Raw genomic sequence first — 72,089 nt, forward strand, 5'->3', positions numbered from 1 at the left:
TATTACAAAGGAAAAAGGAACTCCAAGAGGCCTCATGCAAATGTCAAACCTTTACATTTAGACAGTGTGACTGACCACTCAGTGATACTTAGCATCTGCTTCTTCATGTTAAATGATATGGAAGATGTTTCTGTCTTCCAAAAATACACTGCTAGGAGTTAAATTGAACAGAATAAAATTTGACTGAATTTATTTCACTGAATTTGTTACCTATGCAAAATTTATAAAATCTGTCTCTTTCTTTCAATAAAGGACAAATTTTCTAAACTGCCAGCTTCTACTTCCAGGTAAAGAACATACTATAATCTTCTTTCTTGATTTATAGTCATTGAAATGGTAGGTATAAATCTTAATGCTAATTTGCCCCATCAAAGTGGAAATCCTAAACCTACTAACATTTGAATTATATATTCAATCATAACAATATTTTGCCACAAAGGAAGAATACAAATTTCATAATTAACTCACAATGAACAACTCTGTCATCCATAGTAAATGCTGATCCTGGAACAAGCCAGATTTCAGAAGAATCTGCTAAAGTAGATTTAGCTTTTATACGGTTGGTCAGATAAGAAGCAGTTCTATCTATTAGTTTAACTTTTGGTTTCAGTAAAATATGGTGAAAGCATTCCATGACCAATTCCCATCATGGCTACATCTGGCTCACCAGACCTGGGGAAAGTGTCCTGCTGTCGGGGATAGTGTTGTGGTCTTCTGGTGGTCTGCAGAGCTCGCAGCAGAGTCAGACAGTGAGGAGGTTGAGGAAGAACATGAGCCATCCTGGAGTGTGGGGAAGGCTTGGACAAGGGCTCTGCAGCGAACAGGACAGGACCATCTGGGAGTTATGTGCTGCCTCTGGAGCCCCCAGAGTCGAACAGTAACAAGGCAGAGGAACAAGCTCCCCCTGTTCCCAGTGTGCGCATGCTCAGAGCTGCCAGAAAGCAAGAACAGTTAAAACAAAAGTGATGACTTGGGACTAAGGTTTGGAGGTGATTGGCCCCTCCCATAGGACATAAAGGAGGAACAAAGGCACATGAACTTTTGCAGGAAACAACTTGGTTCATGCTGGTCAGTTTACCTTCTGAAAATACGTTTGGACTCTTTGTTCCATGTTATCTTACCAAGCTAATTGCCATTTAAGTCTTTGGCAGTGTTTTCAAAGAAGATCAAGGTGGGTGCTTATCAGCCTTATCCCGAAGGACTTTGGCAGCCTGTTGTAGAACTCTTTACTCCTATTTGCAACTCATTACGGGCTGTGAACGAATATAAATCACAGCCTTTGAAATAAGAAGAGGGTTTTTGAACTTAATTGTGTGTGTTTTACTGTATCCGGAAGCCTAGCTCAGAACATCTCCCACTTTAGAGATTAATGCTTTAAATACCATATCAAACTGGGTATCTAGTGAATCTTTAACAAGAAAAACAAACAGATTGTTTCCTTACAAACAAATGTGACACCATCTGTAACAGTTTAAAAACAACAACAATACATTTTGCAACATATAGACTGGAAACCTCACAAATATAAAATATTGGATCTGTTGAGAGAAAGTAGGAAAGTGGCCAAATATAGATAAATAATTTAAGGACCATTTTAAGAATTGTTTCCTTATTTTGTTTGAAATACAAACATTGGCAAAGGATTACTTACCTTTTGTTACCTAAAATAAAATCTCCACTAGCATTCCTTTACCATTTTTTTTAAAAAAATGGAGCTATAACTATGAGTAGCACGAGGTTGCTCCCAGATCAGTCCAGATCAGGCAAATTAGTAGTGACAACAGCAGGAGGCTCTGTCCACCCGCCCGGATGCTTCTATGCATGCACAGAAGCATCGTGCACACAAGTGAACCAGTAGCGCCAGGATTTGCAACCCACCTCTGAGTAGCACCATTATAAATTAGATGCAAGGGTTAAATTTTTCTATATATGGGAGAAAAGCAATGTGTGGTTTTTTTTAACACCTATAGAAAATCCTCTGAAATCATAGAATAGATTTGAAATACAGCAGTTGCAAAATGAACATCAAATTAGATCTCTGACTCTGATTCTATTTAGTGGAAATGTCTACTGGATCCAAGTTTGGGGAAACAAAAAGTCTACTGAGTATTGATTTTTAAAATATATTCTAAATATATCTCTTGTAAACAACACAATTACATCAGAGAAGCTAGTATAGATTCGATTCCTGATTTCAACAATGGCTAGATAAATAATCTTGGAAATCATATATTTAGGGCATGAAAGAAATATCATTTCCTTCCCCTTTTTAGTCATCATCTTCATCCTAATATTTAATCTCTTTAACTTTTTAAATAGCTGTCATCCTTTTATAAATTAGTATAATTTGTACCACAATATTATAGTTCTTATAGTTACAATATTAAACTTAAACATAGTTTATATGGGGATTTTAGAGATATTTGGATTTTCTATTTCAGGTTAGCTACTTGTATTTATGTTTTCATTAGTATTAGCCAAATTATATATATCTACCATATTCATGTTTGTCTTTATAATCTTAATCTTGTACAGTTAATCACATTTTTGTAGTTTGCCCTGTGATTTAAATTTTACCAGTTTTGTAATATCTATTAGAGTATTACAAGAATGAGTTGACTGTAATTTTATTCTTGAAAGTTATGTTACTGTATGTTGATTGATGATCAAAAGAGAAACTAATACTAACTTCTCTCATTATATACCTATAACAATTAATTATCTAAAGTATATTGTCTTGGGCCATATAACAACCTATTAGCTGTAATAATATATTTTAAAGTCTATAGTTTTGTTTCTGCAATTTTGTTTTACTTTTTGAAATCATGCAAATTATGAGAATATAAGTATGACAGTCTGGAGGTGTTGTAGAAAAGACGAGACACGCAAGCCAGCTCTTCAGAGAAGGAATAGTTTATTTGCGTAGGTTCATAGCCAATAATAAATGGTCTGAACATTGAATGAAATTCAGGAACTTCCTTATATAGTTTATCACTTTCAGCTAAAGCCATCTGTTAGTTTTGGAAACACCCCTCAAGATTTGCCCTTGAGTTACAGGAAGTTACAGGAAGTAAACATGGGTCAGCTAACGGAGCAGCATAGCTCGTATTTTGAGGAACTGACAACATATGTCTACCAACAGATTAACAGCCGAGCCAGCAAATGGGCTGAAATAGATGTTTTGCCTCAGCATATTTCATGTACAGACTTCCTTCTAACCCGTGTCTAACCGGACTATGTCCTAAAAGCAAACTTTGCAATTTCTATGTGAACAGTTAAAGCTTAATATCATGAAACCCTAGTTTGGTTCAGGCTTGAGGCCTACCTTGGTTCAGCCTGCCACTTTAGAGGGGGATAGCAGAGCTCCTGGTACTTTGAAGGAGAATGACCACATGGGGAAATATAGGACAGGATAATGTATCAGAGTCAGGAGTAGTTGCTACTGGCATTACTGCCAGTTCGGCACACAAAAACATTTTCTGTCTGTTTTTATTATCTCATTGTGGTTACAATTTTTGTGGAACCTTTATGATTGTTTACACATTATCAGAAAGCAGAACAATCTGAACAAAGTATTCTCTGTTTTTTTATATAGTTGTGTAATTAACCTTTTTATGTATTTCTTGAGAAAATGAGAATGTAAGGATGTTCTCATAAAGCCACTAGCCTATGGAACAATAGATTGGCAGATAATGCAGTTAATATGGCTCTGCACTACTTCCTACAACATCTTGAATCTTCAAGAACCTATCCAAGGGTACTTTTCATAGACTTCAGCTCATTATTCAATGCCATCATTCCATATATTTTTCTAATTAAATTGATTCACTAGTCATGCCTGACCATACTTGCAAGTGAATCATAAGCTTTCTAACAGACAGGAAGCAGGAGGTGAAGCTAGATAAAATCACATCATATACCTTTCCAATGAGCATAGCTGACCCCCAAGAGCTGTGGTCTCTTCACTTCTCTCTATAGATCAATGACTACATCTCAAAGGGTTCTTCTGTTTAAAGTACTGAAGTTTGCCGATGATACAACAGTTAAATAAATCTGCACCCAGACAGGAACAACTACCCTTGTGATGTTGCCAGAACAATCATGAACTGAACACCCTCAAAACTGTAGAAATGATAGTATATTTTAGGAGTAGCTCTCCTATTCTACCACCCTTACAATACTAGACAACTCAGTATTAGCAGCAGAGACCTTCGCGTTTCTAGGTTCTATAATATCTCAAGACTTAAAATGGACACCTAACGTCAAAATGACATTAAAAAAAAACATGTTCTTTGCACCAACTCAGAAAGTTCAGACTGTCCAAGGAGCTGCTGATACAGTTCTACAAAGGAATTATTGACTCTGTCATTTTCACCTCTATAACTATCTGGCTTGGCAATCAAACAAGACAGACACAGACTTTAACAGATAATTAGAACTGGGGGGGGGGGGGGACAATTACTACCAGCCTGCCTTCCATTGAGGCATTCCTGTATACTGCATGAGCCAGAAAGAGGGCTGTGAAACTATCTACAGACCTCTCATATCCTGGACACAAATTGTTTCAACTTCTTCCCTCAAAACAACACTATAGGGCACCGCATGCCAAAACAGCTAGGCACAAAGACAGTGTTTTCCCCCATTCCATCACTCTGCTAAACAACTATTTCTCACAATACTGCCAAACTACCTAGTTGGGCTGTATTTCTGTTATTCTTCTCATCTTTTATATTACCTATTTCTTATCTTCTTATGACTATAACTTTGTTCCTTGTATATTATGGTTTATATTAATTGTTTAATTTAGTATCCTAGTATGATTTATGTTTATTGCTTATTTAGTATTGTTGACTATCATTGAGTGTTGTATGTTATGATTTATGATTTATGATGAATGTATTTTATGATTTTAATAATCGTTTATCATTTGTTGCTTGTATGCCCTGTGAGCTTTTGCACTGGAGACAAATTCCTTGTATGCCCAATCATACTTGGCCAATGAAGAATTGAATTGAATGCTATGCTATGCTATGCTGTGCTGTGCTGTGCTGTGCTGTGCTGTGCTGTGCTGTGCTGTGCTGTGCTGTGCTGTGCTGTGCTGTGCTGTGCTGTGCTGTGCTGTGCTGTGCTGTGCTATGCTATGCTTGCTATGCTATTCTTTTTTTTTTTTTTAGTATGGTGGTCAGTGGTTTTTCTTCAGAAATTTGCATCGTAAATGAATTAGCTCATACTTCTTCCGAAAAGATTTCAAAATGCACCTGTTTATCAGGAAAAATGATATTGGTTTATGAACTGATGCAGTTCCTGTATATCTCTGTATATATAGCCTGCTTATATATTTTATCCTCCATCAATTTTAGACAAGCAGAGTTTCCACTGAATTCAGTTTTCACTGAATAGATGAATGTGATTTCTTTCAGCTTAATGTGAGTATGGTTATTTGGAGAATATTTTTCTTTACGAATATTTTCTTTTCAAAGAGGAATTAGGACTGTATACTCAGTTAACCTTGTGCTTGTTCCTGAAAAGGTAGGCTGAAGGTTTTTGCTTTTTCCCAGATTCTCTACTTATATTGGGTTTTAAGGCTAAGAATGTGAGGTAGAAATAACATAATAAAAATGATTATATTTTTATTTTATTTATTAGATTTAGAAACTGACCATTTCCTTCACAGTGGGAAAATGGTGGTGTACCAATAATACATGGAAAGCCATAAAACTGAATATAAAAATTTAAAATAGAGACAATATGGTTAAAATTTAACATTAAAAATTAATTAAAAGGCTGAGGGATTTCAGGAAGCTAGTCATCCTGATCTTTATACTAGGACTTTATACATCTTTGTCAGGTCCCAAAGGTTTTTCAAGAAGAAACTGGATTTTCTGGTTTTTCTTTGAAGATGTTTCACTTCTGATTCAAGAAGCTTCTTCAGCTTCTTCAGCTTTGCCAGTTCTTTATACATCTCCTGAAAGTCAGGAGAGTGGGAACCAATCTAACTACTGGGGAGAGGTGAAGGTTCCAAAAAGCAAGGGGCAATGGCAAAGAAGGCTTTCTTTTTGGACTCTGCCATTCAGAATTCTTTAGCCGATATGCCCACAACACACCTTCCCTTCCTAACTGAGTGGGACAGGCCAAAGTAGTGAGATGAAGATGGTTCTATAGGTAATCTGACTTTATTGTACTTGAGAGAAACATGTATGACAGAAAAAGAATTAGAGTATAATCATGACATGTGTATCATGTGCTACCATAACTGGATGGGTTTATAGTTCAGTCTAATTACATAATTTATTTTGTGTCTGAATATGAAACTACATACTAAGACATAACTTGTGCTATGTACATATGTATATTTCACATATAAATCATAGAGGCAAGCGTGCACATATATATTTAATTCTTACATTGAGGTTTTGTACAAAAGGCAGGCTGACCTTTTTAGATGTGCAAAGAAAAAAGTAGCATACTAAAATTCCAAAGCACATTTATTTTCCAAAGCCCTTGAATAAATTTATAATATATAGTATTCTTTTAATGAGATACAAGAAAAAAAAAGATTTTTATCATGCATGTCTTTATTTTTCATCCCTTAAATAACTACCTCATTATTATCTTACTCAGAAGATAGGATTTAACTAGATAGGATTTAACTGGATTCTTTGCCATTGGCAAAAATAAAACCATATACAACCAGAACAGTAGTGGAGTATCAGAAATTCACACATATTTGTAGCTGTATCATCTGTGATACAACACTAGATAGATATTTAACCTTTGTCTTGATGACTTTAGAAGACATTAATCTATATAAACATGACAGATAAATCTAGTCTTGGATCTACAGGTTTTCATTCCTTGTAATAATTTCTTTCATACTTTTCCTTTTCTTTTGTGAAAAAGAAAAATTCTCATTTCCCCAAATTTCAAATTAACTAGGTTGCTTGAGCCAAGTTTGTTGGAAGAGTACTAGGGACATAATAAAAGTTTATGTCCACTTGAAAAGTGTTTAATTTAATTAACCTTTAATTGAAAAAAAATTCTGATCAGTAATAATAGCAAATATTCTGCAATTTGTTTTATGCCTTCACTTGCATTTATTTTAGGTGTAAACTTTTTCTTTATTCTAGCTCCCAGATAGTGGGGGACTAGACTACATTAATTCCTTATGGCAAAATAGAAGAAAAAGAACTGAAGAAAAATTAAAAATATATAATGTATTTTGCTGATAATAATGGAATGTCTGTGGCAAAATAAAACAAAGGTAGTGCCAATAGTAATAGCCACCTTAGATACAATCCCAAAATATCTGGGGCATTCCTTGAACACCATCCACATTGACACAATCATCATCAGCCAGTTGCAAAAGGCAGCTTTACATGGATAGCTTACATACTGATATTTTAAGTTCATAGAACAACATCTCCCTATCCGAGGGAAGGACTCAATAGGTAGCTAAAAATATTAAATCCATTCTAACAATGTAGCTGATTGTACAACAAACAATAATAAAATAACAACAGCAACAAACAATTGTGTAATGGGATAGTGGGATATTTTCTGAAAATGTTTCTTTCCCACAGAAATATCTGAAATCTTTAGGTTATTCAAAGAAAAAAAAACAGAAGAAAAATGGTAAGAACATATGTAATTTATTTCTCTATAACTGGAAATATGTCATTGTTTACTCCCTTTAGAACTAAATAAATTTCAGCATGGAACAATGAAAGTGAAGTGTGTGATTTCCTCTTGCAACTTCCAGAGTTTCCTATAATCATGATTGCTGAAAATGAGAATCAGTTTTTGACCTTTCTATAGCCCTAAAGCAAGCATATTACAAAGGAAAAAGGAACACCAAATGGTCTTATGCAAATGTCAAACCTTTACATTTTAACTGTGTGACTGACCACTCAGTGATACTTAGCATCTGCTTCTTCATGTTGAACGATATTGATGATATTTCTGTCTTCCAAAAGTACACTGCCAAGAGTTAAATTGAACAGAATAAAATTTGACTGAATTCATTTCACCGAATTTGTTGCCTATGCAAAATTTATAAAATCTCTTTCTTTCTTTCAATAAAGGACAAATTTTCTAAACTGCCAGCTTCTGCTTCCAGGTAAAAAACATACTATAATCTTCTTTCTTGATTTATAGTCATTGAAATGGTAGGTATAAATCTTAATGCTAATTTGCCCCATCAAAGTGGCAATCCTACACTTACTAACATTTGAATTATATATCCAATCACATCAATATTTTGCCAAGAAGGAAGAATAAAAATTTCATAATTAACTCACAATGAACAACTCTGTCATTCACAGTAAATGCTCATCCTGGAGCAAGCCAGATTTCAGAGGAATCTGCTAAAGTAGATTTAGCTTTTATATGGTTGGTCAGATAAGAAGCAGTTCTATCCATTAGTTTAACTTTTGGTTTCAGTAAAATATGTTCACAAAGTGTCACTGACATTTTATTAATATAATATGTATTAATTTTGAGTAATCAGTATCATGATATATTAATGCCTGTTATCAAACATATGAAAATTAATATTGTCTTCTGCTACTTGGCTGACACCTGCTCTTGATGATGAGCAAAGAGGATATTTGTCAATTATATTTCCTCTTCTTTTTAATTTACAAACCATGATATTCTCACACATTGTTCTAATAACCTTACTTTCCCCAGGCTACAGTATACATTTTTCTATGGACTTGACGTATGCTTTCTGAAAATTTTAAATTTACATTGCAGATATAATCATTTAGAAAAAAAAATATAATCTTTGTTTCTAAATTTTTAATAACATAATATACAAGAGAAGAAAAAAAGAACTAACCACCTTCTATTTGCATACAATTGTATCTTTTTGCATCTACAACACTTGAAATCATTAAGTGACCAGGTTACTTCAATATTTCAAGCATTGTAGATAGGGAGTGTTTGAATGATGAGTGATTTCTACCTTTCTGCATTTCTTTCCAAATAGTGACATCAGGATTTCAAGAGATCTATCAAATCATGAAAAACAGCATGTAGAGGCAAGAAAATGCATAGTGAAAAAATGTCTTCAGAAGTTTCACATTGAATGTCCCAAGGTAAAAATTCATACATAACATTGGAAAACATGTTAAGAGTGTTGGGGGAGGGGAAGAGTCAGAATTTGCTTTAATTTAAGGTTGCTTTAATTTAAATTAAACAACTTAATAAGCAGCATAATAACATACTATATAGTAAATCATTGATACCCCTTTTTCACATTCAAACAAAAGCAAATTTGAAGGGGCTTATGAGATACAACTAGGGTTCAGAGGCATGAGTGTATCTATACAGCAGATGGCTCTTTCTTAGGGAAAGCAGAAAAGTAATGGCTCCATTGTTGATGAAATTTCTAGCCTGCCCAGAAAAAAGAGGGGTAATCTGCTATTGGTTGAATTAAGGTTTAGTAAAGCTGATTAAAAAAAAAAAAATCTAAGAAAGAAGATAGACCATAGTGGGGTAGAAATAAATGGATCTGCATGAGAGATTGGAAGGAAGAATGAATTGGAAAAATAGGAGACAATGAAAAATATTTGAATGAATGTCAAATTCATTTCAACAGCAGCTTGATAATTAAGAAAAGTGTATTTTTGTTTTGAATTCATATATGGTACTAAATCATAACTTGTTTCATAGTAGTTTGTTGATGATATAATAATAGCTGCTTTCACACAGCATGCTAAGCTATAAACCAAAGTTTACCAAGTATAACATTTGGGTTCATGCAATACATTTAGCCACACTAACAAATATTATTATATATTAACAAATGCCTGAGTACGTGAGTAAAGAATTTGTGGTACAAAAAAGCAATGATATTCATAGGGCATTTTGTTACTATTATAATGAAAATTTTAAGTTTTTGTAATTAATTGTACATGAGCAGAATCAGTTCATAATTGGAAACAGAAGAGAAGAAGTCATGGGAGAATTACATGCTAAATTTTAAAAGACACATTATATGTTACGAGTTTAGGTGTAAAATAAGGTTCTAATTGACAGATTTTTAATGCTATGATAAATGACATTTCCAAACACACACCCGCCATTCATCATATATTTAAGAGTTCAGTGTTCAACTTGACCAGTGGATATTATCAAAAATAATAATTATTTTTTCTGCCCCAGAACAATTTCCCCACTATTGCTGTACTGGGTTCAGGTGGGGGACTGAGGGCTTTAATTGCACTGCAAGGAACCCTGAGAGAGCTGCAGGAACATGATATGCTGGATATAGTGATGTATCTTTGTGGAGTATCAGGTTCAACATGGTAAGTGGCAACAAACTATATTGCTGGATGACTTATACATTTATAGACATAGCACCTGAACAAAAGGCAAGACATCTGATAAAATTACCTCTATCAATTCTTCAGGCTGTAGGTGGATGAATCTATGACATGGGGATGGCATTTGAAAGAATAGAGCCATAGCTGGAAGGAGAGAGGAGTTTTAAAAGTCTTGATATTTAAAATCACATGTCAATTCTTGAAAATAAATAGCTTTTTCACTAAACAAGTCTTCCGAGTAAGTCAACCTTAAACATTTGTCCAGTAGTTTTATATGTATATATTAATCACTCTCACAGCCATCCAGATAGGGAAAAACCCTCTTTCATGACCTATTTTCTCCAAGGAGTCATAAATAAAGCACACATGCCATTCTTTTTAGCTTTTTGCACAGAATTCTGACAACCACTACTTTTTGTTCCTGAATTAGGAACTAAAAATAATTATTGGGATTTGCTGGGACATATTTTATGGACAGGAACATGACTGCTACTATCTCAGGCAAAATAGAAAAGTTGGGAAATGTGCATTTTTTTAACCCTTAGTTTTCAGGTTTGGGGTAATCCTCCACTATTGCTGTGCCAACATTTACCTATTTTCAAGGTGTATGTCATACATTTATGAAAATGAAGAATGGGGAAAACAACTAAAGAGTTTGGAAGAGAAGTTGTATGACAGACTGGTAGATCCACACCGGGATTGGAAGAAAGTGTTAAAAAACCTGATTGAGTCAAGTAAAGATGACACATACTCCTTGACTGATTTCTGGGGTTATGTTGTAGTTTACATAATAATGCATGAAGTGAGTATAACGAATTCCTTTTAATAAATATTTTATTGTTCCCTAGAATATGATGGATGCTGTAACTGTTTTAAGTGATTTAAGAAACAAACATGCAAATGTTCTCACGAAACAATAATGCAATATCTTTTGCACTTTTTCACTCTACCCTGCCACAACTGCTTTAGGAAGGAAGAAAAGGAGGGAGATAGGAAGGGAGAGAGGAAAGGAGAATAATGGATAACTACTTTCTTATGGAAGAAAAACAAAATGGAAATTATTATTGTAAAAATACAACACATGAGATTGTATTTAATATTGAGGAGTGAAATGGTCCAACTCATTCTCTTCCATTCCACTTTACTGTATTCCATTCCAATTTCTCAGCATTTTTCCCCCTCAGTAGTATCAGTAGTGAGTATCCTTAAGCATATGAAATTTTCATTGTGCTCTCAGAAAGAAATCATTTAAAGTTACATGAAATAAAATAGAATTTTTCCCATTCTTATTTTAAGACAGTAGCTTCAATTGTGGGGACTAATTAGTGGAAAATAGTATTTATAAAACGTAACACTTACCTACATGGATGTACACTTGATTAAAATCCTTTGTCTGAAGTAGACTTTTATATTAATAGGAAAGCTAATGTATCCTTCAGACTGTGCTTCATTTTTGTGTGGAAGAGATTTTGTCATGACATTTTCTAAGTATCCATATTAAAGTAATTTAACAAGCCCTGAAGTTGGCAAGATTTTGGAAATGGTTTGCTCTTGCTTCCCAGGGCTAAGAGAAATTATCCACCTGGCTTTCTTCCTAAAGCGGGATTAGGACTCACAGTGTCCCAGAACTCACATATATTCAAGTGCTAATTAAACCCATATAGTTTATATACGATATGTAACTTGGCTTGGATTATTTGCTTATGAGTTTCTTTCTCAACAGCTGGATGATCATCATCTGTCTGATGAACAGACAGTTTGTAAGAATGGGATAGTTCCTTACCCAATCTATGCAGCAGTGGATGCAACCAAATTAGATGATGATGCAAATCTATTCCACTCAGGTAAACACTAAAATCTATCTATGTTTATCACAACTTTCATTTTGAAATCAACACATGCTGGATTCTGTCTGTCTGTCTGTCTGTCTGTCTGTCTGTCTGTCTGTCTGTCTGTCTCTATCTATCTATCTATCTATCTATCTATCTATCTATCTATCTATTTATCTCTCTATCCATACACACACACACACACACACACACAATGTATACACACATAGATAGATAGATAGATAGATAGATAGATAGATAGATAGATAGATAGATAGATAGATAGATAGATAGATAGATAGATAGATAGATACTGTTTGGGGAAGTCACAAATATATATTATCTTTTTAATCTGCACTTTTGGGGCATATTTTTTCTGATAATATTATGTATAACAATGTCTTTAATACAGGTACAGATACTCATCAATTTATGGTTGCTAAATAAGTCATGCCCAATTTTATGATCTAGTTGCCATAGTTGTTAAGGGAATCACTGCAGTTATTAAGGGAATCATGCTGTTAGTAAGCAAATCCAGCTTCCACTATTGCATTTTCTTGTCAGAAGCTGGCTGAGAAGTTAACAAAGAGTTGATCACATGAGATGCTGCAACTATTGTAAATAAATGCTGGTTGCCAAGCACCCAAATTTTGATCATGTAATCATAGGGATCTACTGAGAGTCATAAGTCTGAGGGTTGGTTTTAATTGGTTGCTAAATGAATTTTTGGAAAAGGAAGATAACCAGTAAGAAATGACTTCAAACTTTGAGGCACTCTTCATGCAATAGCAGGATATTAAAAGAAATACCCTGCTTTGCAACAGTAGTACTTACATGTTCAAACTGTAATTTTTCAATCTCTTTAAAGATATCTGGTTTGAATTTACACCACATGAGAGTGGATTCTTTAACCCTGGAGCATTTGTCGATGTGACTTATTTTGGAAGCAAGTTCAAGGATGGCAAACTGAAGGAAAAGAAGAATGAAAAGAAAATGACTTATCTGAGAGGTATCATTGCTTTTGATAGACATATACTGATATAGAATATGCAGTCTGGCAGGGGGGTTTAATTACATAGAATCTTTACTCCAATTGGAATATTGGACAGACTACTATACATAAATTGTACAAGGTTACTGATATGTTTGCAGCCATGTTAGTATCTTTGGGAGAACTAGTAGTGGAAATTTTGAATAGTTCAGAGAACTGGCAAATAGGCTGGCCCCGCTCCTGCTGCCTCCCAGCTGATTTTCACACACTTACAAAGCCACATCATGACCACAAAGCCACACACACAGAACTGATAGTAAAAAAAAAAATGAATCCCATCACTGGAATGAATGTAATGGTTCATACAAGAGAAGGCATACTATTGTGCAGTTGTAGTGCAATAAGTCTGCAATTCAATATGCACATATCTGAGAATAAATTAGGGTGATAATGGACTCATAGAAATTTACTTTGCAGTACATATTTCTAGAATTGCACTAAAACTCCCAAATCTTATAAATTTAAAGGATGGGGAATGACAGCATTAAGGGATTAGATAAGGTCACCAACTTTATTATTCTCTTTCTTTTTTCTCCTATTTTAACATTCTGTAATATGTTTACAAGTGCACAGGTAAAATATAAAACCAGATATGTGACTGTAGTGAGCAGGGTTGCCTCTATAGGCTAGCCAGGTAGTAATCACAATAATCTGCTATAAAATATTACATTCTTCACACTCTGAATCCAAAGTAGTGATGTGGTAGTACCGTACCTGCTGCCATCACCTACGTTCAAAGGGAAATGTTCTTTTTCCTAATCTGTACTCTGTTGCATGGAACACTCATACCCTACTGATTCTGTTGGGTAATAATATATTTGTAGACAGCAGAATAGAAGATAAAGGGGAAAAAATCACAAAATACAAAGATCTTCAAATAGAAGGAAAGTGACTGTGGAAAAAAGGAGTAAATGTGGTAATTGTATTTGGGTACAATTCCACAACATCTGGAGCACCATTTAAAACATTTAAACACTCTCAGCATTGACAAAATGTCCATTAATCAATTGCAAAAGGCAGCTTTACTTGGAAAGTCCTGGGACAGTACATATTATTAAGTAACAAAAACTGTCTATCCCACAGTTAGAGAAGGATTTGAAAGGTGGATAAACATCCAAACAACCGTATGATGAACCATAATGAAATAAATTATTGTTGCAGCATCAACAGAGGTATAACAGATGCAGGGGTGTGCAGTCAAGGCAGGCAGGGGAGGCAGAACCTCACCACTGTCATCATAAAAAGAAAAAAAAATTAAAAGGAAAAAGGCAAGAGCTGAGGTCAGGCTGAGCTAGTTGCTGCCAGAGCGCCATCTGCTTAGTGCTTAACTGTTTAAAATAGTGCCCTCTACAGGAGACGGCAGGAGAATGACATGCATTATCTAGTCTGACTTTTTATGATCACTCAAGCAGAGTTAAGCAAGGGTTAAAAGCCGAAAAATTCCTGACGTAGATGAGGCACGTCGTTCTCTTCCCTCCTCCTGTAGAGGGTGCTTTTTTAGAGGCTTTTTTAAACAGTTAAGCAGAGTCATCCACGGTGACTCTGGCAGCAACTAGTCCAGCCTGACCTCAGCTCTTGCCTTTTTCCTTTTACATTTTTTTTTATTTTCATGATGTCAGGCAAGAGCAGAGTTGAAATCATCTCTGAAACAGTTGGAAAAGGCACGTGTGGGTCGGAGGGAGGAGGAGGAATTCAAACTTCATCCTCCTGGTGCAACTTTGTTTGTGTGTGTGGGGGTTGAGTTTGAGAGAGGGGAGAGGGCGGGAGAGAGGGAGGAAGGAGGGGAAGGGAGAAGAAAAAGAAAAAGAAAGAAGGAAGCTTATTTAGCAAAGGAGAAAAACAAATGTTGTCGCTTTAAATCGGAACTGAGCATGCCTGGCTGTGGAATTCTGGGAGTTGAAGTCCACAAGTCTAAAAAAATTGCTGCCTCACCAGCCATAAACCTCACTGCACGTCACTGAACAGATGTTATACATGTTTCCTGATTTATAACATTGAGGCATGTGGTGTCTAAATGTGACAAACCCCTTCCCTTTGCAATTTTTATACACACATAGTTTTTATCTCTAATATCTTACATTTATAGCTATGATTTATTGCACGATCTAGAATACAGTACTGTGTAATTTAAAAATGATAGTTTAACTTTTTTAGGATAAGAAATCCAAAATACCTGTTTATTTGTTATGATTTTTATTTTCTATGAAGCAAACACAGTACTTTTTAAAGTGAGAAAATAAGATATTGTGATTTCAAAGAAAGACGCTATCTTTATGAGTGGTTCCCATAATACTTTTAGGGAAAACAGTTGTCTTGAGGTGATGGGAAAGATCAAAATAACAAATAATGGAGGTGATACATACAAGTCTATATCTCACCTGAGGTTTCTCCAAATAATGACCAAATTGTTATTTTCAATATGATCAAGGGGCCAAATTATTAAATAAATATGCTTGCTCATTTTACTAAGTTTCTAGAAAACTATTCCTTTTCTTTCAGGATTATGGGGAAGTGCTGTTGCAGATTTCAAAAAAGACATGAAAGCTTCAATAGGTTTTTTAATAGGTATGTTTCATATTGACCCAAAAAGTTATCCAAGATTGGACTGTGACCCAATTGAGCAAAGAAAGTGTCAGCATTCCAGAAAAGCTAGATAAAAAAAGATATGTATCTTAAAAAAAATTATTCCTTAAAAGATATGTGCACTGGTGGGACAAATTTTGCCACATGCAAAGTGAAGAAAATTACTTTCCAGTGAATAAATGAATTTCAAACTTATGTACTCTTATAACCTCTTATATGGAAATTTTAGCTGATGTAAAGTCAGATTGTTTTCCCAGATAAATATTGTTTAGAAAATGCTGAGATAGCTATAACAGCACAGCTGTTTATTTTTGTTTCATTTAAGGTTAGAACATATCCTTTAGCATTGAGCTATAAAATCGGATTGAATTTTGATTGCTAATTAAGATTTGTTAGATTTTAGAACTGGCCATATAATAGATTGACAAAAAATGTTAAAACTGCCCAGAAAATAAAGGTAATTCAGAAAAGAATACTTACATACAATTAATTAAAAAAATTAAAACTGTCAAATAAAATAGTCCTGGATGACTTGACAATTGATCAAAGAAGACATTCTCAAGTCTTTAATTTGGAGATAATAACTTTCAGGTGTTTATATGACCAGATGAACTTAAAAAGATGTTAAATAATTGAAAGGTTTATATATAGACAAAGTTTTTCTTTGAAATGTGACATGTTTTTAAAGAGGTTGTGAACATATTTATAAACTGAAACTGTTTGACTCTATTATATTTCTAGATATCCTTAAGAAGTTGATTTTTCATTATGAAGCATTAGGTAAGTTCCCCAACTTGTTAGAAGTACACAATATCAGATCTCTTCAAAAGAAAACCACTCTCTTTTTATAGCAGTTAGCAATAGCAATAGCAGTTAGACTTATATACCGCTTCATAGGGCTTTCAGCCCTCTCTAAGCGGTTTACAGAGTCAGCATATCGCCCCCACAGTCTGGGTCCTCATTTCACCCACCTCGGAAGGATGGAAGGCTGAGTCAACTTTGAGCCGGTGAGATTAGAACCACTGAACTGCAGATAACAGTCAGCTGAAGTGGCCTGCAGTACTGCACCCTAACCACTGCGCCACCTCGGCTCCTCAAGTCTTAATCCCTGTATTTGCACTGTGCAATATTGATAGTAGCTTTTTTGTCAAAAGAATAGAAATGTCAGCTTGTGAAAAAGCACAAGTCCAAAATTAGAGTACTATGATATTACCAGAAAAGTTTGGTAAGGACAACAGAAAACAAAAAGATACAGGATTTTTTCAGTACATGTTCTCCAAATTCCACTTTTTATCACCACCTGGAGATGCTAGAAAAGAGATATTTTGTACAAGCACAAAAATCTCATCCAGTTAATCAAACACTGGAGAAGATTTCAAAATGATGTCAATGTCATGTTAAGTTCAAATATTTTGCCTCATTACCTTACACATAAAGGCATATTGTTAGAGTTTAAGCACCTTATCAAGGAACCATACAGCTGCTAGGCATAGGATGGCTATACAAGTAGTCTTTAATTCACTAATGACATTTCAAATTGTTCTTTCCACAAGAGGCAAAGCTTCTCTTTTTCCTTCAAGTGATAGCCTAATAAGACCTGGCAATTATAGTGCTATGATAATACTTAAAAACAAACAAGGGACAACTTGTTAAGAAAAGAATGTTCTGTGAGTGACTGAACTGTAGCTTAAAATCTGGGTGGAATTGGGCAAGATTTTGTTTGTTTGTTTACGCTGTATCATAAGAAATGGGCACTCACTTTGTAGATATAAAAATTATTTAACAATGTCATTCTATTTTTGAAGAATACAGATGCTCCTGTGACTACTGTAAAGTTGCTTTAGAGACAACACAGTTCTTCAAACATGCTATGGAAAGCCAAACATGTATGATGGAAAATAAAACACATGCAGATGTTAAGAAGCATATCACAAACATTACAGAAATCCTAGAAAGTAAGTTTCCTAAAAAGCAAGTTGACATTAAAGAATGGTATGTTTTAGTTTTTTTCTGTTTTTGTGAAATTCATCAAGATTTCACTAGTGGCTTCTTCTTCTGATTCATAGCCTGAAGACAAATTCCACTAGCAAGAATACAGTAGTGAATTATCTTGTAGAATTAGACATGGGTATCTAACTGTATCTAAGAGAAGGAGTTTTCTTGTCCATTTCATTTAGCTTTAGATTGAGCTTTGGGTCAGAATACCTATTAGATTTTCAAAATCCAGCTGTTTTTACTAAATAAAACCCAAAGTAATTGGCAATTAAAGTATACATGTACATGTCCACAATTCTATCTATTCTGTTTCTCTCTTTTGAAATAGGCAACATTATGCAATGTGCAAAGTGCAGTGTGTTGTTTTTCTATATAGTAATAGAAGAAAAATAGTAATCCCAAAAATTAAATCCACGTGTAAGAAGAAAATAAAATATGTTTCAGACTAACAGACTAACACCAATACCATTCACTATATATGTTTGAACCCTTGCAAAGTATTGGGGTGGGGGAGATCCCCAAAAGGCAAGATGTTGGTCCATTTCATAAACTTATAAAAACCAGTGAGATTTTGATCATGGATGAAATCATGACTTTTTGGACTTTCCTCACAGATACCTTTAAGCCTTGCATATTTGGTTGTTATCTTTATTGGATGTATAAGTCTCACTATCCTCCAGCTAATAATCTGCTAGCATTGTTCCTTCCTATTTTAGCTCTAGTCTGTTTTATACATTAAGATTTCATTAAATTCAGTTTGGAAGAATGTTTGGAAATATAATCTAGTGTGCAATTTAAGAAATATGAATAGCAGATATTCCAAAGATTTGAACTGATGGCATATTAAGTTTAATGTTTTAATGAATTCTTCCCATCTCCAATTATATTAAAAAGACAAAGGGCCCAGTGATACCTACAACTTTTGTTGTACCCTGAAGGAAATTGATTATTCTTTAGACCTAACTGAAAATGGAAAACACATTTTGAAACTGGTGGAGACCTTACAGTTAGAATTTACAGGTAAGTTTGATTCACAATGTATATATTTTTAAACTCTCCTATAGACCAGTTCCTTCCATTTTATTTGATGGTGCTTAAGTTCTTCTTACTGTTGTTGTTATTATTGTAATAATATTTTCTCCCCTTTATAAATAACTCAAAATGATGGAAATACCTAATACTGCTTTTTAAACAAAGCTGCAAAATTAGGCTGAGAGAGAGACTGGCTCAGTTAACTAGCCAGTTTTTTTGGGTGGTTCACAATACATATATACTATACATACTTAGAATATTTTCTTTGTACAAGAACTATGGTAAATTGTTTTCTTGCAAAATCATTTTACTGCATATCACTGACATTTTTAAAAATTATATGTGTATTTGCACAGCTGAAAAAAAAGTACTCATCGGTCACAAAGAAATTACAACAAGTAAGTATCATATGCACATTAATGTCATCCTCATTGTTATTTTATTAGAAATAAATTTAGAAATATGAAAATGAAGTTCTAAGATATATATTGTTTGCTTTTTTGCCACAGTGATTTGGATATTTGTTATTTGAGTATGTGTCCTTAAATTTTTCATTCTTTGTTTTAAATTATGAGAAAAAAAGTAACTTGGAACTCTCTAAATCCATATCTACTGTAGATAACAGCTGTAAGCTATTCACCTTAAGTCCGGAAAAGACCTTCATAAAGATTTCTGCCTGAACAGCTTATGTGTGAAAACTACATCTTCTTAGAAAATCTGGAAAAAGAGAGTTAAAATTATTAGGATGGATCAGGGAAAATCTAATTCTATTCTCTATTTAGTTTAATTAACCAAAGTGAATTCATTTGAATTTTCCTTTAGATGTACAAGGTTTTTTTCCCTTTCCAATCAATCTAAAATCATATTAAATAATCTATCTGAATGACATGATTCAATCTTTAAATTAAACTCTTGCACAGTCCCATGGTTGTTTAGTGATATATAGAACTTTAATAGATAAATAGATAAATTCCAAGAGATATACATGCACAACCACTGCTCTATAAATTTACTACTTTCTAGGCACATTTATTACCTGCCCCTCCTTGCAGATCACTGTTCCTCTAGTATTTCCATAATTGAACTACTAGAATACATAAACAAAATTTAAAATTGAAAGCATCATTTCTTTTCTTTGTTTAAAGAAAATAAAAATAAAAACACAACATCGCCATCTCAGACATCCCAATTATTCTTTTAAAATATTATTCACAGCTCTGCCATTCTGATGACTTTACCACATTCAGCTGCTAAAATAAATTCATAAAATGTAACTTCAACCTCTAATCTACAGTTTTATTCTGCTGTGAAAATAAATTATTGAAACAGGTTTTTTCTTTCCATTTGCAAAACATTTATAGCCTTAAAAAGACTATTGATATTTTTTATTAAATTGCATTTTGCAGAACAGCTAGACAAGGAAATACATTGCATATTTGGTGTGCAATTAAAATGTAGTTAAAATATACATTAAATCAAATCAGATTGTATGGTTATCATCATTTCCTTTGGGGGCACCACTGAACTCAAGAATAATAAACTACTTTTTCTGCAATCTTCACTTCAGAAAAAGTTACATGAACCTCAGTGTTAAGTTATTACCAGTATTTCAGAACTAACCATTTTATAATGTTAAAAAACTGTTCATTAAAACAACACTCATTGCTCTGTTTCCAAACTTCTGCTATTAGTCATAAGTGAACTGGAAATGAATACAGAGAAGATTACTATGCAAGAGTCAAGTTGGGAGTTCCACGTACAATGTCTTAAACATGGTGAGTTCACCATTAATATTCTAGGATGATAAATAGCTTCAGCTTTAACCATCAAGTTTACCAATTTATGGGATGAACAAGTTATGGGATGTGATAGCTTTTTCTAAACTAAGACTGTGATTTAATGTGAATTATGTGTCAAAGGCCAGACACAAAAAAATAGTGAATTAGACCAGGACAACTAAATTATTTTCCTTGTATAAGTAATACATGTTCAATACTATTATTTTCAATACATAACTTTAATACTTTCACCTTTCTTTTACATGCAAAGTATTTACCAAATTTTGATTTTACATTTTTTAGCATGGTTTCAGGCTTGTTATTTGTGAAGCCACAATAGCAAGACTGCTTTTCACAAGTTCCCTAGAAAATTATGATCATGTATATAGGATATCAGTACTAAATGAATTTTTTCCCCATATTATTAATATTGTAATATTGTTATTATTTTGCAGATATATGGGACATCGTTAAATTTATGCACAAAACTCTTGCTTGCATCCTTAAATGGAAATGGGGAAACATTTCTAACTATACTTACAAATACAGTAAGGATAACTTAAGTATATATGAATGCATATGAATGTACATTTATTTCTCTTCAGTTGTGATAGTCTTTTATGATCAGAATAAAATGGACAAATATATCTTTAAGTTAAATCCTATTAATTACACCGATATAGATTTCTTGGCAGGGTTACAGAAATGGTTGCCTTACCTATGAAATCTAATAATTTCTATATGGTTCTCATCCAAATGCTAAACATGCCTAAGCCTGATAAGTTTGCAAAATCAAACAAGAATACTTAGATCCTTTAAATTGCTACCACATTTGGGAGGTGAATGTATATGTTTACCTTTCTCAGCAAGCCAAGAAAAATTAAATGTTATCTATCTTATTTACTTATTTACTTATTTACTTATTTACTTATTTATTTATTTATTTATTTATTTATTTATTTTATCCCATCTTTATTGCTTTATTAGTAATTCAAGGTGGTAAACATACTCCTCCTCCCCACCACTAAACAAATATGTGAAGTTACTTGTGCTGAGAGAAAGTGACAAGAGTCACTCAGCTAGTTTTTATGCCTAAAACAGGACAGAATTCACAATTTCTTGGTTTCTAGGCTAGCATCTTAACAACTACACCAAACTACTGGCAACATAATACTCGAAGAACATGTTTAAAATGCTGATTAATAGTTCCCTGACACCTAAAGTATAGGCCAGATAAAAGAAGTAATTTTAACAAAATGGCTACTGGATAACTGTGTTCTACTGCCAAGAGCAAAGATGTACTTAAAAAGTCAGTTTCTAACAGTAGCAATGAGGCAAATCTGTGCTTTATGTGCTTTATAGCATTGAGTTAGATTAGATAGTTATCCTGAATTATCTAAAGGAGCTCATTAGGTGACCTTAAAAACCAGAAAAATTTCATTGTAGACATTTGATGCCTTAGGATATGGGACAATATATTTTGAAGTGATTGTAAAGACAATACTAGAATAATATTATGATAATTTCTCTATCATTTTGAATCACTTTGTTTTCTATCCCAGAGAGGAAAGGATAATGCTTATCAGAGCTAAGAATTTAGATAGATGGGAGCATAGGACATTTTCACAGCTCCAGATTAGGTTTGTATTGTGTAAATGAATCATTCAAAGTGATTTATACAGCTAAGTAATGAAGAAAATATTTTGTTTTCTCCCCTTAGTTGACCTGAAAGACAAAAACCTGACTGATAAAACAAATATTCAGTTGGCAGATGCTGGCTTAGTCATAAATTCTGCTTACCCGCTTATCTTGCGTCCAGAAAGAAAAGTGGAACTCATTCTGTCTTTTGATTTTAGTGAAGGAGATCCTTTTGAAGTAGGTTTTTCATATTGGTATTTTTTAATAATAAATATATGTACTTTGAGATACTCATATTGTTCAAGCTGAAATTTATTGATACATTTTAGGAGTTAGTCGTAATAATTGTCACATGGCATGCAATTCAGCTTCATAAATTATTTCTTGTAACAGTCCAGTACTTCTTGATAGAAAAAGATATAGCCAATCTTCTTTGAAGGGTCCTTCCAAGTTGTGATCAGTACTTTCTTTATATGAATCATGCCTGTGTTATTGATAGATAAGACATAACCTGTCTCTCTTGCTAATTAAAAGCAGGGCACATAATTGTTTTCAAGAGCTATTTCAAATCAGCAGCAGATCACTTGAGTGATGAATGAAATGAATCACCCAGTCCAAGTACTTCATATCATAGAAAGGACACTAGTTAAGGCTTCCTCTTTACACAAATTTATCTAATGTATGAATACCATCCCTATTGGTAGAATTGACCTCTTTGCCATATCCAGATTTATACTTTTCAAAATGTCATGATGCAACTGATTACTGAAAAGTACATTCAGCATGTCTGTGTTAAGTAATAGGAAACATAGAAATACAACAAATCACCTTAAAAAAATTACAAAAATAGATTAAAGGCCATTCTAAAATAGACATGAAAAGCTAACTGTATTTAGTCTTTTATAGCAAAAACAAAAACAAAAAGGTCCCATGACTCCTGAATATCTGAGCAATTTATTTTGACATAAACTTTTGAGTATTATAGCATGAGGATCATAGTACATAGAATATAGTATGAGGATCAAGTACATAGAACATAGTGCTAAGAAAATATATACATATATACTGCTGTTATTGGAATAAAAGAAACTGGAATAGGTCTTACTTATAGGATCCTATAATTGTACAGTATATTGTTGCACTGATAAGTTGCTGATAGCAATGAAATTAGGTGAGAAATTTGTACACATTTTCATGTATTTTAGCTCAACTGTTTAACAATTAAATGTTAATTTAATTAAAAGAGTCATGATGGTGCAGTTCTTAAAATGCAGTATTACAGGCTAATTCTGCTGACTGCCAACTGCCAGCAGTTTTGCAGTTCAGAACTCACCAGGCTCAAGATTGACTCAGTCTTCCATCCTTCCAAGATTTGTAAAATGGGGACCCAGATTATTGGGGGCAATTTGCTGACTCTGTAAACTGCTTAGAGAGGGCTGTAAAGCACTGTGAAGTAGTATATAAGCCTAAGTACTATTGCTATTGCTAAATTAGTCTTATTCCCAAGTTTGTCATAAGTGAGAAAGGGTCTAAAAAAGTGACATGCTGCTGTTTGAGTTGTGAGGTTTTTGATATCAGATATTTGGGGAAGAGCATAGAGAATGGTCAGTCTACCTATTGTGTGTATTTACTTGGACTGCAATGGAAGATTTTATTATGATTGAAGTATTGCAAATAAATACATGGTGCTGCTTGTGAAGACAATTTATAATATGCAGCTGGTGTGGAAACTGGTAGAAGTTAGCTAATAAAACCCACTGTTGTACAATTACATTTCTATATAATCAATTTCAATAGACTTTTGGCTTTAATTCAAAATGCTAGCCATTATCATAAAGCCTTATTTGGTGGAATACATCACAAACACCTCACAATGCATGACTCTTTTTGCTTATTCTGTATATTGACTCTTCCCCAAGGTGCAGGAGACATAGACAAGCTGTTAGGCCTTCTCAATAATAGTGTCTTGTCTTGTTTTGTTTTTGTAGTGTACAATCCAGAATTCTAAATTAGGGCTGGTATACAAAAACTGTGAAACAAACCAATATGTGTTCTTACAGACTAGCCAGAGATCAATATTTTTATGAGGATGCAGTACTTCATAATAGTTTGTTTTACATAATATATTAAACTGCAATGTGATTATTGAGTGTGTCATAGTTAATATATGATTTAAAATATGACATTATTTCAGCTCAATCCAGTTCAAATGTCAATTTTCTCTTTTGATCTACTTTACTTCGACTTGATTGATTGATATCTTACTTTTACTGATTCATAGCATAATTAATTATTTGCTATGTAGATACAATCCCTCTCAGTGTAGACACCTCATCTGTAGTATAGAGTTTGCAGTTTGAATTTATTTTATTAAGTATCACTTTTCCATCTTCTCTTACCACAGACTATCAAGAAAGCAAGTCAATACTGTAAGGAAAACAAGCTTCCCTTTCCTGAAATTGATGCCCGTAATTTAGACAAGGATAAAGACAACCCTGAAGACTGTTACATCTTCAGAAGCAATGGTTGTCCAACTGTCATGCACTTTCCACTTTTCAACAAAGTGAACTGTGAAGGTATATCACGTGTTCTTAATAAATAGTTCAAAGTGAATAGGAGTCAGTCTTTCATAGACAAAACAAGGAGTACACTTTGTAAATATTCATTTCCTATATTCTGGGATAAGTTTGACATGACAGATAGTTGATTCCTTCTGAGCAGGAAGATTAAAATTAGTACCTTTTCATTGAGTTTTGTTTGCAACATTGAACTTAGAAAAGCTTTCCTCTAATTTCTGTGCCTTATAACATGATTGGTTGTGGATAATTTCCCATTCAGATAAATTCCCCAAACTGGACTGACAAATTGGATTGGATTGCATTATGGATATAATTTTAATTCAGTCGTTAAAATGTTGCTATTTTATATAATCAATATTATGTTTTTTGGGTATGAAAAGATTGTTTTCTAATGCTTAGAAAATACTTTTTTCTAAGTATTTAAAGAAGCCCTAATTGTTTAAAAGGATTTTTAAATCTCCTTTTATATTTTATTGAATTTATGTTGAAGGGTACCAAACAAAATACAGGTATAGATTTACTTCTAAGTTGAAAGCATGTTATTATAGGAAATGTTTGTTTGCTTACTGAATTTGGTCCTTTTTGTTTTCCAAGGTCACGTATCGGACTGGCGTAATAGGTATACAACCTTCAGCACATCTTACCCAGAGCAAGACATCCAAAATCTTCTTGAAGCAGCAAAAATAAATGTGCGAAATAATGCTGAAAAAATCCTGCAAACATTGAAATCTGTAGCAAATCCTTAACAACTCTACATTGTGGATGTGAATGTTGATATTCTCTTTATCTTAAAAGCAAAAAACTTGAGGAATCCTAGAATTAAAGGATAGTTTTATTGAAATCTTATAATTTGTAGTTTAATAATTAGTATATTTTACTTTGTTTGTTTGTTTTTATTTTGCAAATACTTTTCTAGGTAAAAATGCTGAATATGGATCACTAAAATTATGTTTCTTATTATAATATATATTTTGCATTTATACATTCATTTTTATCATAGGTAGCTGGAGGGTGCCATAGATATTGTTTTTACAAAGGTGTTCATCACTAGAAGAATGCTTGTTTTTTGCCATCTCCCTTCTAAAATATTTTAGAGTGTGTGTGTGGGGGGGGGATCAGTATATAACGTCTGCTTCCAAAGTTACAAAATAAAGTTCACCAGAATGCAACAAAATAAAATGTATATCATTGTATTATTTCCATCCGAATGACAAGATAGGTGCATATATTGAGAAATGAAACTATATATTGTGAAATGCTTTAAAAATTATTTGAATTGTTATTTTTATACATTAATACTCTAGCAATTTTATAATTTAGCATAATTTCCAATATCAGTAGTTCATGCAACTTATAACAAATTATTTTGTGTTATCTATTTTATGAAATTGATGAAACAGAAAATGCAGCAGTAATTGAATTGAATGATCAAATAATCAATAATGGATTTTCAATTATATGGAATTACTTTATACAAAAAAAAATCATGATTTAGCTAGGCTAAATGCATTGTAATCTTAGTTTTTTTATCAGTGGTTATTTTAGGTAAAGCAATAATCAGAAGATCTTGCACTTTTTACATCTGCATATACATTTGTGTCAGTAATTTTAAATTTTAATTACTTTTTCCACAACATGTACATAAAACTGTTCATATTAGGATGGTTTTAAATTGTCATCTACTATTATCCTATGCTAGTTAATGATCAAAATAAAACTCACAAGTGACTAACACATTTTGCTCATTTCTTTTTGCAAAAAATATTCTTCTACAGGATCCAAAGAATATAAAATTTACTAGAAACATATATCTCCTATCTTATAAATAAACATATCTTTGTACTATTAAAACAGGAAAACTCCCCTTTGGTTAAACCTAAGTGGAATTTACTGTAGGAAAGCTATTTTGGAGATGTAGATTAAAGGTTGTATACTGTTGCTTTTTATACTTCATTCTTAAATGTATTTATTGGTCTAACTACTCCTACTACTTAGAGACATGATGGGAAACCTATGCCACAGTTTTCCAAAGTGGCACAGGAAACCATGTCGCCCGGCATGTGCGGCCTTGCCTATTTGTCTTCTGTGTTTCTGGCATGCAACGATCAGCTGTCCTTCACGTGGGCGGCAGTTCCAAAAACCAATGTGCGTTTGTGCGCCAGCCAGCTGATTGTTACGTGTGCATGTGTGTCAGACCACAGAAGCTTGGCTTTTCTGGAGCACGATTCCTTTGTGTGCACAACAGTGTTGAAAGCTGGCCTGTGCATATATGCGAGCCAGCTGATTTTCCGTTGCACAATGCACATGCACGCTAGAATCTGAAAGTTTGGCTTTTCTGGTGCCCTGAAGAGTGTGCACATGTGTGTTTGATGTTTCTGTGTGAACTTTTTGGCACTTAATGCTGAAAAGGTTCACCATCACTGACTTAGAGGTTCCCTGAAGTATAACAATAATTTATTTTTATGCAGATTGGACAACAGAAAAGAATATCCTTTGGAAAAATGCACTTGCAATCTCTCCCTCTTTTTCTCTCTCTACCTCCCCATATCTCCCCATCAATCTATCCACTTTCCTGTATCTATAGAAGCTTGTTTGTGTATCCAATTATTATTATTTAGATAAACATACTAAATGATAGACACATATTTCAACAATGATAATGGTAATACTATTGAACAATTTTTACAAAATAGTAATAAACATTGAAATAAACAAATATTTGCATATTAATTTATAGCACATATGCAAGCCAATTATAGTGTTTAGTATTTCAAAAAGCAGAGGGAGGACAAAATAATAAAATGCATTTTAGATCTAGACATAGAGATCTATTATTTGTGTGTGAATATAAACAGAGATAAGCATCAAATAACAATATGTCCTTATGGAATCACCTTCCAAAACTTATATTCTTCTGAAACCAATGTCAAAAAAGAGATTCATTAAAAAACAAGAGAAGTATATTTATATGTATCTCAGCTTTCAAAGATAAGATGTTTGCGGTATCTTTCCAGTTAGCTAATAATTGGCATTATGATGTGTGATATACAGTAAAAGTCTTTCCAACCCATTTCTCAAGGCATCCTTTACTTCACTATTTCTAAGACTGTATATAAGAGGTTTAATCATGGGACTCAAAGTAGTATAGAAGAGAGAAGAATTTCTTTACACATGTAATTTCTTTGAAGAAGACAAGCATCAGTGTTCCGTAATACAAGCCAATTACTATGAAATGAGCAGAACAGGTGGAGAAAGCTTTTCACCTTCCAATAACAAATGTCATTCTCAGGTTAGTGACAAGAATGGAAATGTAAGAGGTCACAATGAGAACAAATGGAGGCAGAGTAAGTATATAGGTAAATATAAATGAAAATAGTTCTGTGAGGTAGGTGTCACTGCAGGAGATTTCTCTTATGTCATAAAAAACATAACAAAAAAAGATAACAATATCATATTCCAGGTTAAGATTATGCTCACCATCAAACCATTTGGCCAAGACACAGATGCTAAGCAGAAACTTATCTGTAGTTCATGAGAGTGACGTAATGGAGTGGCTTGCATATGGCTAGGTATTTGTCATAAGACATCATTGCTAGCAGATAACATTTTGCAGCTCCTAGACAGGCATATATAAAAATTGTATGAAACAGGATTTAAAGTATACAATTATCTCCTTTTAACATTTTAGATATAACTGTTGAGCTGCAGCAGGCTTCCATAAAAGCCAGGTTTGCTAGGAAAATGTACTTGGGAGTCTGAAGTCACAACCAGTATGATAATTATATTTCAGTACACTATTACTATTATTATTTAGTAATATATCTGAAAATATTCTAGAAGAAGAAAAAATAGCAAGCAAATTCAAAAGGATCTACTTTCCCTTTAAGGATGATAAATCATGCTGAAAAAATAGTGAAACACCTGGACCACTACTCCCATTTTCTTTTCCTAATTTAGGAATACTCTTTCTATTTTTAAACTCAAAAAATATTTTATTGGTTCTAAACGAGTTGAAAATATAAATGTTACACAGATAGTATAGATTTACAACTGTTTGTTTAGTGACTATTCAAAGTTGAAAAACTGACTTACAACTGTTCTTCACACTTAAGTCAAGCTCAGTGCCACTGGGATCTTGAGATCAAAATTTGGGTGCTTGGTAAGAGCCATGTATTTATGATTATTGCAGCAGTTCAACATCATATGTTCACAATGTGTGATCTTTGCAAGCAAAGTCAATGACAGAAGTTAAATTTGATTAATGACTGTGTGATTCACCTGACAACTACAGTGACTCACTTAACAGCCACCTTGCTTAGAAACATAAATTCTAATCCTAGTTATGATTGTAAATCATTTTATGTAAAAACATTTTCATAGTAAGTATTTCTTGATCTGCAAAAAGTTTAAAGTCTGGATTTGTGAGGGATATGTTGCTCAGGTTGGGTGGGGTAGTTTGGCATCATAGATGTAATGAAGACAATCATGGGGAAGCATCTTCATGTCAGTAGAAGACAATAGGATGATTTGGGGTGGCACAATCTTCGAAGAATATGTGGTCAAAGGTAAAATGTTCTGCTTTGTATTGTGCTAATTTTGGTGGTATTAGCAGAATTTCACCTATTCTGTAGTGGGTACAGTAGGCAAGAACAGGCCAGCATTTATTGACTCAAAACTGGAACTGTGAAACAACAGGCAAATCCCTGTAATTTATACTCAGGGCCCACGGGGCTTTAACCAATCACAATATTTGAAAAAGCCCACCCAAATATGAATCTTTTAAGTTTCCTTCCAAAACAGTTGCAGTTCGAGTCATCTAAAAGTTAGTTTCACTTTAGCCAGGCTTAAAACAACTATCTATCTATCTATCTATCTATCTATCTATCTATCTATCTATCTATCTATCTATCTATCTATCTATCTATCTATCTATTAACCCTCAATAAAAAATACCACTCCCCCCAAGGATAGTTCTTACCCTCAGTCTTACACCCCCCCCCCCAGGATAGTTCTTACCCATCTCATAGACTTTGAGATAGGCTGGGGGTCCATGGATCCTGGCAGGCCACCGTAATGTTACTGGAGAGTCCTATTTAAGTGGAGTATTGTTCATCTCCAATTAGACAGAGTCATGATAGCCGTTTTGGTCACCCATGAGTGAAGGTGGCTCTACTGCCCTTGGTACATCCAGAGGCGGCCATAAGTGATGTAGGCAAACCTGGAGGAAAACAGTTCTCTAGTGGGCCTGATAAAGCCTTGGGATCCTCATCTGGAACTGGCCCAGCCTACCGACACCATAACTGATCAATGTGGCCTCTGATTGTACAATTATTCCCCAGAGAAACCTCATATGATATGGGCCTGTTACCTTAGTTACCCTACCAGCCACCCAAGATTCCCCACAATGATAGTTCCTGGCCCAGACCAATTCACCCAGTTGCAAGTTCTGGGGAGGGGGTTGGCTGAGCCATCTCTGCTGCTACTTTGTCTGGGTGAGGTTCATCAAGCTTCATTGTAAACCAGCAGCCCTACCTCAGTTCTGCTGGGCTGTGACCTGTTGCTGTACTGGGAGTTGTGGGCTGGCCCAGGATGAAGTTCACCAGGCAGTGATTCCAGTCCCCATTTGTCATTTGTTTGAGCACCTTCTTCATGATCCTGACCACTAATTTGACCTGACCATTGGCCAAACGGCCATGGGGTGGAATGGAACAGATGTTACATGCTGAATCATGTTGGAGTTGAGGAATGACTGAAGCTCTTCTGCCATAAGTTGTGCCTCATTGTTGGACACAATTATATCTGGCATACCATGTATGGCAAACAGCTGGCACAACTCTCAGATGACCCTGGTTGTTGTCATTCATGAAACCCTGATGCCACTTCCAAAAATTTGGAATAACTGACCACTACTTTCAGGAACACCTGCCCCTGTCAATGTGCATGCAAGACCATGGTGTGTCTGTGTGGTCTCCAAGCAGTGCACTGGTGCTTGTGGAATCTTCGGCCAGGTTTCTTGGCAGACCTGGCAACTCTTTACTTGATTCCCAGTGTCTTTGTCCAGGCCTCGCCACCACAATTAGTTCCTGGCTTGAGCTTTCATCCAAACAATTCCTGGGTGCTCCTCATGTATGGAATCCAGCACCTCGGGATAAAGACAGGATGGAATGATGAACCTGCTGCCCCACAGCACGCATCTCTTGTGGACCAACAGTTCATTTTTTTTGAGAAGTGTAGTATTGGAACTCAGGACCTGGCAATCCCCTGAACACCCAGTTGAGAACGCAGCTAAGTGTTCTGTCTGTGGTGGTTTCAGCTGCAATGTCTCCTGCATGTAGGGGTGCTTCAAGCAGGTCCTGGAGCGCCAGAATATGATAATCTAGAGCCGGATCCAGCTCAGTCTAAGGTAGAGGCAGTTGGCTGAGAGCATCATCATTGTCCATTTCCTTGCCCAGCTTGTGGACTAGCTGATATAAGTATGCAGCCATAAAAATGGACCATTGTTCACAGCGACAGGATCTGCGGTGTCTGTTTGTCAGCTGTGAAAAAACCAAGCAGAGGTTTATGGTCTGTAAAGATGGTGAAGATTCATCCATTCTTTGGAGAACTGCATAGAAGTAGAAATTAGAACAGTTTTTGTCACATCCGGTGTTGCCCATACTCCTTCCACCATTGATGTCAATTTCAAAAACCACTATTAGTCACCCAAAAAGATTCCAATATGTAAATATAAATTTGTGCACTGAACTGAAGTTCAAAGATATGGCTCCAGAAAAAGCAATTTCATGATGTCCTATTATTTCATTTATTCAATTCTTTGGGAGGAGGTGTTACTGCTGTTTGCTACCTTAACCACCCAACATATATTACAGTGACTTAAAAAGTCAGTTCTTTTTATTTTTTATGTGTCCTCAGGTTACTCAGAAGTGGGTTTTTTTCTTTGTATCCACAGTATCCCTCCTACAAATTTCTATGTCATCTGGAACCCTCTAAAAGCTTCCTCCTCCAAATAAAAGAATGACAAAGACCTTAGCCTCACAGCCTCATTGTTTGGTCAACATGTCAACATGTCTTTTCAAAAAATCCAGAAATAGAGAAAGAGAAAGAAAAAAAGGAAGGAAGGAAGGAAGGAAGGAAAGAAGAAAGAAAGAAAGAAAGAAAGAAAGAAAGAAAGAAAGAAAGAAAGAAAGAAAGAAAGAGAAAGAAGCAAAAAGATTTCCTAATTTTAGTCTGGGAGGTACATAATTTACGCATTGCTGAAAAATTATTTTTCTCCTGAATAATCTCTTTAATTATGACACTTTCCTTCCAATTTCAAACACTCTTTTCATAAGTAAAGATCAGAAGTCTGATAAAAAACTTAGTAGATAGAACAGCACAGTCCCTTTTCTATTTCAAACATAGAAGTCATAAACTGTATGAACTCCTGTTGCAGAATTTTTTTGAAACTGCTCAAATTTGACCAGAACAAAAGTACTTTTCTCAAAATATTTTAATTCAATATTCAATTTAATTTCCTTAGAAAATGATGCCTAGAAATGTTCTTTTGAAGCTTTTTTGTTAATTTAATATTCACTGTATTATTAAAAATAATACTAATAGTACTGTACTAATAGAAAACAATTCTGTATAATTTTAATTCTCCATAAAAAGTTTGGTTATATTGTGCCCAAAGGTAGAAAAATATCCCTTGACATTTGTTATAATTAATCTGGTAATCTTTGAAGGTTAATTTAGAGGCATTTATTTAAAACATTTATCTTTCCTGTCCTTTCCTCCTTCCTTCCTCCCCCCTTCCCTTCCTCCTGTTGTCACAATTGCTCTACTTTCTTCTTATTGCCCAAGGCTTTACCTGTCCATGGCTGCTTTTGGACTTTTTCCTGACGGAGATTTGGGAAGCTCCTTGTCCCTTCTTGGTTTCTATCTTCATTGCTCAAATCATCTAAAAATTCCTTGGGTTGCCAAATCTTCCTTACTTTGTTCCTATATTCCAACCATATGTTTTCCAAGTCATTTCTTCCTGGCCCATATGTTTTCAAGTTATTGTAGTATAACTGGTCAATCAGCAGAGAACTGCCACTTTAAATGTTCCTCTCAGAGAAATAAGCAAGAAGCTTCTTTCACAGTCATTGAAAATATATTTAATGCATTCTTGAAGTAAGAGATTGTGAAGAGAATTTTACTTCCAGGTAAATATGCAGAGTTATTACATGTGTAATATAGTGAGCCTAAAGCAACCTTTATTTATTTGATGGAGTTAATTTCCAGGATTCCAGTAAAAGATGAAGTTGAGTTAGCTAAGAAAATAATTAAAACCACAATGAAATTCAAATGTATTCCAAACCAAATTTGTAATTATAAACCAAACCATAAAATAAAATAAAATATTTTTTATCTCTTCAGCCAGGACAGCTAAAAGGCAAGTTAAAGTATTTCAAATTTTATTTACCCACAAACATGCAAGGACCATAATAGAAGTGAGGTTTTTTTCAGAAATAAAATCTCAAGGTTTTAGTACCTGACTATAATGACTGGATACAACTGACATGTGACAAAATGAGAATTCAGCTCTTAATTGTTTTACTGATTTTTTTTTGTTTTTATTTTATTTTATTTTTAATTAATTTATTATGATTTATTTCATTATGATTTATTATATTTTTATTTATTATTTTTATAAGATGATAGAAATGTGTTTATTCCAATCATATTTAAACTCAGTTCCTGATGATTGATCCACTACCTCTGCTGGAAGTTGTTTCCAAACTTCCACTATTCTTTTTGTGAAGTAAAACTTTGTAACATTATTTTTGAACTTCCATCTTGTCAATTAGAGGTTTTTCATCCATGTTCTAGATTTCTGCTTAATGTTGAAAATACTGTCTTCTAGAAATTTTTTCCCACCCTTAATATATTTAAAGAATTCAATCATGCCTCCATTCACTATTGTAAACTATATCTATCAGTTCCTCCAATCAACCCAAATATCCTTCATACTTTGAACCATCTCTGAATTCTCACACTCTTATCAATATTTTTTAAGTGATGTCTCCAGAACTGGGCACATTATTCAACATAGGAGTCTTAGGTAAAGATAAATGTTCCCCTTGCACACATGTCCTACTCATTCCCGACTCTAGGGGGCAGTGCTCATCTCCATTTCAAAGCCAAAGAGCCAGCACTGTCCGAAGACATCTCTGTGGTCATGTGTGCCTTTGACTAAATGTCAAAGGCACACAGAATGCTGTTATCTTCCCGCCAAAGGTGGTTTCTATTTTTCTACTTGCATGTTTTACATGCTTTCAAACTGCTAAATTGGCAGAAGCTGGGACAAGTAATGGGAGCTAACTCTGTTATGTGGTACTAGGGATTCATACCACTGAACTGCTGACCTTTCAAACAACAAGCTCAACATCTTAGCCACTGAGCCACTGTGTCCCTACATATAAATATGTATATAATATAAATATAAGTATATACATGTACACACACACACAAACACACACACACACACACACACACACACACACACACACACACACGGATTAGGAATTCCTTTTTCAAACTGATTATCCCTCAATGGATGTGTCCCCAGAAATTTGTTTTCCTTCACAGCTGCCTTTCCACACTGTTTACTCATTTTGCAGTCATCTGCTATGAATACACTTCAATTCTTCTTTTGTTCTGTCTAACTCTGTACACCAGATAGTGTACACTGCAAGAGAGTTTTTTCCCCCTAAGTGCATGATATTACATTTAGAAAGATTGAAGTGCAGTTTTCACATTTGTGACCCATTTTCCAGCAATGCCACATCATTTTCCATGTTACAAATTGCCCCAGGAGCATCAATTATGTTACACACCTTTGTATCATCAGTAAAAACACAAACTTTACCTAGCAATCCTTCTGTTGTATCACTTACAAACACAGAAAACAGGAAAAACTCTAGTCTTGTGTTACATCATTTGTGACTGGTCTCTGTTCAAGTTAACAAGTACACACTGGGATCTGCTGGACCACAATTCTCAGAAAGATAAAGGTAATAGGAAGCTATATGGGACTACCTCTGAAATGCATTTGGAAACTTCAAGTTGTGTACAGTATGGCAGCATGAGCAGTCTCCTTCAATGGCCCATGTTACTCTGTTGTTCCATGAGCTGCACTGGGTGCTGGTTTGTTTCTGGGTGCAGATCAGTATGTTGGTTATGACCCTTGAAGCTCTCCTGTGCCGAGGTGGCACAGTGGTTAAATGCAGCACTGCAGGCTACTTCAGCTGACTGCAGTTCTGCAGTTCGGCTGTTCAAATCTCACCGGCTCAGGGTTGACTCAGCCTTCCATCCTTCCGAGGTGGGTAAAATGAGTACCCGGATTGTTGGGGGCAATATGCTGACTCTGTAAACCGCTTAGAGAGGGCTGAACGCCCTATGAAGTGGTATATAAGTCTAACTGCTATTGCTATTCATAACATGGGTCCAGGTTATTTGATGAACCATCTCGTGTTGCTAGAACTGGCTTGTCCCACTTGTGCTGGCAAAGGAGTCTTGATACAGATCCTGTCAGTCAAGGAATTCTGACTTGTGGATTCTGTGCTTAGCATTGTTTCTCTGAAACATCATGTCCCTATTCTTTTGTCCTATCATAAGGGCCTGCAGACCTAGCTCTGCTGATTGGCCTCAGGGCCCAATGGAAGAGTATCACATTGGAGATGTCTATTAAACTAATTGCAAATGGCGTTTCCCCCTTTGTAGATCTTGTTCTGTCCTCACCCATCTATTAATTCATATTGAGATATTTTTATTATTCAATCTTTATTGTTTCATTGTTTACCATTGTTTTATTTGCATTGTTTATAGTTTTACCATCTACTGTTGCAAGTCACCTAGAATAGCCCCATGGATTGGCAGCAAATAAATTTAATGAAATAAATGAATAAGTAATATTAGCATATATTAGTTTAATAACATACATACATAATTTTACTGAAAGAGTTTTTCAAATGGAAGACATGATGCAAGCTGATATAAAGGGAGAAAAAGAAAAGAAAAATCAAAGTTAAGAAAAAACTAAAAGCACAAACAAACTTGAAAAGAAAGAAAAAAGCTATGATGAAGTAACTTCTGATCTTCTTTACAACAGTTATAACTACAATTATAAATTTAGTTCTTACTTGTTAATTTTAACAATTTACTTTTTCTAAAATCTATTCTGTAAAAGTAACAAAAACATAAACCATAAGTTTATTTCTATTTTTATCATGCAGAGTATATGTGAGAGATTTCTAGTCATCAATACGTGTACAGCTGTATGAAAAAGTCGTGCATGGTTTACTGTTTACGGTTTATGACATTTTTTGGATAGGCCATTGATTTTATGCTAAGTGCTTTGCAAATAATATTATATTTAAATAAATACTGGTGGTTTCTAAATGAAAAGCATAAGCTTTTTTGCAATTTGGTGCTGTTTGGATGGGGATTGTGAATTTTCTTGCATGCTTACAATGCATGCTTACAATCACTATGAAACAGATTAACTGATGCATACCAATGGCGTATGTGCTGCAATTACTAAAGCTGATGCTAGTGTTTTGTTAACATTTTTATTTTTTGTGGCCCTGAAAAGGACTGTTTAGGTAATCAAACATGGTTACTAATATGAAATTGGCCAGCCCTTATTGCTTATCACCAGGTGGCATTGCTTTGGCATAGACCAGTGATGGTGAACCTTTTTTTGCTGCCATGCCAAAAGTGGAAAGGGAGCATAGGGGGTGGGGTGACATGCACCAGCATGCCATACCCATAAAGCTAGGTTCACGACACAACCCACGCATGTGTTTTAGCACATAAACTCACTCAAAACCTTAAGAAGACTTTGGTTATATTAATAAAAATTATGCATCTCAATCCGACTGCAGAAAATGTCATTAAAGTAGCAATTTTGCATGGTTTCTATGAGTGAAAAGTTGATTAAACATGTAAATACAGCTTAAAACTGAAAGCATGTAGAACTTTTTCAAACAGCAGTAGATGTCTTTTTGCTGATAAAAAAAGTAAATTAACCATCTCAGGAATTTACATCATCTTCATTATCCATTCCTCCACAATTAGTCATACTAAATCCACCCATCTTTATGCATTCCATAATTTTTCTGAAGTTATCATATTTACAAAGTATGCTCTGTGACCATTTTTTTCCAAATGTTTGCCTGTCAATCCCAAAAGAAAAACATCTGGATTCAATTGTATATTCATATTTATACTCTGAATCAGTGCCTGCCTTTGAATGTAGGAATTTCTAGCTTTTTCACACAGCCACTAAACATGATAAAATATTAGTTGCCAGCTAATGGAGAACTCCAAAAATTGATTGACAAATGATTGTATAGGAAATAGAAAAAGTACATTAACAATCTTGAATACTTAATTACTTTTGCATAGGCAGGAAAAGTCCTTGCAATAGAGCAGTAAGGCTCCAGACATTGAAGCCAGCACCATTGTCTTCCATTGTCTTTCATTCTGTTGCTTCATCTTCCAATTGAATAAAGCTGAATTATAATAATTCAAAGAATCACTAAGTAAAATAAACACACACACACACACACAATCACACACACACACACACAGAAGTATGAGTATACATTTTTATTTCTTTCTCTTGTAGCATCTGATGAGAGTGATTTCAGGTTTGTATACTCTTACTTCTTATAAAACGTCTTTATGTATATACTGTAACGCGCTCTACATGGGGCTGCCCTTGAAGAGTATTCGGAGACTTCAGCTTGTCCAGAATGGAGCCGTGTGAGTGATTGTGGGTGCACCTCAGTACACCCATGTTACACCTATCCTCCGCGAGCTGCACTGGCTGCCTATTGGTCTCCGGACACGCTTCAAGGTGCTAGTCGTTACTTTTAAAGCCCTACATGGTATCGGACCTGGGTACTTGAGGGACTGCCTCCTGCCAGTTACCTCCCAAAGACCTATCAGATCCCACAGACTAGGCCTCCTTCGAATTCCATCTGCTGGCAACTTCTCGGGGGAGGGCCTTCTCTGTGGCTGCTCTGGCCCTCTGGAATGATCTCCCCATGGAGATCCGGACCCTTATTACTCTTCCGGCCTTCCGCAAAGCTGTTAAGACCTGGCTGTTCCGGCAGGCCTGGGGCTGTTGAACTATCCAGCCCCATTCAAGGTTATGGCTGTTGCAGAGTTTTAAATTGTTTTTTCTATTTTATTTTTTGTATCCCCTCCCTTTTTATTGTGAGCCGCCGTGAGTCTCTCGGGAATAGGGCGGCATACAAACTCAATAAAACTAAATTAAACTAAACTAATTTGTTTGTTTATTTTACTTAGTAATTATTTGAATTATTATAATTTGGCTTTATTCAATTGGAGGAGGATGAGAAAGAATATCTACTGTCATAATGCAAATTCTTTCTCTGATCCTACCCCCTCATTCCTTCTCTGTTTTTCCTTCACCCTATCCCCCTAACAACTTATGCATTTTCTGGATAGAAACTTTTTTGAGTATCCAATTATTATTATCTAAATTATTATTGTTTATATAATGATACTAAATGATAGACAATTGCCTATCTCAACAATAGTAATAATATTCCTGAAAAAAATCTTTTAAAATAATTTTTGTATCAATTATTCAAATAGACATATAATAGTCAGTTTATTTATGGAATATTTACAGGTCAGTTATATTATTTGCCTCTTCAAGAAACAGAGGAACACAAAATAATGGCATACATCTTAAAAATACTGGATCAACAAATTGTACCCCAAGTCTAATTATCTGAAAACGTTTTACATGACATCTTTATATTAGGATATCTTTAGTGGAATCTTAATCAAATCATGCCTATTTTTGAAAGTTCTTGGTGAATAATAATGCAAAATTTAGAATCTGCCAATGTCCTAATCATCTTCAGGGGAGAAAGTATGCTCTCAAGTGGAAAAGTCAAGGCAGAGTATTTTCCATGTTGAAAGTATGCCACATAGTGAATCACAGTAGCAACCTGGCTACTGTGATTACAAAAAAGGAAAGAGATTGCTCTGTAGAGATCTAGCATGTGCCTTTAAACATCAAATAACAATATTTCCTTATGAATAATCTTCCATATTGTATTTTTCTCTGAAACCCATGCAAAAAAGAGATTCATTAAAACAAACATAAAAACATATTTATTCCTGTGTGAGTCAACCCTAATGGACAAGTATCTTTTCAATTACTTTACTTGTGATTATGATGTGTCATACATAATATAAATCTCTTGAACCCACTGCTCAAGGCATCCTTTACTTCCTTGTTTCTAAGACTGTATATGAGTGGGTTAATCACTGGGCTCAAAGCTGTATGGAAAAGAGAGAAGAATTTTTTTACATATGTTGATTTTTTGGTTCTGGGGAGAAGATAGACAAGCATCATTGTTCCATAATATAAGCAAACCACTATGAGATGAGAAGAACAGGTGGAGAAAGCTTTTTGTCTTCCAGTAACTGATGACATTCTCAGGATAGAAACAATGATGGAAACATAAGAGGCCAAGATAAGAATAAATGGGGGCAGGGTAAATATATAGGTAAAAATAAAGGAAGATAGTTCAACAAGATAGGTGTCACTACAAGAGATCTCTCTTATGTTAAAAATAGCATCACAGAAATAATGTTCAATCTTATTTGGACCACAAAAAGATAACCATAATATATTCAAAGTTAAGGTTGTGCTCACCATCAACCCAGCTGCCCAAGACACAGCTGCTAAGATGAAACTCAGCTTCCAACTCATGAGAGTAGCATAATGAAGTGGCTTGCATATAGCTAGGTATCTGTCATAAGACATCATTGCTAAAAGATAGCATTCAGTACCTTCTAGGCAGGCATATATATAAAACTGTATAAAACAAGATTGAAAAAGTATATGGTTATCTCCTGTTAATAGGACTGACAACATTTTAGGTATTACGGCAGAGCTGCAGCAGGCTTCCATGAAAGCCAGATTTGCAAGAAAAATGTACATGGGAGTGTGGAAGTGTTGGTTTATCACAACCAAAATGATAATGATGAAATTTCCAACCATAGACAATATGTAAATCACTAAGAAGAGTGAGAAGAGAAGTACTTGTGGTTTTGAGAATTCTCCAAATCCAAGCAGTACGAACTCAGAAATAGTAGTATCATTTGTCATGGTTGCTGCATCTAGAAAAAAAACAAATCATTTCATCAGTTTCACAAAGAGAATTTGGACTGGAGACAAAGAAGGGAAACCAGTATAGCTAAGAAGCTGAACAATTTTGACATTATTTAACTAGCAATGAACTATGAAAACTCTGATATTTCAGAAGAACATATGCAATACTTAAATTATTATGTCATATCCTGAATGTTCTCATAAAAAGTTTGATCATATTATGTTCTCAGTTGCAAAATATTAATTTATCATAAAATCAAGTAGTGAAGTTGAATTACAGAAAGTTTCTAACACACACACACACACACTCACACACACACACACACCATGCATAGAGTTGTTTTTACCAGATTAATCTTTAGCCTTATGAACAATAGATATATTTCCAAAGATAGCATTAGTGTAATATTATCAGAGCACATAGGGAAATTAATGAATCTAGACAAATATTGCAAAATAAAGATAATAATATTGCATATTCATCTTTTGTTTTGCACATATTGTTCCCTATGCTCATTAAGTTAAAATAATATTTCACAAGCTTCATGAGTTTGACTGACCACAACTTTCAGAGCATCACAGAGATGGCATTTATTCTGCAGTAATATATGTATATGTATATGTATATGTATGTGTGTGTGTGTGTGTGTGTGTGTGTGTATGTGTATGTGTATGTGTATGTGTATGTGTATGTGTATGTATGAATGTATAAAACAGAAATTGGAAGACTGTTTGCCACATCCATCTTGGCTATTTTCATTTATCTTTACTCTTTCCAACGTTATTATCAATTTCAAAAACAATTATTGGTGATAAAAAAAATCTAATATGTAAATATTAATTTGTGGATTAAACTGCAGGTATGATTTTAAGAATAAGCATTTTCATAAACTCCTAATATTTTGGAAAGAAAGAGGAGGTGCTGTTGTTGCTGATGCCTATTGCTTTAAACATTCAACGCACTTACAATGATTAAAATAAACATTTGTCAGTTCTTTTTACTTTTCATGTGTCCTCAGGTTACTCAGAACATTTTGTTTTCTTTGCATCTACATTATCCTTCGTACTCTCCTTTCTTCGTATAATCATCTAATAGGGGAACAGACAAGGAATAACTTGTGGAGTGAGTGTAATCCCAGATGCATGTCTGTGACACGAAGCCTTCTAAAATTTTCAGACAAATAATCAAGACAGGGATTTCAGCTTTACCCTTTCCAGTGACATTATTGTATTATCATATATCACTCCTCTGCTAGAAAGAAAGAAGGAAAACTGCAAAAAGATTGCCTATCTTTAGTGTGAAAAGAACATGATTTACAGGTTGCTATAAAGTACAAGTAGTTTTTGACTCATGATTACAATTGAGCCTAAAATTTCGGTTGCCAAGAATGACAGTTGTTAAGTGAGTTTTAACCAATTCTATATCTTTCTTGACCTTTTTTTTGCTACAGTTGTTAAGTGAATCTCTGCAATTAATAAGTAATAATACACTTGTTAAGTGAATCTGACTTTCCCATTGTTAGAAGGTTGCAAAAGGTGATCACATGACATTTGGGCATTACAACTGTCATAAATACAGACAGTAGCCAAGCATTTGAATTCTGATCCCATGATCATGGAATGTCAGAAATATTACAAATATGAAAAACAGTTGTAAGTATTTTTTTTAGTGCCACTATAACTTTAAACAATCACTAAATGAATGGTTGTAAGTTGAGGGCTACTGTATATTCACATCTTTTATTAAAAAGAATGTATTTCCCCATAAATAAGATCTTCAGTTATGATGCTTTCTTTCCAATTTCAAACAATGTATATACAAGTAAAGTTCAGAAGACTGATGGGAAACTTGGTAGATAGCACAGTACAGTGTATTTTCTAATGCAATCATAAATGTCAATTATACAAATGTTGTTGATCCTGTTGCAGAACTTATTTTCTGAAACTTCTAAAATCTAACAAAGGACAAATGTTCAACCCCTCTGAAAAGAGTTTAACTTACCAGAATGCATTTTTAGAAAATGGTGTCCAGAAATATTCTTTTCAAGCTTCTTTGTTGACTTAACATCACTCTCTAATTTCTTAATAGGAAGTAATTCTGTACCACTGTAATATTCTCTGTAAAAAACTTGTTTATGTTATGACTAAAGGTTGAAAACTGTCCCTTGACATTTGTGATCATTAATCTTTTGCTCTGCATACACCATATTTGTACCTTATCCTATACACTTTCCTCTCCCTTTCTCCTTCTCCTCCCTACCTCCTTTCTTCCCTCTATCATCCTTCTCTTCTCTACTTCTCCTTTCCTTACCTCTCTCCTCTACTTCACACTCTTCATCTTATTTATTTGATGTACTTCAGCTTCTGAGTGAGCTCCATTTTATGTTGATGGTATTTATAATTCCTCTTCAATATACATATTTAATTTAATTTTAAAATACATCTTCATCCTTCTTTTTTAAAAGCAAAAAAAGTATACATATATAGTAATTGTATTTTTAAACCACCACCCCCCCCCAGACTATTTATGGCCGAGATGTAAACCTGGTTACAATTCCCAGCTGTTCTCATCATTATATTTATAAAATTATGCATCCTTACACACCCCAAATTTGTGATTCTGTCTTTATAATCTCAATAATTTCCATTGTAAGTATATTTCATGTTCCATATCTTGGCTTAGGTTACCCTTAATTGTCTCTAAATAACAATCCAAACTGTTCAATGTTCATTACAATTCCCTTAATCTACTATATAGAATAACAAGCAGTACACATCTCACTTAGTTCATCATCTCAGAAGTTCTATATGTTTCCATGTTTCATATATTTTAACACATACTTAATTGTCCTTCTATTGTCATATTCAATCAATTAGCAACTCAGTTTAATTATCGTGTATAAAAATGAGTCACATACCTCTGCTTTACATTCTCGCCCTAACAGTTTCATATTTGTTCATATTCCATATATTTTAACCTTTATTTAATTATCTATCCATTATCATATTCAATTTAACTGATTTTATTAACAGATTATTTATTAGCAACTCAATTTTATTATCATGTATAGGAGGAAGCCACATATCTCAGCTTTATATTTCCCCATATAACAATTTCTAATTGTCTGATTTTTCCTAGTAAGTCTATTGTCCTACTTCTCTATCCCCCTCTTCAGTTTTCCCTATGCCACTGTTAACCTCAGTAAGATCTTTTGTCTGCCTTTTATTTCCTTTTGTTGGGACACATCCCCCCTTTTCAATTTTCCCTATGCCACTATCAAATCCTATGAAGATTTTTGTCTGCTTTTTATTTTCCACTGTTTCTACCCCTTCATTATCTCTCCTCCCTTCAGCCTTCACTTCTTCCTTCCATCCATTGCTTCATCTTGTTCTGCCTTCAGATGCTTTGGAAACTAGGGTGACCCTGTCTTTTTGTGGTAGCCCCATAGATATTGGAACACTTTTATCATGTCATCCCTACTCCTTCTTTTCATTAAACTAGAACATGCCCAATTCTTCATTTTTCATATGTTTTAACCTCCAGTCCCTTAATAATCTTTGTGGCTCTTTTCTGCATTCTTTTTAGAATTTCAACTTTTTTTCTATATCCTAGATTCAATATTCCACGTATGATCTTACCAGGGCATTATATAGTGATACTAACATTTCACTTGATCTTGATTCTGTCTCTCTGTTAATGCAGCCTAGGACTATGTTGGCTTTTTTGCCAGTGCAGCACACTGCTGGCTCATATTTAACTGACTTAACTGATTGTACACTAGGACTCCAAGATCCTTCTGCACTATTGAGCCAAGTATCAACTATACTGTACCTATGCATTTGTTTTTTCTTGCCTTTATTGTAACATATAGAATTTTGTAGAGTACCCTTTAAAAGGACAGCAATGGCTCTACTCTTCAAAATGTGGGCTGAAGCAAGACAGACTCTGCTGCTCATTAAAGTGATGCCAGCCTAAATTTATTTTATTTATTTATTGTTTGCGCATGCACGTTTGACTAAAAATTGTTCTGTTCTGTGTGCATTAGCGCACACAGAAACATGCTGACAATGGTAGAAGACACCAAAGAACCAGTTTGGGGATGTGGCCAGAGCGTTGCTGTGACCCAGGCAAAAAAAATCCACTATTGGTTCAGCCGAACCAAACCAAACTGGGAGCAACCTACCTCTGTTCTGATCATACTGTATGTCCTGAAAGATATTTCCTCCTGGCCCACCTGTTTTTCAAGTTACTGTAGTGTATTTGAAGTCAACCAGCAGAGAATTGCAACTCTAAATATGCTGATCAAGGGACTTGTGTTCTTGGAGGAAGAGATTATTAAAAAAATTGAGAACATTTGAGAAATTTGAGAAAATCTGTGAAAAATGAGGAAATTTGAGAATTTGAGGAAATTTGAAGTAAATATTCAGAAGTTTTATTAAGTTGCTTATCAAGCCTAAAACAATTTTTATGCTTTTGGTGGAATTTAATTTCCAGTTTTCTACTATGGCAGATGAGATTCCTAACAAAATCATTAAAGCATAGTAGAAATAAAATATAATTATAAGCAGAACTGTAAAATAAATACAACCACAACACTGAAATGGTAAAATGTTAAAATTTTATTTGTCCATAAACATGAAAGGGCATATGATTCTTTTTTATTTCAATTGAGCACTTGAATACAAAGAGTAAGTATGATTAAGATCTGACAAAATGAGATGCATCTCTTAATTGTCAGAAGCTTATTGAGGAAAAATAGCATAAGGTTATAAATTCCATAATACATTAGTGATACTGATATTTCATGTATGTTCTTTTTTATCAGCACATTTTTTAAAATACCCAATAATGGGTATTGTGCCAAATCTCCAGTTGAATATATGATCTGTCTTTTAAAACCTGTTAAGAATTAATGGTAATTGTCTTATATTGCACAGTTAATCAAATTATTTATTATATTCTAATAATGAGATGTCCCCTTTGCTGTTATTCAAATGGAGAAAAAAACCTCTGATTGAGGCAGATTTTTATTTTCTTCTCAAATTTGTAGCCACAGACTTCCTTTTCTCCTTTGGTGCTTGGGGCTACCCTTGAAGAGTGTTTGAAGACTTCAGCTTGTCCAGAATGCAGCCGCGCGAGTGATTGTGGGTGCACCTCGGTACACCCACGTTACACTTATCCTCCGCAAGCTGCACTGGCTGCCCATTGGTCTCCAGACATGCTTCAAGGTGCTAGTCGTTACTTTTAAAGCCCTACATGGTATTGGACCTGGGTACTTGAGAGACCGCCTCCTGCCAGTCACCTCCCAAAGACCTATTAGATCCCACAGACTAGGCCTCCTCCGAATTCCATCTGCCGGACAATGTCGGCTGGTGACTGCTCGGGGGAGGGCCTTCTCTGTGGCTGCTCCAGCCCTCTTGAATGATCTCCCCATGGAGATCCGGACCCTTACTACCCTTCCGGCCTTCCGCAAAGCAGTTAAGACCTGGATGTTCTGGCAGGCCTGGGGCTGTTGAACTATCCAGCCCCATTTGAGGTTATGGCTGTTGTAGAATTTTAAATTGTTGTTTTTTATTTTATTTTTTTGTATCCCCTCTCTTTTTATTGTTAGCCGCCCTGAGTCTCTTGGGAATAGGGTGGCATACAAACTTAATAAAATGAAATGAAATTTGGATTCAGTTTTGACTGCTATGAATACCTTGTAGAAGTCCCTGAAGTTTTCTTGGTAAGATTTTGGAATTGATTTGACATTTCCTGATACAATAAATACCAGTCCTTCTTTTGGCTTTGTGCCTAAGATATAATTAGATATAATGATTATAGTCTCAATATTTCGTAGCGTAGCGTAGCGTAGCGTAGCGTAGCGTAGCGTAGCGTAGCACAGCACAGCACAGCACAACACAGCACAGGATAGCACAGCAGAGGTGAGTTGCTGCTGGCATTATTGCCAGTTCAGTGCATGCACAATATCTGGATGACTGTGCAATGAAATCCCTCTCCCCCCTTTGTACACACACACACACACACACACACACACACACACACACTATTTATGTATGTACCTGTATCTGTACCTGTATCTGTATCTGTATCTGTATTCATTCATCTATCATATATCATATATCATATATCACACTTCACCCATCTACCATCTACCATCTATCTATATCTGTATCTACATTTATATCTATATCTATTTTGTACACACACACACACACACACACACACACACACACACACACACACACACACATTGGACCAATACGGCCGTACCAGATGGTGCCATTTAGCATGCCTTCTCAAACCCATTGTTCCAGAGACCCCATACCAGAACACTCCCTCCCCTGGTCTGTCCCCCTGCTTGCTCTCCCTGCCTGCCCACCCAGTTTCCACTCACTCGCACTGCCTGTCAGCAGCAGGCTTGATCCACAAACCCATTTCCTTTGCCAGAGCAGAGGATTGGGAGAAGTCCATGTGGCACGCTGTCCCTTCTCTTTGACAGCTGCCTCATTTCCAATGGGGAGAAATCCATGCTTTTTTCCTCCCTTTCTGCATGGATTCCCCCCCCAATTGGAAATGAGGTGGCTGTCAAAGAGAAGGGAGCAGCGCACACCACTTGGGGTTGTCCTACAGCCAAATCCTCACTTCCTGCTCCTTCTTCGGCTGATGGACAAGCCCACATGGCACACTCTGCTTCCTTCTCCTTGACAACCACCTCATTTTCAATGGGATTAGGATTAGGATTTATTTCATTTATATGCCACCCTTTTCCCCGAAGGGGACTCAGGGCGGCTCACAATTCAGTCGGGAAGGGGTACAGACAGGGGGTAAAACAAAAAACAAACATAACAGTACACACAACAACCATACCATTCGAGAAGGGGGGCAGAAGCTTTTTAGCCCCAGGCCTGTCGGAATAGCCAGGTTTTAAGGGCTTTGCAGAAGGTCTGGAGGGTGGTGAGGGTTCGAATCTCCACAGGGAGTTCGTTCCAGAGGGTCGGAGCAGCCACAGAGAAGGCTCTCCTCCGGGTAGTCGCCAGTCGACATTGGCCGGTGGATGGAATTCGGAGGAGGCCTAATCTGTGGGATCTGATCGGTCTATTGGAGATAATTGGCAGCAGGCGTCTCAAGTACCCAGGTCCAATACCATGAAGGGCTTTATAAGTGATGACTAGCGCCTTGAAGCGTATCTGAAGACCAATAGGCAGCCAGTGCAGCTCGCGGAGGATAGGTGTTACGTGGGTGAACCGAGGTGCACCCACGATCGCTCGCGTGGCTGCATTCTGGACAAGCTGAAGTCTCCGAATGCTCTTCAAGGGCTGCCCCATGTAGAGCACGTTGCAGTAGTCCAGTCTAGAGGTCACAAGCGCACGAGTGACTGTTGTGAGGGCCTCCCGGTTCAGGTAGGGACGCAACTGGTGCACCAGGCGAACCTGGGCGAATGCCCCCCTGGTCACAGCCGATAGGTGGTGTTCGAAAGTCAGCTGTGGGTCCAGGAGGACTCCCAAATTGCAAACCCTGTCTGAGGGGCGTACTGTTTGACCCCCCAGCCCGAGAGATGGAAAACCTGGCCAATTAGTAGGAGGGAAACACACCAGCCACTCGGTCTTTTCTGGATTGAGTACAAGCTTGTTAACCCCCATCCAGGCCCTAGCAGCCTCGAGGCCCTGGCACAACACGTCAACCGCTTCATTGAGTTGGCACGGGGCGGAGAGATACAACTGTGTATCGTCCGCATACTGATGGTATTTTATCCCGTGCCGTCGGATGATCTCACCCAGCGGCTTCATGTAGATATTAAACAGGAGGGGGGACAGGACCGAACCCTGTGGCACCCCATAATTCAGGGGCCTAGGGGTCGATCTCTGCCCTCCGACCAACACCGACTGCGACCTGTACGAGAGGTAAGAGGAGAACCACCATAGAACAGTGCCTCCCACCCCCACCTCCCGCAGTCGTCGCAGAAGGATACCATGGTCGATGGTATCGAAGGCCGCTGAGAGGTCATGGAGCACTAGGATGGAGGCATGACCTCCATCCCTGGCTCTCCAGAGATCATCAGTCAGCACGACCAAAGCGGTTTCCGTGCTGTAGCCAGGACTAAATCTGGACTGGAAGGGATCTAGATAATCGGTTTCCTCCAAGGACTGCTGGAGCTGAAAGGCCACCACTTTCTCAACAACCTTCCCCATGAAGGGGAGGTTGGAGGCTGGACGATAGTTGTTTAAAACGACTGGATCCAAAGATGGCTTCTTCAGGAGGGGTCTCACCACTGCTGTCTTTAAAGCGGGGAGAAAGAACCCCTCCTGAAGGGAGGCGGTAACAATGGCCTGGATCCAGCCCCGTGTCACCTCCTTGGTGTTAGCAACCAGCCAGGAGGGGCACGGGTCCAGCACACATGTGGAGGCATTTACGGCTCCCATGGCCTTGTCCACATCCTCAGGGGTAACAGCTTGAAACTCAATCCAGTGATGTCCATCCAGATTCTCCCCTGGTGCCTCGGCTGGCTCTGCGTAATTGGAGTCCAGGTCCGTCCGAAGCCGAGCAACTTTATCCGCGAGGAATTGGACGTAGTCCTCAGCTCTGCCTTGCAAAGGATTGCTCGTATCCCTCCTATTTAGGAGGGAACGGGTTATCCTGAACAAGGCGACTGGGCGTGACTCAGCGGAAGCTATCAGAGAGGCAATGTGTGTTCTTTTTGTCGTCCTGATTGCCCGGAGGTAGACTCTGATGCTGGATGTTAAAAGCGCTCGGTCTGACTCAGACTTACTGGATCTCCATCGTTGCTCTAGGCATCTCTTTCGGCGCTTCATCTCCCGGAGTTCCTCAGTAAACCAAGGAGCCCTCCTGGATCCACTGCCTCGGATCAGCTGTAAAGGCGCAATCCAGTTAAGAGCCTCTGCTGCTGCTCAATTCCAGGCAGCAACCAGAGTCTCCGCCGGACTGTGGGCGAGGGTATCAGGAGGGTATCAGGAACAACACCAAGCTCCGTCTGAAAGCCCAAAGGGTCCATAAGGCGCCTGGGGTGGAACCACCTAATCGGTTCCTCCTCCCTACAGTGTGGGTTTGGTCTCCAAAAGTCAAGCCTCAGTAGGTAGTGGTCCGACCATGACAGGGTTAAGGTCTCACTACCCCTCAAACCAAGATCACAACTCCACTGCTCCGAGAGGAATATGAGGTCGAGCGTGTGACCCGCTGAGTGAGTCGGGCCCCGAATTACTTGGGCCAAGCCCATGGCTGTCATGGAAGCCATGAACTCCTGCGCTCCATCAGAGTGTTCACTGAGTGAAGGCAGATTGAAATCCCCCAGAACCATAAGCCTGGGGAACTCAATTGCCAGCTCAGCTACTGACTCGAGGAGCGAGGGGAGGGCTGCTGCAATGTTGTTGGGAGGCAGGTACGTTAACAGCAAGCCCACTTGACCCTTGAGGTCCAACTTCCCCAGTAAGGACTCATACCCGACAAGCTCCGGAGCAGGGATCCTATGAGGGAAGGAAAGTGAGCCCTGGGCCTCATCTCAGCCTCCTTCCTTGAGAGCAAGGCTCAAGTCCACTCACAGTGACTCCCTCACACCCACGGCCAATGCAGTGGGGAAAGGGAGGAGGAGGAGCCTAGCCGAATATGCTTAATTGTTTGGATCATTGGGAGCCCCCACGTGAAGCCGAGAAAAGATGGGTGAGCACCTCTCACCTGGCATTCAATGGCTGGCATTTCATCTCTGAGGCACAAATTGGGCCTCGAACCATGGCCCACTTGCCTCCCCTTCATGCCTCTTGCAGCTGCCAATTGCTCAAGGAAGATGGGAGGCTTAGCTGGCCAACTTGTGTAAGATAAGACAGGCAGATTGGTGGGCATGTGACTCTGCCCAGGAAAACATAGAAGGTGCAGAATCAGCTCTGCCCGAAGGTGAGAAGGCTTGGATCCCCCCTCTCCCACCAGCAGAAGCCTTCCGCCACCAGCAGAAGCCTCCAGCAGAAGCCTCCCAAAAAGGCTTGGTGCTCCCTCAGACTGCCCCCCCAGTCAAAACCTCCCAGGAGCCTATGGCTGGTGGGCGAACAGGGGGCTCTGAGCCTTGTCACATTCAGGTAGAGCTGATTCTGTACCTTCTATGTTTTCCTGGGCGGAGTCACCCACCCACCCACCTGCCAGTCTTGTCTTACACAGGTTGGTCTGGAGTGGGTGAGACCCTCTTTGGGGAAGGGCTGTTCCTTTGCTCAGCTTATGCACAGTTCCATGTATGCAGTTGATCTCTTCCTGGCCAAAAGGGTGCCTTTTTGGTCCCAGTGGAGCTTCTGGAAGAGAATGGCTGAAGCAGCTTCTCTCTCCTCCTCCTGCCAGCTGAAGGAAAAGCCCTGGGGAGATATTAATACAAAGTCAATCGCATCAGGACACGGCCGATAATTACCCTGTCAAGTGGCTACAGCTGGTTCAAGTGCCGATCAGAACATAGATAAGCACAGAAAATCAGCCTCAACAGACAGCTTGGCTCATGTAGCAATGGCTAGCTAGATTCCTCCCCAATGTCGATAATCTGTACTAAAAGCTGAGCGGTGACTTTCTGGTAGAATGGACTAGGTTCCGTGCGAGCCAAATGGTACTTGTTGATCACTCCCAGATGCCAGCCGCTCCTCACCTATCTATTTTGCTACACTTAGCAGAGAGCTAGATCATAATGCTGGGCCGGTGAGTTGGCCCCTTGTGGGGTGGCTATGTCAGACAGCCCCCTCTACAGCTCCCTCGATCCTTTCAATTAAGTAAGCCAATGAATAAATTTAAAAATCCAATATCTTCCCAGGGCTTTTCCTTCAGCTAGCAGGAGGAGGAGAGAGAAGCCGCTTCAGCTACTCTCTTCCTGAAGCCCTTCTGATACTGAAAAGACACCCTTTCAGCCAGAAAGAGATCAGCTGCGGATGTGGAACCACAGAGTCTTTTCAAGTGTGTAAGCTAAGCAGTGGGAGCGGCCCTTCCCCAAACCCAGTCAGCACTATTTCTGACTCCCCGATGTCTGAGCTGCAGCAAGCGAAGTGCCATGGGCAGTAGGGAAAACAAAGCTTCTTTGCCAGCCTCCCAGCTGGAAAAACAGAAATTATCACCAACTGGAAGGTATGTGTGTGTGAGAGAGAGAGGGGAGAGAGAGCGAGAAAAAAAGAGTAAGCGAGAAAGAAAGGAGGGGAGAGGGAGAGAGAAAGAGAGAGGAAGAGAGAGAGACACAAGAAAGGAAGGAAGGAAAGAAAGAGAGAGACAAGAAAGAATGAAAGAAAGAAAGAAAAAAGAAAGAAAAAAAGAAAGAAAGAAAGAAAGAAAGAAAGAAAGAAAGAGAATTTAAGATCACAATTGAGTCCAAAATTTTGTTTGCTAAGCAAGAGTGTTATTAAATGAGTTTCACCACATTTTACAAGTTGGTGATTCCCACCCAGTTACCGTATTTTCACGACCAAAAGCTGCACCGGATTATAAGCCGCAGTATCAATTAATGTTAATTTTTCAAACTTTTTCCACATATAAAGCGCACCGGGTTATAAGCCGCACGTTTCCCGACGCTTCTGGACATCTGTTGCAGTCGCGAGGAGCGGAGAAGAGCGCAAAGGTTCTTGGCGCTCCAGGAAGCCGCGAAAGCAGCTGGGAGAGGCGCACGGCTTGGTTTATCCTCCCTGGACGTCGCAGCAGCAGCCCCAAGCGCACCGATCTCTGTGTTTTTCGCATCGGGGCATGCTCTTGCAGCACACCCTGATGCGAAAAACACTGAGATCGTTGAGTTTGGGGCTGCTACTGCGACATCCAGGGAGGAGAAACCAAACCGCGCGCCTCTCCCAGATGCTTTTGCGGCTTCCTGGAGTGCCAAGAACCTTCGCGCTCTTCTCCACACTCTCCTCGGCTCCTCACAACTGCAATAGACGTCCAGAAGCAGCAGGGGCTATCGAGCTGGAAATCCAATCCCCATTAGCCCCAAAAGCCGCTTCTGGACATCTATTGCAGTCGCGAGGAGCGGAGAAGAGCGCGAAGGTTCTTGGTGCTCCAGGAAGCCGCGAAAGCAGCTGGGAGATCTTTTTCCACATATAAAGCGCACCGGGTTATAAGCCGCACTGCCAGTTTTGGATCAAATTTTAGGATTTTCAGTGCAGCTTATAGTCATGAAAATACGGTACATGACTGCCAAACCACACCCACAAAATAGGCTATACCTACAGAATAGCTTCTAAAAAACTTTGAAACCCACCACTGATATACATATATACAATGTTATTAAAGATTGTTTAAAATTAAAAATTAAAAACTGAGATGAACTAACAGAAAGTGAGAAAAAGAAAAAGAAAGGAATTCAAGATAAAGCTAAAAATGCAAGAAGGGGAAAAAAGTAAAAAAAACTGAAAGAAAGGGAAAAAAGACAGAAAAGAAAGAAAAACTGAAGTAACTTCTGATCTTCTTTCTACAACATATTAGTAAAATCAATTTAGCACATTTTCTGGTTACAAAATAATTTTCCTTTTTCCCCCCGCAGTTTGCTCTGTTAAATCAGCAAAACCATTGTTTTCCTGTGTCATGCATAAGGTCCGTAAAAGCTCCCATTCAGCAACAAATGTATTTATTATATTTTCTCTGATGAAACAAATCGGTTTAAATGTCTGAGGAAGTTCTGTTATCTTTCCAATCCATTACTACATTGTGGGTAATACCAAATCCTTTCATCTTTGTACCTACAAAATTTTTGCTGCAGTTATATGTAAAAACTACACAACTTTTTTCCTAAATATTCTTCCATCAATCTCAAATGAAAAGCCATTGGTTTCAATTGTATACTCATCTTTAAAATGTTTTGAATTAAGTGTGCACTCGAATCCAGCTTTTTTTACATATTCACCAAACATAATAAAGTGCTAGTTGTTAGTTAATGAAAAGCTCTGATAACTGATTGACAAATAATTATGTAGGAAATAGAAAATATTAAATGACAGTATAAATAACTAACTATTATTCCATAGGCAAGAAAGTCCCCCAACTATAGAGCAGTAATACAGTAAACCAGACTTTGAAGCTGAAACTATTGTATTCCATTGTGCTGTTCTTGATCTCTTTTAAACTATTCTCATGATAGTTTTATACCCTATTTTCTGGCTAATACTTACCTCCTCATGATAACTTTTTGCACAGCTTCAAAGAGCAGCCTGAATCACAATATCTGTGTTAAATTTTTTTTGCAATTTTCTAATGACACCTGATTTCAAAATAAATATCAACATCCTAACTAAGCAAAGCTACTTTCAAATAATTCTAACATTTAAACTCCAAATTGGGAATACAGGGCAAGGGAGATTTCTATTGCTGTAATTCAAGTATTCTACTATTGATTCTTGACCATAAAACTTATTTCAAGCAGTGATGAATAAAATAGCATATTTTTGAGGGGGGCATAATCTTATTCAACTACTCTTTGAAGGACATTTTTATTTATTTCTCCTTTACGATATACTCTCACTTTTTAGGCTACATCTTTAATTATAGTTATTTGTCAATATTTCTATTTTTTATTGTTCTTTAAAGTATGACAATAATTTATCTTTATGCAGATTGGACCATGATAAGAAAGAATTACATTGGCATAATGCAAACCCTCTCTCCCTCTTTTTCATTCTCTTTCTCCCTCTATATCCCCATCAAAGTATCTATTTTTCTGTGTCTGTAGAAAATTCTTTGAGTATTTATTTAAATAAAGATACTAAATGATTATTGCATATCTCAACAATTAGAATAGACCATTTTTATAAAATACTTCTCTGCAGCAATTATTCAAATAGAGATATAATTGTATATTTATTTATGGAACATACACAGATCAATTATGAAACATATACAGGCCAAAGAAAACAGAGTCTTCAACAAGCAGAGAAGCACAAAATAATGAAATACATTTAAAAATACAGAATCAACATACTAAATACAATTAACTGAGGATGAAATATTGGCTTTGCATCAACTCTTTACAGCATGATATATTGATTGGAATACTATTCTAGCAATACCTTTAAAAACATTCCTGGGAAATAGTAATGCAAATTATAGATTTTTAGAAGTGGATTACATTGTAGATAACTAGCTTGTATGTGTACATTAAACATCAAACAGCAATATTTCCTAATAGGATCATTGTCAATATGTTATATTCACATGGAAAAAGGAAGTTAATTTAAAAAAAAATCATAAAAAACATATTTCTTCCTAAGTGAGTCAACCCTAAAAGACAAAGAATCTGCAGTGTCTTTCCAAATAGCTTACTTCCAAAATTTTGCATTATGAAATGACATGTATGATATAAATCTCTTGTGCCAACTGTTTAAGGCATCTTTAACTTCATTATTTCTAAGACTGTATATGAGAGGATTAATCATGGGACTCAAAGCTGTATGGAAGAGAGAGAAGAATTTTTTAACATGTGTCACTTTCTTGGTTCTGGGGAGAAATAGAGAAGCATAAATGTTCCATAATACAAGCCAACCACAATGAGATGAGAAGAACAGGTGGAGAAAGCTTTTTGCCTTCCAGTGATTGATGACATTCTCAGGATAGTGACAATGATGGAAGTATAAGAGGTGAAGACGAGAAAAAGTGGAGGCAGGGTAAATATATAGGTACATATAAAGAAATGTAGTTCGATAAGGTAGGTGTCAGTGCAGGAGAGTTTTGTTACATCAAAAAGAACATCACAAAAAAAATGATCGATCTTGTTGGGGCCACAAAAAAATAACCGTAACATATTCAAAGTTAAGGTTGTTCTCACCATCAAACCAATTGCCCAAGATACAGCTGCTAAGATGAAACTCAGCTTCCAACTCATGAGAGTAGCATAATCAAGTGGCTTGCATATAGCTAGGTATCTGTCGTAGGACATCATCCCTAGGAAACAGCATTAAGCACCTCCTAGGCAGGCATATGCATAAAACTGTATGAAACAAGCTTTAAAAATTATACGATTATCTCCTGTTAACAAGATCGATGACATTTTAGGCACAACAGTTGAGCTACAGCAGACTTCCAAGAAGGCCAGATTCCCTAGGAAAATATACATTGGGGTTTGGAGATGATGATTTGTCATAATTAATGCAATAATAAGAAGATTCCAAGCCAGAGTCGCTATGTAAATCACCAAGAAAAGTGAGAAGATAAGTACTTGTGCTTTTGGAAAGTCTTCATATCCAAGCAGTATGAATTCAGAAATAGTAGTATCATTTGTCATGTTTTCTACATCTAGAGTGAAGAAGTCATTGCATCAGTTTTACCAGTCGGCCTTGGAGAGGGTGGAGGACCCTGGACAGGGTGTTAGGGCTTGGCCGGAGCTGTTAGAGCAGCCGCCAGACTCCGACAGTACGGGGGCTGGTGGGTCGGCCATGGAGAGGGTGGAGGACCATGGACAGGGTGTTAGGGCTTGGCCGGAGCTGTTAGAGTGGCTGCCAGACTCCGACAGTACGGGGGCTGGTTGGTTGGCCATGGAGAGGGTGGAGGACCCTGGACAGGGTGTTAGGGCTTGGCCGGAGCTGTTAGAGCAGCCGCCAGACTCCGACAGTACGGGGGCTGGTGGGTCGGCCATGGAGAGGGTGGAGGACCATGGACAGGGTGTTAGGGCTTGGCTGGAGCTGTTAGAGCGGCCGCCAGACTCTGACAGTATGGGGGCTGGTGGGTCAGCCTTAGAGAGGGTGGAGGACCCTGGACGGGGTGTCGATGCCATGAAGGGCGGAAGGAGACGTGGTGGCCACCAGATACCTGGGGAGTCTTGGCTCAAGGGGACTATTCCTGCAGATATTTGGGAATCACGAAAGAGGCACCACAGGAAATGAGTGTGGGCCATCTTATGGACAACCCATTCCGACCACATCCAGACCATCGGAACCTGGGGAAAGGGTCCTGTGGTGGGGGATAGTGTTGTGACTCAGCAGCAGTTTGCTGTGAGTTGCGTCGGGATGCAAGAATAATGAGCAGCTCTTGCTCGTTAGGGTTGTCTTCTGCAGATAAAAGACGGATGGTGCCACACCTTAGTTGCAGAAGTCAACGTTCCTTCGTCGTTCGTAGTTCATTGTTCGTTTGTTCGTGAGTTCATTTTCGAGATTCAAAGAGGCACTTGGATAAGTGATTTGCTTTCTGTAAACCTGATTCAAAGAGGCACTTGGATAAGTGATTTGTTTTCTGTAAACCTGGTTTGCTGTAAGACCTTTTTGTTTTTGCTTTTGCTGTGTAACTTTTTGCCAGAGACTTTACCTATCTTTATTTTTAAAGATAGATAGCTTGAGCCAGGACTGATAAAGATATTTCCTTTGAAGTTCTGTCTGACATTGTTATATTATTAATATAATAGTATTATATATTATATTAATAATGTAATATAATAATAGCATAGTATAGCATAGTCAATCTAATTTTACTGATCCAAATGAAGATCAATTTATTTGCAGCCTCTAAGAATGAACCTTGTTTGATCAAGTGGTTAAAGCACCTGGTTAGAAACTGAGAAAACCTAGTCCCACTTTTCATAAGATTTATTAAGAAAGTAACTAGAATATTAATGCTGCAAATGGCAAGAGATATGACTGCACTATTACTAGAAAGATACAAGTTGATGCACTGAAAATGTATAATAAAAACTAAGCTAAATTTAGTTCCCTAGTAGTATGTATAAAATGAAGTGACAAAAGCTATGTATAATATATAGATATATTAGTTTGATAATATGAAATTATATATAAATAACACATGAGAGGAGGTTTAAAAGATTTATCTAGAATATGTTATAAAGATGTATTATGATTGGATGATTTTAGGATGATTTAATAGAATGTTATCATATAATACTATTCTAGATTTTGAATATTATACATAAAATGATGTAAAAACAATTATAGTCAAATTAAGGTTGAGATATAATAATGGTGATATACATGAATATATGTGAATTTAAAATATGTGATTTGATATGAAAAGCAGGTGATGACTATGGAAGAGATGCATGGAAACACTTTCTACAATTTGTAATGGAAGATAGCTTTTTTATTTTTATATTTGTTTGTCTTTGTTCAAAAATAAATAAAAATTATTTTAAAAAAAGAAGAAGAGTAAAAGAGAGTCTTTCTCTTCAATTACTTCAGGAAGGAAAATATTTCATTTGAGCCCTTGTAAAAACAAAAGGATAAAAATGAATAAATTTCCTCCCAAATAAGTATCTACTTTATATGTATTTTGTTGTTGTTGTTAGTTGCGAAGTTTATAGCTATATCTCTATACTTATATGTATATCTATATGTACACCTACACCTATATCTCTATACATATCTATATCTATACCTATAGTTACATCTGTATACACACAGAGAGAGTATATATAGTACATACAACTATATATGCACAGTATACATGGGTAGGGTGTGCACGTGCACGCGCGTGCACACATGCGCTTGCAAGCATGCGCACGCACACATGCGCACGCACATGCATGCACACACACGCACATCAGGGGTGGTTTTCTCGTCCCGTTCCAACCGGTTTGGTTGGAACGGGGCCGGCGGCGTCCTTGTGCACGCGCGCAGTGCACGCATGCATAGTAGCGTCTGTGCGAGGCTCCAGCTGCTCCTGGAGGATCGCGCAGGTGCTGTATGCGTCCTGCGCATGCGTGGAAGTGCAGAACTCGTCAAAACCGGGTAAGGAGCGCGGGCGGGCGGGCCCTTAGCCGTTCCCGGAAGTTACTTACTTCCAGGTTTGCCGACCAACCGGTTCGCAGGGACCGCCGCGAACCGGTTGAAACCTACCCCTGACGCACACATATCCTTTTCAAGATTTTTCTTTTTCAAGGAAAAAGCCCAGTTGACTTTTGGAAAAGCATCTTTGAGAGGACCCGGATAACTGAGAGTCACCATAAAAAAATATCTTGTCCAATATTTCTTTAATTAGTGCTTTTAGCTCAGTACATTTATAATAAATTTAGATATTTCAACAACCAAACTAAAGCAATGTCTAAATATATACTAATTAATTTAAAAAGCTGAATAATTAAGAGTAATGATTGCTGCACATTTTCTGAAACTTTAATTTAACTGAAAAGTTGAGTCAGATATACTTGCGACTATAAAAGCAGGGAGAAAAAATATCAACATTTAACTTGATCACATTTTCCTTCTATAAATCTTGCTAAATTATTGGCATTGTCTAGGTTTTATTGCCTTTTCATGAAGGGGAGAGAAAAGGAACATAAACAGAAGATAGATATTGAACTAATATAATATCAGCTTCCCAGAGGAATGTCAGTTTATACCATTAGAACAGGATATCTTTTAAAAAATCCTCTCTAAAAATGTTCTTTTATTTTTGCTTTCTCCTGTAGACTCATCTTGGCTGGAGTTTATACGAGTTATCTATAATCACAGCATCTGAAGTATTAAAGATGATCTGTTTTGATATTTTAAAATGTCACAGTAAAAAGATAATTGATCTGCAGTGTAATTAAGAAATTGGAGATTGGAGGTTTGATTTCCTCTCATTTGTATCAAATTTAAGAATTGCAGGATTTCTTTGTTTCTTTGTTTTTTAAAAAAAATACCAATATTAACTGATACAAATGTAAGGAGGGTGAAAATTTTGTTGGAATATTACGTTTTTCAAGATCAAATGTCTTCATGTTTCTTCACTTGCTGAGCCACAGACATCTGTTTTAGATGACAATAAAACAACTAAATTAGGATGATGATTTTGTCTTTTTTATGATTTAAATTCTAATGTCCCAGGAAGTATATCTCAGAGGGAGCAATGAATAATCCCAGCTCGAGATTATTGTGACTATTTTAGTTTATTGTAAACTAATGTAATCCAGGATCCAAAAGTTTTGTCTATTATAAAGGCTTGTCCTTTCCTTTCTATCCTTTCTCAATTTTTAATATTGATGTTAATAATAATAATAATACTGCTATTGTTTATTGTGAATTGTGCAGATCTTTTTTAAAGATTATGAAGCATTATTGAAGCTGCTGAAAGTAGTTGCATACATATTAGGCAGTCACTTTTTTAAAAAAACTTAGGAATAAATGCAACACTCTTATGGTGTTCACTTATAAGTTTTTTTCTCTACCATTGTTGTATTTTTTAAAATCAATAAAATTACTCAGTGTCATAAAAACAAATTTGAAATTTTATATTATCAATGGACAGCTTACATCTTCTCATTTTTCAGCCCATTAAACAATATGTAAGCGAATAAAATTAGACTGGAAAATGCTTTTCTAGCAATGTAACAGAAGGCATGGAAAATACAATATTATCATTCTTAGTTTATTCTGACTTTTTGAGAAGACCAAAGAGGAAGATTATACTACTGTTTCTGTAGGTTCTTTAGGAAAGCGCAATTCTCTTTCTGCTTTAGTGAAAAACAGAAACTAATATTTATATAATTTATGATGGAAATGTTTGAAAATATCTAAATTACAGCAACTTTATTTGTTTTTCTTCTTTCAGACATTGAAGAATTGACAATTTCAGTGGAGAAATTCCATTTGAATAACATAATTTATTCTGCAAGACTTTTCTAATCAACAGGAGTTTCAAATTCTGTTGTTTGGGGCAATATTAAACATAGAAGGTATAATGAGAAATGGTTTTATGTTTGTTTACATAGGAACAATTTTGCATACTCCTAAATTTTTCTTCTTCAAAAAATTATCTTTCTCAGAGCTTTGCTATACAGTGCCTAAGACAACACTAAATTCATCCACTCTGGATGCTTATTCAGATGTACTTCTGAATGCAGATGTAGTCACTTGATGGAAGATGCAAAATCTTTCTATTTTCTCATCCCATCTTCCAGTAGTCTTTTCATTCGAAGGAACAAGCAATGCAATATATTTAGGAAAATATCAACTTCAGAAAAGAAAGATAGGAAGAGCAAATTTCTCTCCCTTCTCTATGTTGTTGTGACTCCTATGTTAAATCCTCTTATTTACAGCCTAAGAAATAAGGAAGTTAAAAAAAAACCTTTAAAATGATAATTGATAGAATAATACAGCTGTTATTACTCCATAGATGAAAATTCCATATCTCTTTTTTTAAATGGACACAAGTACTTATAATGGTATATGGACTAACAGACTCAGTAACAGAAAAGGAACAATAATAATGAAATAAAAGAATGAAGTAAAATACAGATAGTATTGAGAAAAGATCTTGAGAAAAGGACAATTAAGCTAGCAATAGAGGAAATACGAAAGATAAAAATTCCCATCACATTGCACTCATGTGAGAAGCACAGAGAGACTTCTGAGTTGAAAGGATTATCAGTGACATCACTGTTGCCAAGGAGGACTCCCAGTTGGTGGCTCATTTCAAGTCCAAGGCAGGAACTTGAACAAAGGATAAGAGCTCATCATGCCCTACAGCATTCAGTGTTGTGGCCCATGGACTGCCAGGAGAACTAGCCACAGAGTCAGATGAGGAGGAGGTTGAAGGAAAGCTTGGGCCGGCTTTGGAAGGCTCTGGTGAGGAAGCAGGATCAGAGGCAGATACATAGCTGGGGTCTTCCATCCTCTCTCAGGTGGAGAGTCAGTTGTCTTCAGGGCCTGAGCTGAGTGAGAATGAGGGGGGCCATCCCAGATGTGACCCATCCCAGTTGTGCATATGTGTAGGGAAGAAAGGAGAAGGCAGCAATAACAAACAATAAGCTGGCTCTCAGGGAAAAGAAGATATAGAATCTAGCCAGTCCTTCCCTGGATGGAAAATAAATAGTAGGGTTTGGAAGTGGCCAGTTGTTACACACAACCATTCATTTTCCAGTGTACGTCAATCATGTCAGATTTCTTTGCCAGAACCAGGTTTGTCAGGACTAATTGCTCTACATTTGAGGAATCAATGGGATTTTCCTGCTGAGAAATAATAGGGAGTGAATCTGTTCTTACCCTGTTTTTAGAAGGGAAAGAGACACTCCTTTGTCACTTATTATTTTTTGTTTTGTTTATCCAATGTGAACAAAGACTGTTCCTGCCCTCACTTAAATGAGAAATGGTTTGTGTTGCTCATGAGTAAGCAGTTTTTCATTACTTGTGAAGGCTGAGTCAGAACACTCAGGTCTTTAATGCAGGCTTGCTAATTTCCAAAATTCCTGTTAACTTTGGTAAGAGGCAAGTCTTTAGTGAACAAAATTTAGCTGTGTTCCAGTGGACTTCCCATTACAACCTCAATGTATCATGGTACCCCATCAACTTTAGAGTTCCACAGAACATAGTTTTAAAAAACTGCCTTAAAGCTAAACTGCTGTTAAATACTAAATTATTACCATATTAATAACAAGAGAAGAATACTGTGATGTTTCTGGAAAAATCAATTTCTTAAAACCTTACAGATTGGGATTCAAAATTTATTTATATAATAGAAGGAATATTCTGGACATAAATAAAATTTATAAATAGTTTTTAATGCAGAGATTTGGACATAATTATGAGAAAATTCATAGATTAAACCCAATTTTAAAAAGTCTAAAGCAAAAATTTTTTTGATGTGTGATTATATAATATTGAATTTTTCACAGAACATGAAGATTTTTAATGCTGTTTCAGACAGCAAAGGAACAGAAATTTTAGAAATGCTAAATATTTTAAATCAATAAAATTTTAAATATCATAAATAAATAAGAAATTAAATATCATTTTATTATTCTGCATATTTAAATAAAATACAAAAATATATGTAATTATTTATTGAACTTAATTTAAAATGTATTATTTCAAACATTTTATTACTGTAAAATCTTATTTTTGATTCATATTGTTTTGAAGAATTGCAAACTAAAATGTGGCTTAAAATTTATTTTTATTAAAATATTTTAGAACATATTGCAACATTCAAAAAATAATGTAATACAACATTTAGAATTTTTTTGGGAAACATATCTTTATTATTATTTACAAAATAAAGTCTAGATGCATTGACCCAAAGGTGCTTTTCAAAAGGCAATTGGACTTGTTATTTTCCTTTGAAAACATTCCACTTTTCATTCAAGAAACTTTTTAGTATTCCTTAAAATCCAAGATCCAAAAAGATTTTGATAGATTTTAAGATTATGTTATGTATAAAATTTGGTTCATTTGGCTGAAAAATGTGGGAAATATAATGTTTTCACTTAAGAAGGGGGAAATACAATAATGACAGGTGCACAGGTATAAGGTAGGTGATATCTGCTTAGCAGTTGGATTTGCAAGAAGGCTATAGAAGTCTCAATAGATTACAGATTAAGCAATGTGCAAGGATGTCCAAAACAGCCCAATCAGTTTCAGACTGCATCCAGAAAGGCATAGTGTCAAAATCACATTGGACAGAATATAACAGCCATCTCAGACAGCAGAATCTCCACATTTGCCCTCCTAAATTTCAGAAATTCTGGACTTTCTTATCCAAAAACTTAAATCTAAATGCTAGCTATTGTTGCAATCTAATCTAAATGTTAATAACAGCAGTCAACCATTCCTTTTGACTTAAACAGGAAATATGTTTAAGCAATTAATTTATCAACCACTTATCACATAGATTGTTTTAAAATGTCCATGCATATGAAGAAGTGGTGGGTTTCAAATTTTTTTAGATCCTCTTCTTTAAGTGTGCTTGTGGGAGTGGCTTGCTGGCCATGTGACCGGGTGATAGTGGCTTGCCAGCCATGCGGCCTAAAAAAATCTCCAGCAGCAATTTTAAACTTGAGAAAGGAGGTTCACCCGGGATGTTTAAGATTCTGGGGACCCAGGAAGACCAGCCAGCGGTAGGGGTTGCCACTCTGGGACGACCCTGGACGACGCCGGCTCCAGCGACTCCGGCGGTTTCCATGCTTTTCCGGCCGTTCCGGCCGTTCGGCAACGAGGAAAGGAACCTCAGCCGGATAACAGCCACGGCGCTTCCCGGCGGCTTTATCGCGTACTCCACCTTCCTGCCCTGTTTATTAACGGCGAGGACGGCGAGGACGGCGAGGACGAGGTCTTGGGGAGACTGCCCCTGTGCCGTGCAGATCGTGGCGATTCCAGCGGTTTTGGAGGCTCCGGTGATTTTTGCGCTATTTCGGCCGTTTGACACCGAGGAGGCGGGCTTTATTTTGAGAACAGCGGCGGCATTCTTCGGCCATTCCAGTGCCTGTTCCGCCTTTTCGTTTTGCCTGCCCCTGACGGTGAGATTTTGGGAACTCCCTGGGGTGGTTTTACCCCCAGAAAGAAGACTCCTAGACTGGGCTACCATTGAGACTGCGGGTGGACAGATGATGGTGGCATTGGGCGTTCTCATTGAATCCCCGCAGTACCTTCTAACCAACATTGCCCAACTTGCTGAACTTCCGGTTTCCTCATCAAACCGACAATCAAACCGACACTATTTTAGAGGACGTGGATTGGGGTCGGGTGTCTGTAGAGACTGGCCAATTTATGGGACTGACTGTGACTGCCATCACCACAACCCTTACAGACGCCCTCCCCCCCTCCCTGCCTTTCCCCGTGGCTTAGCCTTCTGTTTTAACATCATTATTGCTGGCTGTGAAGCCATCTGTGGAGAACCATTTGACCCTCCTGGAACTCGCAATTTTAACAGAACTGCTGCGCATTTTATAATTTTTTCTTTTTCTTTTCTCTTTTCTTTAAAAAACCCCTCTCTTTTTTTCTCTTCTCCTCTTCCTTCTTCCTAGCTCTAAATTTTAATTTTAAACAGGTATGTTGAGTATATGGGATTGTATGTGAGTGTGTGAGTGACCCACTTTTATTGCTATTATTGTTGTATTTTTGTATTTTAATTATTATGTGGGGATTGGTTGTGTGAGTGCTTGAGTATGCTTGATTCGGAGGACCTGCCGGGGAATGCGGGGGTCACCGGGGTGGTTGGGAGGACCACAGCCATGGGAGTGGGTCGGAGCATTGCGGTCGTAACAGGGAGGGGCAGATATGGCGGGGACTTTAGGGCTGGCCATTACCGGGGAAGGAGGGCTCGCTACATCACAGAGATCCCTCCTTCCGGCCCTATGAGTCCCACTCTGAGGCCAGATGGCACGAGTAATCAGGACCCTGGTCTCAGGCTGTTGTCGCTAAATGCCAGGTCTGTTGTTCATAAGGCTCCCCTCGTCCGGGACTTAATTTTAGACGAGAGGGCAGACCTGGCATGTATTACTGAAACATGGCTGGGCACGGAGGGAGGAGTCCCCCTCGTAGAGATGTGCCCAGACGGATTTCAGGTGCTTCATCAGCCAAGAGCCCAGAGAAGGGGTGGCGGTGTGGCCATTGTTATCCGGGAGTATTTAGCACCTCGTAGGATCCCTGCTCCGGAGCTTGTCGGGTGTGAGTCTCTGCTGCTAAAGTTGGACCTCAAGGGTCAAGTGGGTTTGCTGTTAACGTACCTGCCTCCCAACAGCGTTGCAGCAGCCCTCCCCTCGCTCCTCGAGTCGGTAGCCGAGCTAGCAATTGAGTTCCCCAGACTTATGGTCTTGGGGGACTTCAATTTGCCTTCGCTCGGTGAACACTCTGATGGGGCGCAGGAGTTCATGGCTTCCATGACAGCCATGGGCTTGACCCAGGTAATTCGGGGCCCAACCCATTCAGCGGGTCACATGCTCGACCTCGTATTTCTCTCGGAGCAGTGGACTTGTGATCTTGGTCTGAGGGGTAATGAGATCATACCCCTGTCGTGGTCAGACCACTGCCTACTGAGGCTCGACTTTCGGAGGCCAAACCCCCACTGTAGGGAGGAGGAAACGACCAAGTGGTTCTGCCTCAGGCAACTTATGGAGCCTCTGAGGTTCCAGACAGAGCTTGGGGTTATTCCTGATACTCTCGCCCACAGTCCGGTGGAGACTCTGGTTGCTGCCTGGCACTCAGCAGCATCGGAGACCCTTGACCGGATTGCGCCACTACGGCCCCTCCGAGGCGGCAGATCCCGGAGACCTCCCTGGTTCACCGAGGAGCTCCGGGAGATGAAGCGCCGGAGGAGATGCCTAGAGCACCTATGGAGGTCCGATAAGTCCGAGTCGAACCGAACAATGCTAACAACCAGCATCAAGGAGTACATCAGGTCACTTAGGGCAGCAAAAAGATCTCACATTGCCACCTTGGTTGCGTCCGCTGAGTCCCGCCCAGCCGCCCTGTTTAGGATAACCCGCTCCCTCCTAAATAGGAGGGATATGGGGGAACCCTTGCAGGGTAGAGCTGAGAATTATGCCCAATTCTTAGCGGACAAAATTGCTCGGTTTCGGTCGGATTTGGACTCCATCCCTGCAGTTCCAGCCGAGGCACAAGAGGATGAATTGGTAGACCACCTCTGGGTTGAGTTTCAGGATGTTGCCCCTGGGGATGTGGACAAGGCCATGAGAGCTGTGAGTGCCTCCACCTGTGTACTGGACCCGTGTCCCTCATGGCTGGTTGCCAACAGCAGTGAGGTGACACGAGGCTGGATCCAGGCGGTTGTTACCGCCTCTCTTCAGGAGGGGCACTTCCCCACCGCACTTAAAGTGGTGAGACCCCTCCTGAAGAAGCCATCTCTGGATCCAGCTGTTCTTAACAACTATCGACCAGTCTCCAACCTCCCTTTTGTAGGGAAGGTTATCGACAAGGTGGTGGCCTTCCAGCTCCAACGGTCCTTGGAGGAAGCAAGCTATCTTGACCCCTTCCAGTCGGGCTTCAGACCCGGTTACAGCACAGAAACCGCTTTGGTCGCATTGACCGATGATCTCTGGAGAGCCAGAGACTGAGGCCATCCCTCTATCCTGGTTCTCCTCGACCTCTCGGCGGCTTTCGATACCATCGACCATGGTATCCTTCTGCGACGACTGCGGGAGGTGGGGGTGGGAGGCACTGTTTTGCAGTGGTTCTCCTCCTACCTCTCGGACAGTTCGCAGTCGGTGTTAGTGGGGGGGGGCAGAGATCGACCCCTAGGCCCCTATCATATGAGGTGCCGCAGGGTTCGGTCTTATTTCCCCCTACTATTTAACATCTACATGAAACCGCTGGGTGAGATCATTCGGAGGCACGGGATAAAATACCATCAATACGCGGACGATACTCAGTTGTATCTGTCCGCCCCGTGCCAACTCAATGAAGCGGTGGACGTGATGAGCCGGGGTCTTGAGGCCGTTATGGACTGGATGAGGGCTAACAAGCTTGTACTCAACCCGGAGAAGACCGAGTGGCTGTTGTGTTTCCCTCCCAATAATTCGATCAGTGTTCCATCACTCAGGCTGGGGGGTCAAACTTTATACCCCTCAGAGAGGGTTCGCAACTTGGGAGTCCTCCTGGATCCACAGCTGACTTTCAACCATCATCTGACGGCTGTGACCAGGGGGGCATTTGCCCAGGTTCGCCTGGTACGCCAGTTGCGACTCTACCTGAACCGGGAGGCCCTCACAACAGTCACTCGGGCCCTTGTGACCTCTAGGCTGGAATACTGCAATGTGCTCTACATGGGGCTGCCCTTGAAGAGCATCCGGCGACTTCAGCTAGTCCAGAACGCGGCCGCGCGAGTGATTGTGAGTGCACCTCGGTTCGCCCACATAACACCTATCCTCCGCGAGCTGCGCTGGCTACCTGTTGATCTCCGTGTGCGCTTCAAGGTGCTACTTGTCACTCATAAAGCCCTCCATGGTAGTGGATCTGCGTACTTGAGAGACCGCCTCCTGCCAATTACCTCCCTGCGACCAATTAGATCGCATAGATTAGGCCTCCTCCGAGTACCATCTGCCAGTCAGAGTCGACTGGCAACCACACGGAGGAGAGCCTTTTCAGTAGTAGCTCCGACCCTTTGGAAAGATCTCCCTGTGGAGATTCGAACCCTCACCACCGTCCAGACCTTCTGCACAGCCCTTAAGACCTGGCTAGCCCATCAGGCCTGGGGATAAAGATAATCTGTCCCCACCCGAATGATGAATGAATGTTGTTTACTATTTTACCTTTATGTACTATTTGTGTCTATTGTCTGTACCCTCCCTTCCCCATTTTATGTAAGCTGCCCTGAGTCCCCTCAGGGAAAAGGGCGGCCTATAAATATTAATAAAATCACTAAAAAATCACTAAAAAATGTGACCAAGTGGGACCACTTGGCAGTCATGTGACTGGGTGGGCATGGCCAACTTGTAAAATCACTTAACAACGCTTTTGCTTAGCAACCAAAATGTTGGCTCAGAAACTCTGGCATTTGAAGCATGGAAGTCTTAAAGCTGTCAAGTTACAAGACTCCTGCACCCCTAACCCTTTAGAAAAGAAAACCTCAGGGGTGTTCAAACTTGACAGCTTTAAGACTTTAAGGTTTAGATAGGACTCTTAGAGGTGGGCGGGCATTTGGTGAGCCAGCCAATCAGTGAGCAGTGGGCAGGGCAAGCATGATGTGGATGGGGGGGGAGCTGGAACCGGTTCTAAATGGCACAGTAGATTTGTGGACTGGCAGGAACACATCCCTGATATGAAGTAGCAGTTAAATTTATTCATTTCTGTGTTTTTCCTCTTTGTTCTGAATATGGATGCACAGTAGAAAGAACTAATATCTAGATTTATAAATTATAATTTTAAATTAAGTTTTAGACTTCTTTTGCAATGGCAATATGGTATATCTCATGGGAAGAATCAGAAAAAAAACTGAAAATCTGAGCCTCTATTAAAATTATTTCTATTACTCAGGTTGATTTATGTAACTAACCTCTGGTTAGGTTTAGGTTTAGGTTTATTGGTTTTGTATGCCGCCCACTCCCGAAGGACTCCGGGCAGCTCACAATAAACAGGGGAGGGAATAAATAAGACAATACAAACAATTTTAAAATCCACAACAGTCACAATTAAGATGCTGGGTGCTTTAACAGCCCCCAGCCTGCCGGAAAAGCCAGGACTTAGTAGCTTTACGGAAGGCCAGGAGGGTAGTAACGGTCCGGATCTCCACAGGGAGCTCGTTCCAGAGGGCCAGAGCAGCAACAGAGAAGGCTCCCCCCCCCGGGGGGGATCGCCAGCCGGCAATGAGTACAGGGAACTCATTACAATATTTTTTCCATATTCTGCTTTAAAAAGGATTTAAATTGCTTTTAGTACTATGAAAACATCAAACAAACCATAGTGAGTAGTATAGTCCATTGATACATATCTACTTATACAACTACCTATATAGTTGTAATGTTTTCGTTACATTTTTGAAAAAATTGTAAGGAAGCATAGACACACTGACTAACATAGATAAATGCTAGAGATTATAATATACATTCATGGAGTAAACCCCATTGATCATATTGGGAGTTTCTTCTGAATAAGATTAGAATTACTCTGTGATTTTAGCATATTTTTGAAAAAAATAATCGTTTTAATAGGACACCTCTGACTAAAGTGATTCTTTTCATATCAATTCAAAATTTCCACGCTATTTCTCTTTTAAGAAAGGGGACAGCTTCAACAATTATATTTTTCTAATAAAAATTCATAGAGTTTTAGATTCCCCCAATCATCTAGTGAACTAACTATGAATGTTTTTTATTAATTCATTCCAATCTCTCGAGAATCCATCCTTACTGGTTCTTTGGGAATGCTTAATAAGAGAAGTATGTGTACCAGCAAAAAAGATTTCATAATGGCTAAAGGAGATAGAAGCTTGTGAAGGAAGATAGGTAAATCATTTCTTTATTCTGTATGAAACTTTATAGAAAACAAATCAGTTCCTGCAATACTGTAGGATATGGGTCGCAGTTTGTATTTGCAGGTGCTATGTAACAGAAAATAAGAAAATATCTATCCATGTCTTTTGCACTTTAAACATTAGCCATCACTTTAAATATATGATCATGATTTTAGCTTTATAAAGAAAAAATGATAAATAATATATCAGTCAATGAACTTGTAACACAGCCAGCTTAATAGTTGTTGATTTTATTTATTTCACTCCTGCTTCTAGAAGTGTCTCGAAGTTTTATATTTAACTGTTTTCAGTCACAGTTAGCAGAATGTTAAGACAAAGTAAAGGGTTTGATCCTAAGGTATGAAAATCTTTGAATGTTTTAAAAATTGAATAGAAATGTTTAAGAACAGCACTTTAAATATTAACAGAAGCAAAACCATTTTAATATATCATTCATGCTGCTAATAGAACTTGAGTTATCTAGTTTAATGTTCTTCAAAAGCTCTATAGGAAATCTGAAAGAAGAAATGACTTATATATGTTAACTGTTTCTTCTTCTTTTTTCTTTTGTTGTTTTACTCGTCCATAGGATGGAATGGAAAAACATCCTTAGTTCCAGGAATGCAGCTATTTATTTCTCTTTCCATTGTGTAAAAATCAGAATGTGGCATTCATTTTTATTGCTTTCTTGAATCTTATTTAGATGAATGTTTCTTATCACCATATTACATTTATCTATAAATGGTTCCTGTTTATGTTTCAAAACTTCTGTATGTCCTCAGATTTTTTACACCCTCTAGACTGAGTCAAGCTAATGAAAAATCCTCCCTATTGCCTTTAAAATTCAACTAGTCTGTAATTGACATCTAAGAAAGAAGTGCATTTAAATCTGGAAAACAGATGTAATAGAAGATAGAGAATACAAATATTCTTTCTTTTGTTTTAAAAATACTAAATTAAGAAATCACAAATCAGTCATTTTTTACAGTCAGTAGGTTTATTGTAAATACATTTATTTTTTAAAAATATTATTGTTATTGTGATAATCACCCAGATAAAATCACCTATGGAAAACCAGAATAAAAGCACGAGATTTATTTTTTTGGGATTTTCTGGTAATCTGGAAATGCATGTATTGCTTTTTATATTGTTTTTAACCATGTATGTCATGTCATTGTTGGGGAATGCATTAATAAGCATTGTCATCAGACTTGATCCTTCTCTTCACATGCCAATGTGCTATTTCATTGCCAGTCTATCTCTGGTGGATATTTGCTATACATCTGTCACTGCCCCTAAAATGTTAGTAAACTTCCTTTCAGAGGACAAATCTATCTCCTTTGTTGGATGTGCTGCCCAGCTATATTTCCTTCTCTCACTAGGAACTACAGAGTGCTTTCTTCTTGCGGCCATGGCTTATGATCGCTTCTTAGCCATCTGTAATCCATTGCGCTATCCTTTAATCATGAACAAACAGCTTTGTGCATGTCTGGTGGCTGGATCATGGGCTAGTGGGATTTTGCTTTCACTAGGCCAGACAACTCTGATATTTTCTTTGCCTTTTTGTGATGAACATTGGATCAACTATTTCTTTTGTGACATCCCACCACTCTTGAAGCTAGCCTGTGGAGATACCTATCTAAATGAAATCACAGTCTTTATGGCTGGGCTGCTAATCACTCTGATCCCATTATTGCTAATCCTGTTCTCCTATGTCCACATAATCAACACTGTGCTGAAAATTGCATCTGCAAAGGAGAGGCAGAAAGTTTTTTCCACCTGTTCCTCACACATTATTGTCATCACTTTGTTCTATGGATCTGCTAGTGCAATGTACCTGCGGCCCAGATCTACCTATGCTTTTGAAACAGATAAATTTCTAGCTCTGCTTTATTCCATTGTAACACCAACTTTGAATCCTATTATTTATAGTTGGAGAAACAAAGAGATAAATGAAGCTCTCAAGAGAAGATTTGCTTCAAAATTGTCCCCTTATAGAAGGTGATTAAAAGTCATGAAGTTAATCCTGAGAAGTGGATTATTTCCATCCCAATATGATTTTTTTTCTTTTAAATATTCATAAGTATATTATATTATTGCTTCCTATTGGTATGTCTATGCCATACATGCTATATTGCTATATTAACAATTAAGTCTTGTCAATATTAATTTTAGCTGTTAAGCAACATGGCTGTTTAAACTAATTTTTACTCATTTGGAAGAAACTGTATTATATTTAAAAACTCTTAAGAACATGAATAATTCTGACAAAGCTTAATGTTTTAAAATAATAAAGGAGCTAGTAGCATCTTTGTAGAATGAAATATATTCCTAGTTTCTTTGATAACTTAAATGCATATATTTACTAATAGTATCACCTTAATTTATTATATTAAATGTAGTTGCACATCACATACATACATACATACATACATACATACATACATACATACATACAATTTCATCAAGATTTCTCTTTTTCCAATTGTTAAGCCCTTTAAATAAAATTAGTGCATGAACACAGCTACTGCTTTTTTCCATTCATTATTTTCTCTTCCCATGTTGTTGGTTAATGGCGGTACACTGATACATGGGGAAATAATTGAATGATGCAACTGAACCAAAACATACGATAATAGCATTTTCCACATAAGGAATGCCAATTTCTGGTAGATTTCAAGGGACCAGGGTTCAAGAAGAAATAAAGTCAATAACAATTTATCTTCACATGACATTGATTTCTATTTTGTTAAATTCCTTTTCCAATCTTCAACACTATAAAAGTTACAACTTGAGACTGGAGCTTCAGCGATCAAGATCCTCTGAGTTTCTCTCTTTTCTGGTTGAAGAGAAAGTTAAGCTCTAGGGACATGGGCAAGGCACACTGAATTATTATTTTAAAATTCTTTTTATGCAACATTTGAGGAGTGCAGGTTTTCCTCCCTGTGCATTAATATAGCACAACTATAGTGTATAACTGCACAGACCACTATAGATTCTCTGTCTAGTGGTGTGTGTGTGCATAAGATGTTTTGTTTCCCAAAATACATATTAATCTGCAAAGAAAGCAATATTTTTAAAAAAAGCTACAGAAGAGACAGAAAACTGCATACTCAATATTAATATAAATGAAGACAACAAAAATGTGTTCACTAACATTCACAATAAAGTATTCAGGAGTTATTTCATCCAAAAAGAAATTTGGAAGAGAAAAAATTATATTCTTTCCCTGTATTTAAGAAGTTTCCTTTCCAGGAATTCTAATGCTAGGAAGGTTGAGTGATTTATTTTCTCTCAGTCACATTGCAGAAGAGTTGATGAAAAAGTGGTTTCAAGAACAATTAACAATGGGATATTATTATTGAAGAGGTTAATTAGATACAACATGCTATTTTTAGTTGTTATGTAAAAATTTCCTTTTACTTCCAGACTTTATAAATTATAAAATCCATTATGAAAATGGAACATTTAGTT

The 72,089-nt window shown here is 37.2% G+C and overlaps 3 protein-coding genes across 3 annotated transcripts; 2 read left to right on the forward strand and 1 right to left on the reverse strand.

Moving 5' to 3' along the window:
- Window positions 1–616: 616 nt before the first annotated feature.
- Window positions 617–25,658, forward strand: LOC148046063 (cytosolic phospholipase A2 gamma-like). Its single transcript, XM_087714471.1, has 12 exons — window positions 617–877; window positions 10,168–10,310; window positions 10,932–11,130; window positions 12,052–12,172; window positions 13,026–13,166; window positions 15,708–15,773; window positions 16,533–16,571; window positions 17,597–17,746; window positions 18,681–18,806; window positions 22,317–22,471; window positions 24,639–24,810; window positions 25,408–25,658. Exons 1-12 carry the CDS (start codon window positions 617–619, stop codon window positions 25,557–25,559), a joined length of 1,725 nt encoding a protein of 574 aa, XP_087570597.1. The 3' UTR covers window positions 25,560–25,658.
- Window positions 25,659–39,043: 13,385 nt separating this feature from the next.
- On the reverse strand, window positions 39,044–39,997 carry LOC148046064 (olfactory receptor 10A3-like). The gene has a single exon (XM_087714472.1). It carries the CDS (start codon window positions 39,995–39,997, stop codon window positions 39,044–39,046), a length of 954 nt encoding a protein of 317 aa, XP_087570598.1.
- A 29,663-nt stretch (window positions 39,998–69,660) lies between these two features.
- On the forward strand, window positions 69,661–70,620 carry LOC106540725 (olfactory receptor 5V1-like). Its single transcript, XM_014055955.2, has one exon. It carries the CDS (start codon window positions 69,682–69,684, stop codon window positions 70,618–70,620), a length of 939 nt encoding a protein of 312 aa, XP_013911430.2. The 5' UTR covers window positions 69,661–69,681.
- The last annotated feature ends 1,469 nt before the right edge of the window (window positions 70,621–72,089 follow it).

The sequence above is a fragment of the Thamnophis sirtalis genome, unplaced genomic scaffold, assembly GCF_051295495.1.
Source record: "Thamnophis sirtalis isolate CommonGarterSnake01/CBP01778 unplaced genomic scaffold, rThaSir2_p1.2 scaffold_4, whole genome shotgun sequence".
Taxonomy (NCBI): Eukaryota; Metazoa; Chordata; class Lepidosauria; order Squamata; family Natricidae; genus Thamnophis; species Thamnophis sirtalis.

Coding starts and splice junctions, on each gene's coding strand:
- LOC148046063 (XM_087714471.1), top strand. CDS start 617: ATGGTGAAAGCATTCCATGACCAATTCCCATCATGGCTACATCTGGCT. Junction 878..10,167: donor GGAGCCCCCAGAGTCGAACA/GTAACAAGGCAG, acceptor TTTCTGCCCCAG/AACAATTTCCCCACTATTGC. Junction 10,311..10,931: donor GGAGTATCAGGTTCAACATG/GTAAGTGGCAAC, acceptor CCTATTTTCAAG/GTGTATGTCATACATTTATG.
- LOC148046064 (XM_087714472.1), bottom strand. CDS start 39,997: ATGACAAATGATACTACTATTTCTGAGTTCGTACTGCTTGGATTTGGA.
- LOC106540725 (XM_014055955.2), top strand. CDS start 69,682: ATGGAAAACCAGAATAAAAGCACGAGATTTATTTTTTTGGGATTTTCT.